Raw genomic sequence first — 72,089 nt, forward strand, 5'->3', positions numbered from 1 at the left:
TTTGCTTTTTATTGGATTTCCATTACTTCAATGTTCTTCATGGAGTCTCAGTTCCTGTAACTGTTAGAGCTTATGGTAGTTTAGTACTTTGAACATCATTAATTAAATCATTGCATCATGCAAGCCAGGCATATTTCCATCAAAAGTTGCTGTCTTGTGTTCCAATCTAGACGCCTTGGTATGGGGCTCTCTTGCAGAGCCTGGATTCCATCTAAAACCATGTGGCAAAAGGAGAAACCAAAAAGAGGCCATTAAAAGAAGATGCCAAGAGTAAAGCATTACTCTCCAGGGACAGACCACACACTAAAAAATCAGCAGGGCTGTAACTTCTCCGCTAGTCTGCCATCAATGTCTCACATGTTTCTGAGCAATTTCACTTGCCCAACTCATTCCACTCCAAACTTCTAGTGAATGCTCAATAAATCCAAACCTTGATTTCAACTACACACCTTTTCAAATACATACATCTGTATGTATATATTTGAAATGAAATATATGTTTAGATAGACCTAATGCTGCTAATAACACTAGTAATAGTAAGCCAAAATTATTCTCATGGAATATGAAAGAAATTTCCTCTTCTTCAACAATCATTCATGGGTTGTCTTTATAGGAAAACCTACCTTGAGTCACAACCATTAACCATGTGTAAGGACAAATAGGCTTGTTTTTATTTTAGATTACATACTATTCCACTAGTAAGATAGACCTCAGATATGATCTGTCAGTCATATTATATAAAATTAAGGATCTGATATTCATATCATTAACAAACTCACAATAATGGCTAACACTTTTGAAGAGTGTCCAATGACACCATATTCCAGGTCATTCTTTTTACATTTTTTATTTATTTTTTGAGAATTTCATGCATGAGTAATGTATTTAAATCATTCTCTCCCTTCTCCTCCTGCCTCTAATCCCTCCCATGTTCTTCTTAAATTCATGACCTCTTATTTTTCAGGAACACATCCCCCCCCCACCTCCCCACCCCACCCCACCCCCACACAAACACACCTATTGATATCATTTAGTGCTGTTCATAGTGTTGCTGACTTTTGGGGATTAGTTAACCTATTATGGGGCTCATCCCTGAAGAAGACCAATTCTTTCTCAGCAACCATTAATTACCCATAGCTCTTCTTCAAGGGATGAAGCCTTTGAGAATTCCTCCACCCAAGTCTGTCTGTGCTGTGTGTGTGTGTGTGTGTGTGTGTGTGTGTGTGTGTGTGTGTGTTTTATGTTTTAAAACAAAGTTGGGGACTATTGTCATATAAACATATTGTCAAAAGCCATAGATTAACCTAAACAAACAAAAAACAGTGCCAGATGGGAATTTGTTGGCCAGGAGTCCAAGAGACCCCAAAAATAATATGAATTATTGCCATTTCCCTTGGTTGCCTCCAGGAAATTGAAGGTAAGACCCTATTGCTGAAGATCAGAGGAAGTGGGCTAGAACTGACCTAGCCTCCTTTCTGAGGAGTAACTCTCATAGTACCGGAAGGAACTGTGTATGCTGTCAAGGGAGAAGACAACACTCTCACCCAGCTGTAACACCTATAAACACCACAAGAATGGTAATATAATTACCCAAAAGATGCAATAATGGCACTTACATCCTAGGAATAACCAGTAGCCATCTAATTGGACTTAAGGCCCCCTCAACAAGAGGGAATTCATACCTGGTGCAGGAAAACCAGACCACTACCCATGGAGCCTAGAAGAGAACCTGCTTCTGTCACTCTCCTAACCTGCCTAACTCCCAGCTGCAGTCTCCATGCTTATCCTTATGCCCACACATACCAACCCCCACCCCTCAAAGAAGCTTCTTTGTGTATCAGTCAGAAACAATTGCAGAAATGCAGGGGGGAAACTGAGTTGCATGCCTAGCCCAAATCAATATGTCTACAACACAACCTACACCTAAGGCTCAGGAAATATCTCAGAAGAGGAAGTGGGAAGATTGTCAGAGCCAGAGGACTAGGATGGGATGTCTGCTTAGAGGTGGTATCTTCTGGATATGAGAGGGAAGATGGACCTAGGAAATCTCAAATATGTGGTTACCTAAACAAGAGCTAAAAAATGACCATTGACATGCCAGTGTGGGCTTCTCTTTTCCACCCTTACTGTCTTAGTTCCAAGCCTCTACAAAGGCCCTAGAATCCCAGTGTTCAGACTTCTCCTTATTCCAATAATCTGGAACCAACACTGCATGTTAAAATGTTAATAGAATGAAGTGACATTCATAGATTACAGCACCATTTTCTCACTGGTACTTTAGTACGGTGTTGTCCAACACGGCAGCCATGTGGCTATTGAGTACTTGAAACATGGCTTATGTAATTATAGAATTTGCCTCTTACTTTTACTCAATCTTAATTAAATTAAATTCAAATTTTAAAGAACTGAGGACACTGTAAAAATATTTTTCTTTAAAAAAAAACATTTATTGATTGACTATGTATACAGCATTCTACTTGCAAGCTAGAAGAAGTCACCAGATCTCATTACAGATGCTTGTGAGCCACCATGTGGGTGCTGGGAATTGAACTCAGGACCTCTGGAAGAGCAGTCAGTGCTCTTAACCTCTGAGACACCTCTCCAGCCCCATATTTTTCTTATTAAATACAACTTTACTGTTTAAAAGAGGCTATGTTGAAAATTTAGTATCTGAATTGAATGTGCTGAAAGTTTTGCTGGAATTCACACTACTAAGCTTTACGGTAAAAAAAAAATCAAAACTATATAAAAAATCTCTCATTAATAAGTTTCACACTAATTAAATTTGAATATTCTTGGCTAAGTACACTGCTAAAATTTATTGCACCTGTTTTCTTTTTTAATATGGCCACAAGGAAATGTTAAATTATGTATGTGGTTCATTTTCTATAGCTATTGAATAATAATACTCTAGAGAGAGAATTATAAGGAGAAAAGAATATATGGTCTACATTGAAATGCAGAGGACAGAGAATGGATAAAAGTGAGAAAGCAGGACTTATTTAGCCCAGATAACTGTATGAAAGAAAGATAATCCCACTTGAGACTAAATCGTGGTCCCTTAATTCTCCCCATAGACCTAGTGTTTCATTCCTCCTTCATCAAAACTGACCCTGAAGAGCCTACTGTGGCAGCTTCCGCGATGATATCACTCTCTGAAATGCCTGTTGCTCACTGTCTGGAGAAGACATGCTCCCCACCCCTTATCAAAAAGCTGATTTACAATAAACACAAAGCTGGCAGAACGAGTACTAAGCCTCCTCCCCTGCAGCATTTGCAAGGGCCTTCATGAGATGGAAGGACTATAGGAAAAGTTTGTGTCAAAATGATTCTTTAAAGTGAAGCCACAGATCAAAGTTCACCATCGCCAAATATACAACTTGAGGACGAACTCAAGTGCTGCTATTAATCACAGTTTCTAGGGATCCGATGACACAGATTAAATGGCTGTAAAGAACACTGCTGTGCATCATGTTCTTGCAACTGTCATCTACGCTTCTGCCAAATGTCCACAGATCAGGCGAAAAAAAGCCGTTCAGTATTTGCTGAGGTGTCTCTAGCTGAGCCTAGCCAAGAATCTGGACACCAGGTTTAAGTTCATGACAACACCTCAAAGGTATCAAAGGCCTTTGCTCCCTCAGGAAAGAAAAGCCTGCAAAGCTGAGAGGAGTCTGGAGGCGGAACAGCGTGGGATCAGACACCACATTAATTTCATTGACACTTAGCTTTCAATCATGATACGACTTTCCGTAAGTATTCCATAAAACATTTTAAGTAACTTATAATGTGCCAAAGTTCAAAGGTCTGCAGCTATGTGGGGTTTTTTTTTAACATTAAAAAAAAAAAAAAATCTCCCAAACAGAAATGCATCTTAGAGTGGACAGCAACTCACAAACACTGTGGGACAGGCAGCAAGCAGCTCTGATTTTATGGATTTCTTTGCACAGTCATCACAAGAGTGAGTTTAACTGTCAAATGAAAAAGTTTGCATGAGAGCATAGCATTAAAGCAAAGGCATGCATGTATGAAAAAAGCATCAGAAGTGAAGGATAGGGCACAGATTTAACATTAGTGAAGTTATCGTGGAAGGAATGGCATGCATTGCACATTTTCTTAAAAAGAAAGAAAGAAAGAAAGAAAGAAAGAAAGAAAGAAAGAAAGAAAGAAAGAAAGAAAGAAAGAAAGAAAGAAAGGAAGGAAGAAAGAAAGAAAAGAATACAGCAGTTCAGTACCATCAGTACCAGATGGGACCAAACAGAAGAAAGAGTAAACTTCAATTTTGATAGAGACAGGCTCAAAAGGATGCCATACTTAGATGTTCACCTAAGAAAAACTTCTCATCCTTTCTTTTTATTTATTGCTTGCTTGCCTCTTGAGATGAGGTGTGGCTACATATGCCAGATTAATTGCAAGCTCATGAACCTCCTGCCTCAGCCTCCAAGTGCTGGGATCATAGGAGTGTACCACCATGCCTGGTTGGTAGAACATTATCATCAGTGTCCTTTGCTTGCAGAAAGAGGACGTAGGAGGCTACTGCCTCTCTAGCTATGGTAGGCATCTCACTGTGTCCAGTTCTTAAGTGTACACTTGGTAGATTCTTCATAGTGTCAAACACACATGCCCTCCCTTCAATCACATCCCCCCAGAGTATACCATCACAGCTCACCAATGCCTTTCCACAAGAAATACTCACTCTGCCATACATTTATATTTCTTTGAGTCACTGTATGATTGTTCTGTTTCTCTAATAGATTTCACATGTTGTGTATGCAGGGAAATCATGTGCCTCCTTTGCTACAACTTCCCCCAACATTTGGAATTATGCCTGATTCATAGCTCAACACATATATTAAAGATGAAATGAATCACCAACTAATGTCATGACTTAGTTACTGAAAGCCGTGAGGATTAAGTTTCCCTTACTAGGATTATTATAGCACTATGAGTATACTAGCACAATGATTTTTTTAACTTTTATTGTAGTAAATATATATAACATAAAATTCACCTTTTAGATGATTCATTAAGATTCATTCTAGGGGTTGGGGATTTAGCTCAGTGGTAGAGTGCTTGCCTAGCAAGCACAAGGCCCTGGGTTCAATCCTCAGCTCCAAAAAAAAAAAAAAAAGAAGAAGAAGAAGAAGATTCATTCTAATTCTAATTATTTACTTATGCATGTCTGTCCCACCCTCGAATGTGTGTGTCTGTATCTGTGTGGGCGTGTGTGTGTGTGTGTGTGTGTGTGTGTGTGTGTGTGTGTGGTGTGTGTGTGTGTGTGTGTGTGTGTGTGTGTGTGTGTGCACCCTGAGGCAAGAAGAGGGAATCAGCTCTCCCAGAACTGGAATTAGTAGGTGGTTATGAGCCCACCACAGGGCCTGGGAATGGAATTCTGGTCCTCTGCAAGAGCAGCAAGCACTCCTTAACTGCTGAAGCATGTCTCAAGCCTCTTAATTTTTAAGTATTTGTAGTTCTATGGATCCACATGATAGACAATCATCAACCACATCTCGATCTCCAGAAACTTTCACCTTGGGTTGTGGTCAACGTTTCATTGTTGTGATGAGACAACATGACCAAAAGCAACTTGGGAAAGAATTAATGGAGAGCTTACAGTTCCAATCACAGTCCATCACTGAGGGAAGTTGGGGCAGGAACTGAAGTCAGGAACCTGGGGGCAGAAACTGATACAGAAGCTATGAAGAGATGCTGCTGACTGGCTTCTTCCTCATGCTTCCTCAGCCTGCTTTCTTATAGCAGAGAGAGCCACCAGCCAAAGAATGGTGCCATCTACAGGGAGCTAGTTCCTCTCACATCTATCATTAATCAAAAAAAAAAAAAAAATGTACCACAAGCCGGTCTGGTGGAGGCATCTTCTCAATCAAGGTCTCCTCTTCCCAGCTGACTCCAGCTTGTGTTGTTACACCTTCTCAAATTGAAATTTGGAACTCTTCATTCCTTCTTGCAGCTCTGGATACCACCACTTTCTATTTCTATGAATTTGATTACTCATGGCACATCGTATAAATGGACATATAAAAGGACAAGTATTTGTCCTTTGTATATACATGTTTCACCTCAGCATGTTTTCAAGGTTGACCCCTGTTCAGTAACAAATATCAGAACTTTATTCCCTTCTGGGGCTGAGGAGGTGGCTCACTAAGTAACAGCACTTTTGCAAGCCTGTCTGCCTGAGTTCAGCTACCAGAACCCACCTAAAAGCCAGATACCATAGCACAAGTGTCTATAATCTCAGCACACTTCCATGGGGAGACAGGAAGTGTAGGCAGGGGCACTTCCAGAAGCTTACACACCAGCTAGCCTGGTTATATCGTGACAAAGAAATCCTGTCTGTAACAAGGAAGAACGGTCAGGGCACCAGATGGCTTTCCTCTGATCTTCACACTTGTCCTACGGTATGCAAGCACCCACAGCTACCACCCTCAGAGAGAGAGAGAGAAGAGAGACTCACACACTGCTTAAATATTTTTATTTTATTTTATGTATATAAGTGTCTACCTGTACTATGTATGCATGTCTGGTGCAAGCAGACATCAGAAGAGAGTGTCTCATACCTTGAAACTGGAGTTACAGATAGTTTTAAGTCGCTATATAAGAACTGAACTGCAGTCTTCTGGAGGATCAGCCAATTCACTTAAGTGCTGAGCTATCTCTCTAGCCCCAGCTTGCTCCCTTTTTTAAGGGATCTGGAGAAAAGAATTGTCTCTAAAGACCTCACTATTAGAAAGAACTTCCATAGCATTTTGAACCTATACACCTATCTCCAGTTTCACTTCTCCTTTCTGGTCTCTAATAATAAGCTCTTAACACCATACAGACTTGTGGCAACAAATGGGGATCAGAGAACAGAACCAGCCACTAGATTAAACAGAGAGGCCAGACAGTGGTGGCACACACCCTTAACCCTATCACTCAGGAGACAGAGATCCATCATGATCTCTTTGAGTTAAAGGCCACACTGGAAACAGAGCCAGGTATGGTGGCACACACCTTTAATCTCAGCATTTGAGATTTCACGTCTTTGCTTGGGAAGGACACATGCCTTTAATCCCAGGAAGTGATGGCGGGGAAGCAGAAAGGTAGATAAGGTGTGAGGACCAGAAACTAGAGGCTTTTAGCAGCAGTTCAACTGAGACCCTCATGGTTGAGGACTCAGAGGCATTCAGTCTGAGGATTCGTGGAAACAAGATCAGCTTAGGAGTTGGTGAGGTGAGGTTGGCTGTGGCTTGTTCTGTTTCTCTGATCTTTCAGCATTCATCCTAATATCTGGCTCCAGAGTTTTTATTAATAAGACCTTTTGGATTAAAGTAGATTCAATAATGTACCCTTTAATCCTATCATTTCTATATCCTCCCTTTTTCTTTTCAGAACAAGATCACTGAATCTAATCTCCTTTGCTCAGCTTTTTTTCTAACCATTACCAATAACAACTTGTAAACCAATCCCTCTTAAATGAGAACATACATCCATAACCAATATTTTGGGAATGTAAGCATCATTCTCTAGACTACTTCCTGTTGTATGGGGGCACTGGTATCTTTGGGGGAACCTTGAGAAAACTGGGATAATAATGAAGTCCCAGCTGGAGTAGTCTGTGAGGTTGGACTAGCCAGCAGCCTTGAAGCCACTTTGGATGCAGAATTTTGAGAAGACTGTAACAGAGGCATCTTGAAATGCTGGATCATTTGGGTCATCCATTTTCATTGGTGTTTGGTACCCTTGTTCTGAAAATATATAAACGTTTAAAGGTAACACATGTTACAAGTATGGAATATGTGGTGTGTACAAGTCAGTTAAAGATAACTTTTTGTTTTATGTTTGAGCTGGTAAAACATACATTATATATCTTGTAGTTCTTTTAGGTTTTTTTTTAATGCCTTGAGCCAGGATTTTAGGGGTCTTTCCCTATCAAACCTGATTTTCTTTAACCCAGAATAAATCCACAGCTTCTCATTTCCTGTGGAAATAAAAGCATAACCTTTCCCCCAAAGAAACACACCTTTTGACTTAAATTTTGAAGTTTTAAAATATATGTATTTTGTCTAGCTTTGCCAAATACAAATGAACCAGATGTTGTAACTGTAATTCTTACTTAATAACCATTTTGTTGTATATAATTTTGCTATGTTAAAGTTAAAACTTCCCTTTTTAATTAGACAAAAGGGGAAATGTGGAATATTCCTTTACACTGTGTGAATATGTCACTCTGATTGGTTTAATAAAGAAGCTGATTGGCCAATAGCTGGACAGGATAAGGTTAGGGGGAGAAGAAGGGAAGATTCAGTATCCAGTAGATGCAGAGAGAAGCAAGATGGACATGATGTACTGAAAAAAGGTACCAAGCTACATGGCAAAGCACAGATAAAATATGGATTAGTAGAAAATGTAAGAGCTAGCTAGTAACATGCCTGAGCTATTGGCCAAGCATTTATAATTAAGTATCTGTGTTGGTAATTTAGGAACTAGTGGGACACCTACAACTGTCAACCAATGGCTATTCCCCAGTATGAACTTTACCCCAAGAGGATGCCAGCTGCTAGGTCATCAGCTATCAACTGGCATTTCCCTAACATGCTTTGGTGTCCCAATTTAAAAAAAAGGAAAAAATACCAGCAAAGAGCATCTTCTGTCCTTTCTTTTCTTTTTCCTTTTCCATTCTCTTCATTCTCTTGCCTCTCTAAATCAGGATTATTTCCCAAACAGTTGTTATTATTCCAGTCTCCTTTTCTTTCTGTCACACTCCATCTAGGCATCAGACAACTTAGGCTTCATCCCAGCTTATCATTAATAATCAAATGGTTAAAATCAAGTCTTTCTGCAGCCCACAGCTCTGGAGAGGCTAGATGACAGGGAGGGACCCTGGGAGGAACACAGATATCACCCATCAAAGTAGAAGTGGATGGGATCTGCATGAGCAGGCTGGGGTGGCAGAGGGCAAGGAATGGGGGGTGAGAACAGAGGGAAATGGGAAGGTTGAGCTGGACTGGGGACAGAGTGGGAGAGCAGGGAAGGAGATACCATGATAGATGAAGATATCATGGGAGTGGGAAGAGGCAGGGTGCCGAGGAAGCTCTCAGGAATACACAGGGATGACCCAACCTTGGACTGCTGGCAGTGATTGAGAAGGTGCCTGGACTGGTCTACCTGGTGACCAGTCTAGTGAATACCCTAACTGTCATCTTAGAGCCTTTATCCAGTGACTGATGGAGGCGGATGCAGGGATCTGCAACTGGGCACCAGACTAAGCTCCAGGAATCAAGTCTATGGAAGAGAGGAGAGATACTGCAGGAGGGGGACCTCAAGATCATGATGGGAAGGCATGCAGAGATGACCCATGACACTGGTGGAAATCCATGAACTGTGGACTAGTGGCTGTGGAGCCTCCATGGGACTGGACTAGGCCTTCTGGATAAGGCAGACAGTTGTTTAGCCTGAAATGTTTGGGAGACACCCAGGCGGGGGGGAGGGGTGGGTGGGGATTGGGATCCATCCCTGGTGCATGGGCAGGCTTTTGGGAGCCCAGTGCCTGCAGTGTTGCACCTTGCACAGCCTTGGTATGGTGGGGAGGTTTTGGACCTGCCTCAGCTGGTGTGCCTGATCTGCTGACTCTCCATGGGAGACCTTGATTTGGAAGATGTGGGGATTGGGTGTACCTTGGGAAAGAGGGCTGGGGGTGAGAAGAGGGAGAAGGTAGGTGCTGTGGATATTGCTCTGTGTAAATAAAGTTCTGATTGGCCAGTGGCCAGGCAGGAAGTATAGGCGGGACAAGAGAGAAGAGAATTCTGGGAAAGAGAAGGTTGAGGGAGACACCGCCAGCCGCCACCATGAAAAGCAACATGTAAAGACACTGGTAAGCCACAAGCCATGTGGCAAAGTATAGACTAACAGAAATGGGTTAATCTAAGATAGAAAACGTAGATAATAAGAAGCCTGCCACGGCCATACAGTTTGTAAACAATATAAGTTTCTGTGTGCTTTCTTGGTTGGGTCTGAGCAACTGTGGGACTGGCGGGTAAGAGAGATTTGTCCTGACTGGGCCAGGCAGGAAAACTCTAACTACAAATGGCGCCCAACGTGGGGCAAAAATTTCCACTTAAAACCTGAAAAAAAAAGATTCTAAAACGGAGCTAAAAACAGCTTCCTAATTGTCTCTCTCAAGTTAACGGCAGCCTGCCGGTTTGAGCTACTATGGCCGGTTCCTGGCATGTGCATCTGACCTGCAGTGTGGCAGGAGTGAGGAATCTACAAGCAGCACTTTACTCTGCTGCATGGTGGATTTAGCCGTTGCTGGTTAAAAAAAAAAAAAAAAGAAGCTTCTGGGCTATGCGCTGCTTTGATAGAACTGCTTCTGATAGTTGATGGTACACATGGCTCCAGACCCAGAACTGGCAGTAAACTGTAACACCTCCATGTTGGAAAGCTGAGGTGAGCTGAGCCAACAGCTACAGCGGCGTTTCAGTCTTACAAAGATGGATATTACACAGAGAATCTGGTTTATGTTGTCTTTGGGATTTTTAACTACAGAAAAAGATTTGATCGTAAAAGCTGTTGAGTTAAACAAGTATGTATATTTTAAAGATACCTTAACTTCAAAATTTAGATATAAGGATATGTTGCTTTAAAAAGGAGGATCTGCTTTTGTTTCCACAGAAAGCCAGAGGCTATGGATTTGTTCCAGATTAAGATACATCAGGTTTGATCAGCCAAGACCACCTGAAAGGTCTCTGATGACACCATGGCCCAGATAATCTAACATCCAGAACGGTTTCAAGGCAACTGGCTGAGAGGTTTACCCTCATGGACTATTCCATAATCGTAAAATTTTCTTTGTGTCCCCATAAGATACAGCGCCCCACTCCAGCAAGAAGTAGTAAGAAAAACTACGCCCAAATTCCCAGCTGGCTTTGGAGATGAAATTGGCTCACTCCTTCTCTGAACCCAGACATATTGCTAAAACAAAAGGTTAAGAGATTCTTGTGTCCCAAATCAGAAGAGCTCTCTGATATGGGACAAAAAAAAACCCAATATTTTTATTTAAATCGGGTTGATTATAAATGCGATCTCTTTCTAAAGAAGAAAAGGGGATAGGATGTAGATATAATAGGACAAAAGGGTAGATTAAGAAACTTACTTCTAAAGAGCAACAACTTGTTTAAAATGTTTTACATTGGTATAGACTTTAGTCTATTGATACAAACTTAAAGTTAATTTTGTTATACTGTGTGTATATTTCTACTCATGTTTAAGATATTATGTTTATATAGCTCATTTTAAATTGTAATGGATAATTAAAAATAGATTAATAATTAGTCATCTATGATAATCATACTCGTAGCCATGTTAGTTAAGTCTTCTAGGTATACACAGAGATATTTCAGATAGATAGGTAATCTTCAAATACTTCAAAGACCTACAGAATATGGCATTTAAAATACTTTTAAAATTTAGACTTTCTGGACAGTGAGACATGGCTGCTCCTGGCAGCACCAATTTACTTCAGAGAGGAGGATGGACATTGAAGACACTTCATATGGAGTTTATCTTCACCTTGGCAAAAGTAGCCATTTGGGCAAGAAACTGTTCTTGCCTGGACTGCTTGATCGACTGGACATGCAGGACCCATAAAAAGGTGACCACTAAACTTTGCTTGACAAAATGGTCCTTCAGGTTCCTGCTTCACAGAGGAAACTGCCAGACATTCTACAGGACACTGAGAGAAGTAACCAAGAGACTCTAGACCTGTGGGCTAAAGACAAATGCCCCAACTTTATAAAGGAACATTAGGTGACTGTCCAGGCTGCCAGCTGTCTCTGTCTACTCCTACAAGACTCCCGAAAGTTGTTTGCATCCTTCTCCTGGTTCTCAGGTAATATTATATCCTTCTGAGGTCTTTGATGTGGTTGAAAACTAGATAGTTATAATTTCCTCAATTATGATAAAAGATAAGTTAGATATAAAACCTTAGACTCACAAATATAAGGTAGACAGGATATCTTCTTTAATATTGTAACTGTAATTCTTGCTTGATAATTGTTTTGTTATATGTAATTGTACTATGTAAAAGTTAAAACCTTCCTTAAAAAAAAAAAAGAAAAGGGGAAGTGCTGTGGATATTGCTCTGTGTAAATAAAGTTCTGATTGGCCAGTGGCCAGGCAGGAAGTATAGGCGGGACAAGAGAGAAGAGAATTCTGGGAAATAGAAGGTTGAGGGAGACACCGCCAGCCACCGCCATGAAAAGCAACATGTAAAGACACTGGTAAGCCACAGCCATGTGGCAAAGTATAGACTAACAGAAATGGGTTAATCTAAGATAGAAAACGTAGATAATAAGAAGCCTGCCACTGCCATACAGTTTGTAAACAATATAACTTTCTGTGTGTTTTCTTGGTTGGGTCTGAGCAACTGTGGGACTGGCGGGTAAGAGAGATTTGTCCTGACTGGGCCAGGCAGGAAAACTCTAACTACAGGTAGGATCTGTGGGTGGTATGTAGGGTAAGTAGAAAATATCTTAATAAATAATATATATAGATATAAAAATATTCTCAAACTTACAAAAATAAATAAATTAAATTAAATTAAGTCTTTAACTCCTATGATCTTTAATTTCCCTAGTGAAGGCTGGACAAAAACACCTCCCACGGTTGTTAGAAATGTTAAATAAAATAATGTTCTATGTACCATCACTGTGTAAACTCTAGCTGTTTTCCTATCAAGGATAAGAAAAATTCAACACTGACTTTTTCCTACCTTTTCTATGGGGAACTATCTTATTTAATTGAGTAAGGCAAGAGAAATAATCTGATTCACAGGAAAATGTCTGGTCTGGTTTGACATGGGAAGAGGATTTTAAAATAATAGACAAGTGTCTGTCTAGTGTTTTGACAGTGGATGCTCTTTAGGGAGAAGGGACGTGGGAAGAGGAGAAAGGAATTCAGTGGGAACAAGTCCTTAGCAGAGAAGGTGGTCCCTGACATCAGGATTGTCAGCCAGAGATGCAGAACTAAGAAAGACCCCATGGCATGATATACCCTTCAAAGGCAGGCTCTGAGGACCTACTTCCTCCATCTAAGTCCTATCTTGTAGCTTCCACTACCACCCAAAATCATCATCAAATTATGAACCTATCAGTGGATTAACCTGTCAGAACCTTCATAATCCAATTACCTCTCAGTGGTTGGTATTACAGGCTGGGACCAGGTCCCCAACATATGTGCCTTTTTGGAAGGGTACTTCACATTTAAATTACAGTAGAAATGATAATACTTAACTCTTCAGATGTACATTTTTAATCTCTGCCTGTCTGTGACTTAGAATTAGGTGCTGAGGCAGAAATGCATGACTATTAGCAGTGGGTGGATACACATTTTAGGTGGGCTGGTTGACCTAAATGAAAAGCACACATTAAGATATTTAAACTCTTTAAGAGAAGCATGCAGGAAGAGCAAATTGGCTCAAGCAGGTAAGGGTGCTTGCCCCGAAGCCTGACCACTTGAGTTGAACCCCTGAAACCTACAGGGTAGGAGAGTGGTAGGACCCACTGCTGCAGGTCATCTTCTGACCTGCACACGAGCTCCTAGACATAGAAGAGGTCAATAAACACCAAAGGGCGAGTGTGCAGAATGCTCTGTCAACACTTTCAGGAAGAGCTTGTTTGTCTTGGGGAAAGTTTGTGTCTCTTGTTGGGAGGAATGGAAATTGGGGAAGACTTCACTGAGTGAAAAGAAGGCAGACAAGGAAGGGCATTCAGGACAGAGAGAATAGCATGGAAAGACAAGGAAGACCGGAAATTTTGGTGGAAGCTGTCAAGGAGACTCACTGAATTTGTTCCACAGTGCCCCAGTATTTATAGCTGGGTCAGAACAGCTACCCACAATGCATCTCGATGTCTCTCTCCTATTCAATCTGTAAGGGTCTTTCAATCAAGAACTATTGAGATTTGCCCTGCCTTCTCAGGGACCTCAAGGTAAATCTGAGTAGGCAGCAAACATTCAGATATAAACAACCTCATAGTTCCACACACCATGGTTATCAGACTCAGGTTTATCAAACAAATGAACAAAAGCTTCTGAGGATTCCAAAATATGTTCATTCATTGCAAGGCTTCCTGGCACTTTGCAACATTTCTCAATGGCCTCTTTAAAGAGTCCCTTTTCTCTTGCACAGTGAGAGCTTCTATTTTGTATGAAAGACATGTGGTTCAACTCATTTTTCCTTTAAACTCATTTAGGCAAATTAAGAAAAAGGAGTCTGTAAACCTCTGCAACCCATTTCATCAAATACCGTTAAGAAAAATGTTCAGGATCCCAGACCATCGGAAGTTCTGTGGAGTGGCTGATCCCCTGTGCTGTGGAGGACTTCCTCATGATCCAGCTGCCTTTGTCACCTTGTCCTTAATGGTGCTTTTTAAAGTGGGGAGGGAGTCATCACCCACCATGAAACTCAGCACAGTACTACAACTTAAGATATGCAACTCCAGTCTGGACCAGAGGTGAGTGCCTGGGGTTATAGCCAGAGAGGCAACTGCCCCTGGGTACCACCGCTGGACACAGGCCACTCCGGGAGGACCTGACCAACTTGGCCCAAGTTTCCTGCCAATTGGCAGGCCCTACGGAAAGGCTCCCCTTTTCCAAGACTGCAGGCAGACACTGCAGTCTCCACACCCTGCCCCCACACCCATCTGCTGGAGACCCCAGCCACTTCCTGAGAATCAGAAACCAGCCCCAAGCTTCAATCCTGCCCTGGAACTCCCATCTGGACCAGAGACCAGAGGAACTCCCATCTGGACAAGAGGAGCTCCCATCTGGACAAAATAAGGAGACCCCAGGGACTTCCTGAGACTCAGAGTCCAGCCCCCCAGCTCCTATCTGCCCAGCACTCTCATCTGGACCCGCGCTCCCATCTGGCCCAGAGCTTCCATCTGGACCAGAGAGAGGCTCCCTAAGTCTGACAACTCTCTCTGGACCAAGTACACTGATAAGACCAAGAACGAACACAAGAGGAGATGGGCAGATATCAAGGCAGAAGTACATACAACAAAATAAAGAGCAATGCAGCATCACTAGAACCTAGCCCTTCTCCAACAGCTAGACCTGAACATCACAGAATGGAAGAAGAAGAAGAAAACAACCTTATAAGTAACATCATGAAGAGGCTAGAGCCTTATATAGAAGAAGTCAAAAATAGAGGAACAGACAAACAAAAAATGGAAAGAATGCTATAAAAAACTAGAGGAAAGGACAATTAAACCAGAAGAAAACAATAAATCCTTGAATGAAAATCATGAAAAAGCAAGGGAGACAATCCAAGACCTGAAGAGGGAAATAGAAAAAATGAAGAAGACACTAGCAGAAGGAATGTTGGAAATTGAAAATCTGAGTAAACAAACAGGAACTTCAGAGGCAAGTATAACCAACAGAATGCAAGAGATGGAAGAGAGGATCTCTGGTGTTGAAGATACAGTAGAAGAAGTAGATTCATCAGTCAAAGAAAACACTAAAACCAACAAAGTAATGACCCAAAATGTCAAAGAAATTTGGGACACCATGAAAAGACCAAACCTACGAATAATAGGGATAGAGGAAGGAGAAGAATACCAACTCAAAGGCACAGAAAATATATTTAACAAGATTATAGAAGAAAACTTTCCCAACTTAAAGAAGGAAATGCCTATGAAGATACAAGAAGCCTATAGAACACTAATCAGACTAGACCCCCAAAAAAGTCCCCTCGCCACATAATAATTAAACAACTAAATGTACAGAATAAAGAAAAAATAATAAGGGCATCAAAGGAAAAAGGCCAAGTGACTTATAAAGGCAAACCCATCAGAATAACACCCGATTTCTCAATGGAGACTTTGAAAGCCAGAAGGACCTGGACAGATATAATGCAGACACTAAGAGACCATGGAGGCCAGCCTAGACTAATATACCCAGCAAAACTTTCAATCATCATACATGGAGTGAACAAAACCTTCCAAGACAAAATCAGATTTAAACAATACTTATCCACAAACCCAGCCCTACAGAAAGCACTAGAAGGAAAATTCCAACCTAAGGAAGGCAGATACATCCATGAAAACACAGGCAATAGATAACACCACAGCAGAAAACCCAAAGAAGAGAAGTACACACACACTACCACCAAACAATAAAAATAACAACAGGAATGAACAATCACTGGTCATTAATATCCCTTAATATCAATGGACTTAATTCACCCATAAAAAGACACAGACTAACAGAATGGATACAAAAACAGGACCCATCTTTCTGCTGCATACAATTCAAATTCAAAGACAGACACCTCCTAAGAATAAAAGGTTGGGAAAAGACTTTCCAATCAAATGGTATTAAGAAGCAAGCTGCTGTAGCCATCCTAATATCCAGCAAAATAGACTTCAAACTAAAATCAATCAAAAGAGATGATGAAGGACATTACATACTTATCACAGGAAAGATCCACCAAGATGAAGTTTCAATTCTGAACATTTATGCCCCAAACACAAGGGCACCCACATATGTAAAAGAAGCATTACTAAAGCTTAAATCACATATAAAACCCCATACATTAATAGTGGGAGACTTCAACACCCAACTTGCACCTCTTGACAGATCGGCCAAATTGAAACTTCACAGAGACATAATGGACTTAACTGATGTTATGGCTCAAATGGACTTAATTGATATCTACAGAACATTCCACCCAAACCAAGTATATAACCTCTTCTCAGCACCCCATGGAACCTTCTCTAAAATCAACCACATACTTGGCCACAAAGCAAATCTCAACAGATACAAAACAATTGGAATAACCTCCTATGTTCTATCAGACCACCACGGTTTAAAGTTAGATGTCAACAACAGAAAAAACTACAGAAATCCTACAATCTCATGGAAACTGAATAATGCTCAACTGAATCACCAATGGGTTAAGGAAGAAATAAAGAAAGAAATTAAAGACTTCCTAGAGATCAATGAAAATAAATACACCACATACCCAAACTTATGGGATACTATGAAAGCAGTGCTAAGAGGGAAATTCATAGCACTGAATGCCCACATAAAGAAGCTGGGGAAATCTCATGCTAGGGACTTGACAGCACACCTGAAAGCCCTTGAACAGGAAGAAGCAAAGTCTCCCAGGAGGAACAGACGCCAGGAAATGATCAAATTGAGAGCTGAAGTCAACAAAATAGAAATAAAGAGAACAATACAAAGGATTAATGAAACAAAGAGTTGGTTCTTTGAGAAGATCAACAAGATACACAAGCCCTTATCCAAACTAACCAAAAGACAGAGAGAGACCATCCAAATTAACAAAATCAGAAATGAAAAGGGGGACATAACAACAGACAATGAGGAAATCCAGAGAATCATCAGGTCATACTTCAAAAACCTCTACACCACAAAACTGGAAAATCTAAAAGAAATGAATAATTTTCTGGATAGGTACCACATACTTAAGTTAAATCAAGACCAGATAAACCAGTTAAATATTCCAATAACCCCTAAGGAAATAGAATCAGTCATTAAAAGTCTCCCAACCAAAAAAAAGCCCTGGACCACATGGTTTCACAGCAGAATTCTACCAGATCTTCAAAGAAGACTTAATACCGATACTCTTTAAATTGTTCCACACAATAGAAGCAGAAAGTATATTACCAAACTCCTTCTATGAGGCTACAATTACCCTGATTCCTAAACCAAACAAAGATGCAACAAAGAAAGAAAACTACAGACCGATCACGCTCATGAACATTGATGCAAAAATACTCAATAGAATACTGGCAAACAGACTCCAAGAACACATCAAAACAATTATACACCATGATCAAGTAGGCTTCATCCCAGGGATGCAAGGGTGGTTCAACATAGGAAAGTCCGTCAATGCAATACACCATATAAACAAACTCAAAGAAAAAAACCCATGATCATCTCACTAGATGCAGAAAAGGCATTTGACAAAATCCAACACCCCTTCATGATAAAGGTCTTGGAACGATCAGGAATACAGGAAACATACCTAAACATAATAAAGGCAATCTACAGCAAGCCAACAGCCAACATCAAATTAAATGGAGAGAAACTCAAAGCAATACCACTAAAATCAGGAACAAGGCAAGGCTGTCCCCTCTCCCAACCCATACTTATTCAATATAGTACTTGAAGTTCTAGCCAGAGCTATAAGATAACACAAAGAGATTAAGGAGATACAAAATGGAAAGGAAGAAGTCAAGCTCTCCCTATTTGCAGATGACATGTTAGTATACATGAGTGACCCCAAAAATTCAACCAAGGAACTGATACAGCTAATAAAAACTTTCAGCAACCTAGCAGGATACAAGATCAACTCAAAAAAATCAGTTGCCCTCCTATATACAGTAGACAAACAGGCTGAGAAGGAAATCAGAGATACATCACCCTTTACAATAGCCGCAAATGATATAAAATACCTTGGGGTTACGCTAAGCATGTGAAGGACCTATATGACAAAAACTTTAAGTCCCTGAAAAAAGAAATTGAAGAAGATGTCAGAAAATGGAAAGATCTCCCATGCTCATGGATAGGCAGGATTAACATAGTAAAAATGGCGATCTTACCAAAAGCAATCTACAGATTCAACACAATTCCCATCAAATTACCAACACAATTCTTCACAGATCTGGAAAGAATAATACTCAACTTCATATGGAAAAACAAAAAACCCAGGATAGCCAAAAGAGTCCTGTACAATAAAACATCCTCTGGAGTCATCACAATCCCCGACCTCAAGCTCTACTATAGGGCTACTGTAATAAAAACAGCTTGGTACTGGCATAAAAACCGACATGTGGACCAATGGAATCAAATTGAAGACCCTGACATTAACCCGCACACCTATGAACATATAATTTTTGACAAAGAAGCCAAAAATGTACAATGGAAAAAAGAAAGCATCTTCAACAAATGGTGCTGGCATAACTGGATGTCAATGTGTAGAAGGCTGCAAATAGATCCATATCTGTCACCATGCACAAAACTTAAGTCCAAGTGGATCAAAGACCTCAACATAAATCCAGCTACTCTGAACCTGATAGTAGAGAAAGTAGGAAGTACTCTTGAATGCATTGGCACCGGAGATCACTTTCTAAATATAACACCAGTAGCACAGACACTGAGAGAAACAATCAATCAATGGGACCTGTTCAAACTGAGAAGCTTTTGTAGAGCAAAGGACACAGTCAACAAGACAAAGCGACAGCCTACAGAATGGGAAAAGGTCTTCACCAATTCCACATCTGACAGAGGGCTGATATCCAGAATACATAAAGAACTCAAGAAATTAGACATCAAAATGCCCAACAGTCCAATTAAGAAATGGGCTATAGAACTAAACAGAGAATTCTCCACAGAGGAATTTCAAATGGCTGAAAGACATTTAAGGAATTGCTCAACATCTCTATTTATCCAGGAAATGCAAATCAAATGACTCTGAGATATCACCTTACACCTGTCAGAATGGTTAATATCAAAAACACAGAAGACAGCTTATGCTGGAGAGGATGTGGAGCAAGGGGAACTCTCCTCCACTGCTGGTGGGAATGCAAGCTTGTACAGCCACTTTGGAAATCAATATGGCGCTTCCTTAGAAAATTGGGAATCCATCTCCCCCAAGACCCAGCTATAGCACTCTTGGGCATATACCCAAGGAATGCTCAATCATACCACAAGGGCATTTGCTCAGCTATGTTCGTATCAGCTTTGTTTGTAATAGCCAGAACCTGGAAACAACCTAGATGCCCTTCAACTGAAGAATGGATAAAGAAAATATGGTACATATACATAATGGAGTACTACTCAGCAGAGAAAAATGATGACATCATGAGCTTTGCAGGCAAATGTTTGGATCTAGAAAAAATCATCCTGAGTGAGGTAACCCAGACTCAGAAGAACAAACATGGTATGTACTCACTCATAGGAGGATACTAGATGTAAAACAAAGATGACTAGACTGCTACACAACTCCAGGGAGGCTACCTAGAGAACAGGCCCTAGGAAAGACCCAAGGATCACCCAATGACAGAGAAATGGATGAGATCTACATGAACAACCTGGACGACAGTAGGAGTAATGAAGGGCAAGATTTGAGGGAAAGAAAGCTTAGGGGACCAGGAGATCCCAGCTGGATCAAGAACAGAAAGGGAGAACGAGGAATAACAGACCATGATAAATGAAGACCACATGAGAATAGGAATAGGCAGAGTGCTCGAGAGGTCCCCAGAAATCCACAATGATATATCATCTGTAGACTGCTGGCAGTGGTCAAGGGAGGGCCTTATCTGACCTAGTCCGGTGATCAGATGGCTAAACACCCTAACTGTCATGCTGGAACTCTCATCCAGTAACTGATGGAAGTGGATGCAGAGATCATCAGCCAGGCCCCAGGTGGAGCTCCAGGTGTCCAACTGTCAAGAAAGAGTAGGGTCTGCAAGAGCGTGAATTGTTGAATCCAAGATTGCAGAAAGCACAGTGACAAATAGCCAAACGAATGGAAGCACATGAATTATGAACCAAAGGCTGCGGAGCCCCCAGCTGGATCAGCCCCTCTGGATAAGTGAAACAATTGAATAGCTTGATCTGCTTGGGAGGCACCCAGTCTGTGGGACCAGGATCTGTCCTTAGTGCATGAGCTGGCTGTTTGAAACCTTGGACTTACACAGGGACACTTTGCTCAGTCTGGAAGGAGGTGACAGGACCTGCCTGTACTGAATCCACCAGGTTTAAATGAATCCCCAGGGGTGCCTTGATCCTGGAGGACATGGGAATGGAAGGGAGGGGCTGGGGGCAAGCGGGGCGGGTGGGGGGGAGGACAGGGGATCCCATGGCTGATGTATAAAATTTAAAACACATAATAATAAAGAAAAAAAAGATATACAGCATCAGAAAACAGACCCCCCCCCAAAAAAAAAAGAAAAAGAAAAATGTTCAGTTTTCCAAAACCCAGAATAAGCAGGGTTTTTCCTTTCCTACTAATAATGGAGAAATATCTTATTACTGTTCCATAAATAAAGTCAATTGGAAAAATGAATCCTAAATGATGCTAGGATTTCCAAAGAAAACCACAAAACAAACTCTGAGTTAAGGCGATAATGCATCCTGCCTTTTCCTTGGCACATGTGCAAGCAAGTTTGCAGTGACCATCTGGGACATGTAATGTCCTAACAAGGGTGAGGGCATCACTTCATAGAAAAGTCAAACTCCAATGCATTTTTCTCTCCAACTGTGATATTCTGGGAGTTTTTTCTTTCTTTCTTCCTTCGTTTCTTCCTTCCTTCCTTTCTTTTTCTTTCTTTCTTTCCTCTTTCCTTTCTTCCTTCAGAAACCATTTTCACAAGGCACTGATGGCACCAACAGTGTTATTCACTGCTACCCTGTGTCTAAAATAATGTCAGGCAAATAGTGAAGGCTTAATAAATAGTCATTGATTGAATAAATATTGAAAGTGATGGCCATTTTCTATGGAAATAAAAAGTTCATGGTGCTTTAGGATCCTTTTATCAAGATATTGAAGGAATGATTTATTTCCTTAAGAACATTTTAGATCTTTTGGGAGGAGAGGTAGTTTATCACATACTATTAAATTTACATGCACTAAAAGCACTTTTAAAATGCACATCAGTTATCACTACTGCTATTATTAAGGATGATGATAGCATTAATAATAATAAGACATCAGATTAAAAGAGTTCATCAAAATATCTTGGTCTTCACATCAAAAGCACTATCAAGAGAAAAATAAATAAACAAGACCTCCCAAAAATGAAGGTCTTTGTGCTACAAAAGACACCATTAAGAAAGCTGAAAGACAACACACAGAACAAGAGAAAATATTTGCAAATCATATATCTTATAAGGGACATGAACCCAGTTTATATACCAAGAAAAATATACCACAATAAAAAAAGAGACAACCCAATTAAAAAGTGGGTAAGGAATCTGTATGGCTATTTCTCCAAAAAAGATATACAAATGGCCAATAAAAAATAGGAAAAGATGTTGAATATGATTTTGGTCATGAAAGAAATGCAAATCTAACCACAGTTAAGATAGTACTGTGTGCTCACTGGGCTGACTATTATCAGAAAGACTGATAATAATAAGGTCAGCGAGGATATGGGGAGATCATGGCTCTGTATTTCTGGTAAGCATGAGAAATATGGCTTTGGAAGACGGTAAAAAAAATATTTCAACATTTCACAGCTCCACCCCCAGGTACACACCCAAGAGAAATGAAGGTGCGTGTCCTCACAATAATATCTGCAGTGTTTACAACAGCATTACTCATGATAGTTAAAAGTAAAAACAGACTGAACATGTTAGTTCACACCTGCAGTGTTAGCACTTAGGAGGCAGAGGTAGACAGGAGATGGTACTCCAAGTTTAAGGCTAGCCTGGTCTAATGAATTCTGGGGCCTAGACAAGGCTATTTAGTGAAACTTTGTCTTGCAAACAAACAAAAAAAAAAAAGAAAAAAAAAACAAACTAAAAAGTCCTCAAAGGATGAAAACATGTATTATAATAGGATTCAAACATGGACATGGAACGTGTGTGTGGATCTATCTAGTCTTGTACAAACTCAGTCAATAACACAGTTAATAAATTGCTTGATATTATTGCATCTAAGTCTCAGCATGAATGTAACTTCAAAAGACAAGTTTAGTGTCTTCTCAAGGATTTGAATGGGCTTAGAAAGATGACTAGATATAAGATTTCCATGCTTTTTCCATGTGATGATGTATGCCAAGCAATTAAGTACATTATGAGAAAAAAATAATATATTTTTCAATTTTTCAAGTATGAAAACATTGAAATTTGTCCTATTCTTATAACTGAGTAAAGCTCCACTCCACTTAAAAAGTCATCTTTAATTGAGTATATTAAAAATAATCCTGATTATATATCAATAGATATATACATATATATGTGTGTGTATATCCCAAAATAAGGATATATATTCCCATGCATATACCATTTCAATAGCATAAGTTTACTGATATTAAACTAAGTATTAATAAATAGATATTATATGAATTCAAAATTGAAAAAAATGGTCAAGATTCCCATTCTAACCATAACTTTTACAAATTAAGAAAATGGGACCCAAAGTGATTTTTGCACAAAATCTTGATTGAGGAACCCATGATGTTCAACAAACTTCTCTAATTGCCAAGACAATTACATTTTTACTCTGCCAAAAATCTCAAAAATAACAACTTGCCTGAAAATCTACCACCATATAGAGAAATATCAAGCTTACCATTTGTCAGATTCCTATACCTTATTGGTATTTATCCACTTCTATCACCAACAGTGTTGATTTTAACCTGTCATATTCATGGACAGCAACTTGAATGCTCATATATTTAACTCTGTTCCTCATTTATCATTTATTTTCAGAAGAGATGAGATAAAAATACAATATGATAATAATTTAATTAAAAATACAGTTGCCAGTGCAAAGTGTGGGAAATCCTTCACGTAGATGAGACAGCAAGTTTTTGTGAGGAAACTCACACTGAAATAAAACATTCTTTACAAACTTTTAGCTAGACCACAGTGTAGCATTCAGCAGCTCTGCCATGACTCCCCAGACTCATGGAATGGTTCCCTTAATAGTCCTCACTAGACTTCAGGAGAATCTGTGATTTTACTAAGGTTCTTTTTTTTTTTTTTTCTTTTAAGGATCTCTTTTTTGTATCTTCTCCTCCCCTTAAATCTTCCCAGAAGGGACCTACTGCAAAATTTACTCTTTTTCTCCTAATCAGATGTCCAATTATCTCCCATAGCTTCTGTTTATCATACAATAAAACTTAAGCTACTAAAACACTTGCAGGGGACAATGAAGGCCTACTTGCATTTTAAATGGTTTCTTTATCTCTCACAATTTCATGAACTGACATAAAGAGTGAGCCCTTCCTTCTATAGGCCACACTGTGCCTCCTCTGGGAGGTATGAAAGTCTCCTGACCCCCTACATTCCAGAAATCAGGGGTCAGCAACAGTGTGCCCCACTTGTGAAAAGCTGTTGACCTCTGGGAGGGGGCTTGTATGGAGGCAAGTATTAATTTTCAGAATGTGACTGGTCTTGATAACAACACCCTCTTCCCATCTCCATGTGCCCTGGAATGTTTTCCAGTCAAGAGGCCTAGAAGTAATCTGTCATCACTGGTTAGCGGCTCAGGCAGATCATTCCTACAGCTGTGCCTTTCTCTCCAGACTTGAACAAAGCATGCTGTTCCACCTTCTCTGTCACATCCAAACTGTCATGTGCTCAACATTTGTCAGGGCCTTCACCTTCAACGACATGGTCACCACACTGAGAAATGATAGTGAACACATGAAAAATGAACATCAGGCCCATTTCTCCCAGCTCTGTAGTTGAGAGCTACAGAATCTGTGTCTAGGGTATGCATGGGTGTCTTCATTCTTAGAAAAGTATTTATAAGCAATTAAAATGACTACCCTCCAAAACCATAAAAAGGATTTAATAATGTACTTTAATATAATTTCTTAAGTACTTCTTAATAAAATACAGATAATTATCAATGCATGTATGTCATTTAGTACAACAATAAATGTTAGTCTTTGGAGTAATGTAGTGATTATTATTTACAGCAAAACCTGAAAGAAACAGCATTTGTACAATATTGCCAAATTTTACCAAAACAATTTTAAAAAAAAGTCTATTCACATCATGGTGTCATCTCAAATTACCAACAGCAAAAAGGAAAATGCTCTACTTGATGTTTTCTCAAGACGGAAAACTATTCTCCTTGAATTATAATAAGCACAAAGGCTGGAGGACTCATTCTCAATGCCTTTTCCCAAAATCTCTGTCAAATTGGTAAGACCATGCATAAAACCTTAGCTAGAGCTACCTATTGCAAATATTTCACGTCTCTTTATGCTAATCTTAGATTTTAAAATTTTTATTAATTTGATGACCTTTTTACAGAATCCATGGGGACATTTGTCAGTATCTATAAACAGCGACAAATCTAGAATGTGTTCTGTCTAAACATAACATTCCCCTTAATATCCAACAATAATCCTGTTCAATAAAGATGTAAACTGGGATAAAGACTCCTTCCCCATCCAAATTAGGGACATGGTAGAGCAAGTCTACAGATAAACACAAGGAAAGCATTCTCTTCATCTGTTATACACGAATGTAAGGAGCGGCTGGGCAGACACATCACTTTAGTTTCTCAACAGAAGGAGCTATGCACCATCCCGCATGCCTCACTTTGTCTGCTTATCACATGATCTACTATCAAAATTCCATATTTTGAACTCAAGTCTCAAGTTCATTTTAGGCACTTTTAGAAGTCAATCCTGTTTTCATTTCTTCAGTTCCAAAGTTAAAATGCTGTTGAGGTTAAAAGTTTTATAGCTCACTTATCATAATGAGTATCTTCCTCCTTGGTCCTCCTAGGAGGCCTTTCTAGTAATGGACTTTGGCCTTTGACTACACCACAAGACAGATTGCTGGAGATAACCCTCTGAAATTCCTTGCAGCATTAGCACCATAAAGGCAAGACCTGTCTGTTTTGGAAAAGAGTCAGACAGGGAGATAAGGCTAGGGAGGGGAACTGTTCAATTTGTAAGAGTTATGAGACATAAATAAGTGGCATAAATGCCTTTTCCTTACTCATAGGCCAGGGGTCAGGCAGCTCAAAGATGGAGAAATAATCCTAAATCTAAACAACAAGCCACACAAAAGCCTAGGGGGTGGATGACATTATTCCTCTAATTAAAAATAAATAAATAAACATTACTCATTGGAACAAAAGAATCTGAGGTGGATTTCTTTTCTTTTTTGCAATTTGTCATACCATATACTCCAACCCTGTCCTTGGTAAAAATTGAAGTTTGAAATGTTTACAGGACATTTTTAATGGCCTTTTTGGTAAACTAAATGAAATGGGAACCGATTTAAAAATAATAGAGATGTATTTTTTGCAGGCTAGTAAGATTCTCTGTCCAATGGAAAGTGAAAAGTCACAAGGGTCTCCTCCACCTTCCTTCAGAAAATAAACACCAGTCAAGCTATGGATTTTCAGACCCAAGGTCTGCAGTATATAAGAATAAGCAGGAATGAAAAGCTAAGCCTTTATTGTTACAGATACCTCAGAAATACACTAAGAATTAACTGGCTTTTTCACTGGAGGGTCTTATAGTGATATTTTATTTGTATTGAAATGTGATTTTATTTGTATGTTAATAAAGTTGCCTTGAGGTCAGAGCAAGCCAGAGCAGAAGCTGGGTGGTGGTGGTGGTGGTGGTGGTGGTGGTGGTGGTGCACACCTTTAATCCCAGCACTTGGGAGGCAGAGCTAGGTAGATCTCTGTGTGTTCAAGGACACAGCCAGCATGGCAGACACACACCTTTAAGACCTGGAGGTCTGTACAGACAGGCAGTGACGAGGTCATGTGGCTGGGTTTACAACCAATGAGAAAACAGAACAGGAAGTCTATAAAAAAGACAGGACACACAGAAGTAGCTCTCTTGCAGAGAGGAAAGACAACAGAAGCAGTGAAGGGTAAGACTCTCAGCTATTGCTCTGACCTCTTGGTTTTTAACTCTGCAACTGGCTCTGTGTTTCTTATTTAACAAGACGGTTAAATCAGGGTCTCACATCACATCCCAGAACAATAGAAATCATAATGCTACCAACACTCAAATACAAACCGCACAGAGCACTCTTCTGATAAATGAAGTTACAAATCTTTGGTTAGGTATGTGTGAAACCGCGGTAATGAACCTCATCACTTTGCACAGAGTACTCGAAAAGTCTTTGGTTAGTATCATTACCAACTTTCAAGTGTACCATTTTGCTTTTAGAGTCTGGCTACTCTGGATAAACATAGTACATGTAGCCAATATTCTGTGACACTGGATAAACATGGCAGTGAGAAGCCTTCAGTATACTACATGCTACCAATATACAGCATACACATATGCCATAGATAATTACAGTCTTACTAGGAGAAAGTAAAAATCGTCAGAGCCTTCATTTTCCACTATATGTACATTTTTTTCCATATTGCCTTTTTCAAAAATAAGGAAGATCCATTAGATTCAAACGTAGTTTAACTTAAAGGCTTCATCAGACCATATGTGCAGACACTTGAGAAGATGACAGAGTTAAGCTTCCTAGGGTCCTGGAGTCAAAGAAACTCTGCTGGCCCCCACTGCTAATCAGGTGCACTCCTTCCACAGTGGGCAACATCTGCCGATCAGTCATGGTCCCACTTGGTGAGGACCCCAAGAAACTTCCTTGGGAAGAAACAATTTTCTCAGGACTGGCAGCCAGTTTGGGGGATGTGGAGAAGTTATATCCATATAAGGCACAGGGGCTGTGTAACCGGAAAGTGTTGTAGGAACCCTGATGGGTCTGGTTAGTTGCAAAGGCGTTGCTGGATGGTGATGGCATGATGTACTGAAGTTGAGGGGACATTCCTGAAATCTGCATGGACAGGCTTGTCTGTGGGCAGCTGAAGGTATCCCCATCGGTGCCACCCATGGACATGTTCACAGATGGGCTACTGCCCACACCCACATAGGAGGGAGTCCTGGGTGGGGCAAAGGTCTCGCTGCTCTGGTTGGTAAGCCTGTTGTAGGTCTCTGCCAAGGACGTGCTGTATCTGTTGAGGGTGAGGCCTGACCGGGCACAGGCAGAATAGTCAGCTGGAGCCAGACTACAGAGCTGGCTGGTGTTCGGCCCCAGATGGAAGGCAGGAGAGGAACAAGAGGAGCCAGACAACAGGTGAGGGTGTGTGGCAGGAACACCATTCCCAGTACCTTGGAGGAGAGTGGAAGAACTTGTGTTCCCTACAAAAGAAGTTGCAATGTAAAGAATGACTTCAACTGCCATCTTTTCCTTTAAATTTTGATAGCCATATGATACCTAAGGCTTGTTTCAAGTGGAGGGAATTACAAAGGTGATAGGTGGCTTAGTTTTCAAAGGATTAATTTCACTGAACTCAGACTGAGTAACTTAAGCATACATTCTCTCAATATTTTTAAACCAAGAGCAAGTAATATGGCTCCAAGGGTAATAATAGCTACAAGGAGGCCTGACAACCTAAGTTCAATCCCTGGGACCCACAAAGTAAAAGGAGAAAATGAACTCCCAAAAGTTATCTTCTGATCTCCACACACGCGCTATCACACATGCAAACACACACACACACACACACACACACACACAATTAATTAATTAAATGTGATGAAATTTTAGAAGAATGTTTTTAGGACTAATTATCACTCCAGGTAATGATGAAGTTTTGTAATACAGAAAATAGTAAGGCACTATCACATGGAATTTTCATGTTCTATCTCAATTTGCTTTCTTAGAATTTTCTTATTTGCAAAAACAAATATTAAAAATGCCAAATTTACTAGAAATTTTATAAAATTAAATTTCATCTCATTTTTACCTCTTGCCCCAACAGTATAATAAACTGCTCTTTTCTACCTATGGTATTATTCCCTTTCTCCCCAAAGTCTTTTCTGGACCAGTACACTTCCTTACAGAGGAAAAGTGACTGGGAAGGAAAGCACAGAACGGGACAGGGCTGCCATACCTCATCTACATCTGTAGCCTCTCAAGAAAGCTTGTGTGCATTGATTCCTATACCACTCAGGTCCCTGCTCTGCTATCACTTTGTCCCTCAAAAATCTCAGCTTCAGCTAGAAAACAGATTGGCAAATCACAGGCAAGACAAAAGCAAAGGTCTAAGAATTAAACAATCCTGTGACACTCAGAGAGGGTGGTTTAATCTTGCAACCAATCAATAGCAGCTCCCTTCTATTGGTCGCCAACTCCCTTCTATTAGTCACCAACTCCCTTCTATTGGTTGCCAGCTCCCTTCTATTGGTCACCAACTCCATTCTATTGGTGGCCAACTCCCTTCTACTGGTTGCCAACTCCTTTCTCTGGATTTGCTGGCAGATTGATGCTTGCAACCCTGACCTAACTTAAGAAAATTGGAGAATTCCAAAGGGCTGTAGAGGGTGTAAAACCTTCATTATTCTAACAACAGTATTTCATTCCACTTCTTTAAATAATCTAAAAGCCCAAAACTACCAATGATAATAATCTAAACCTGAGTATGTGAAATTCTCACTGGGAGCTGGTAGGGTCCTGGTAAAATCTGCCTGAATGGGTGACCTGAGAGTCTATCTCTTAAGCAGACTACTACAAAGATTGCACCCTTCTCTAAGGAGATGCAAGTCCTGTGCTTGTGAGGAATGAGCTCAAAATGGTCTGATCCAGTGTGCCTGATCTCATCACACATCCAGTAAGAAAACCCTGCTGAGAGGCAATAGTTGAATAAGAGGAACAGGCATGGGCAACTTCTTGTAGAGTACACCTACATGGGCTCCAACATCTCAATGAGAGATGTGAGGAAGAGGTAAGCATTATGAGATAAACAGCAAAAACATGAAATATTTAACCTCTCACACCACAGGACAGCCATCTTTCCTGGTCTGTCTCCTGTCAATGCAGCAAAGAAACGAGTCCTGGAGTAGAAGGATGTTAATGATAAAGTCAAATGTTGTGGATCTAATGAACAGAGTATGCATCTCTTACACCTCAGCCTTTTCTCAGGAACTGGCTATATTCATGACCAGGAGACTAAATTACCTTGCTTTGGAATTCCAGGGATATCTTCAAATGTGAGAGTTCGTAGTGATGGTCTCCAGAATGCATATGACTCCACCAGGGCTTCCAATCCCATTCTACATGGAAAGGTCAGGACAAACAGAGTCTAGTTAGGAAGGGTTGTAGTTTTCACTAGTAATAAGCATTTGAAGAAACAGCGTGGTATTGGCAATGCCCTACACATTCTACACTCAGTGACAGGTTAGGAGATTGCCATAGGCAAAAAGAAATGCTTTGCACAAGGATGGAGAGATGAAAATGGAAACCTATCAAGATGCCTGCCGACATTCTCAGGACCCTAAAACTAACACATGAACCTGAGGATCTGAGACCATGTTGGCTACTGTGAGCCCAAGGCTCTGTAGTGCTCTGGAGCCTCTCTTCCTGTCACAGGAGTTTGCCCTCTGATGATGAAGATTTTTTTTGTTGTTGTTTTTTGGTTTTTGGTTTTTGGTTTTTGGTTTTTGGTTTTTTGAGACAGGGTTTTTCTGTGTAGCTTTGTGCCTTTCCTGGAACTCGCTTTGGAGACCAGGCTGGCCTTGAACTCACAGAGATCTGCCTGCCTCTGCCTCCGGAGTGCTGGGATTAAAGATGAGTGCCACCACCGCCCGGCTCAAGTTCTCTTTTCTAAGGGACACTTCTGCCCATCATTTAGTACCTCAGAAGCTAGCTCAAAGCAAGAACCAGTCAAAGAAAACCAACTTCTCTGGGGCACAGTCTTCACTACCAGCCAGGCTAGGCCAGGAGGGGGCAGCACTGACCTCCCACTCAGCTTTGCACAGTGTGCAGAAGGGTAGGAGGTGATGGATCTCCAGAGCTACATAGTCTCTATACAGAGTTAGTAGCAACACTGTAAGTTATTATACAGCCTCATCATACACACTTAATGAATTGATATGCAAACTTGGTTGCAGACTATTTATATCTCATCTGTATATTTCAAAACTACGCTAAACGCAAACATAAAAGACATTCTCAAGACAGGCTGGGGTCTCAATGGCTCATCTTCAACCACTTCAACCCTAAGCAATTTGTTAGAATGATAACGTGGTCCGGGCCAGGGTGCGTCTCAGAAGTCTACCACTTATCTGGTGTCTTAGTCAGGGTTTCTACCGCTGTAATGAAGCACCATGACCAAAAATCAAGGTGGGTAGGAAAGGGTTACACTTCAACATTGCTGTTCATCACTCAAGGAAGTCAAGACAGGAACTCAAACAGGGCAGCATCCCGGAGACAGGAGCTGACGCAGAGGCCATGGAGGGGATGCTGCTTATTGGCTTGCTTCCCTCAGCTTGCTAAGCCTGCTTTCTTATAGAACCCAGGATCAGCAGTCCAGGGATGGCACCACACACCACGGACTGGGCCCCGCCCCATAGATCGCTAATGGAGAAAAGGCCTTACAGCTGGATCTCACGGAGGTGTTGCCTCAACTGAAGCTTCTCCCTCTCTGATGACTTTAGCTTTTTTTTCAAATTGACACACAAAACCAGCCAGGGTATCTAGCATGCACAAAGCCCTGAGTTCATCCTCAGCACTACAGAAACAGAAAAACATTCTTCTGGGTAAAATACAACCTGGAAATTTCTTGTGAGTGTTCTATTTCTACTAATTTTAACTCAGCTGCTGCTGCCCTGTACCCCCAAACCATGAACTAAGAACTAAGGCTAGAGAAAACCACCTGCCAGTCATATGACTTCTCCAACACGATGAAAGCTCCTGAAAGAGGAGATGATTTATGCAAGAAGCATCTCACATTGCCATCCTTCCGCATCAAGATTTTACCCTCCTGTTGCCGTGAGCTCTCCTGGGGACCTTACTCACTTCTTCAGTCTCAGAGGAAGCGTCACCAGCTCATACAGATGCCACAGGGAAAACACCCCCAGCTGTTTCTCCTGGGCTATGTGGGTGGGAAGAATGAAGTCTGACCTCTGACATAATCACTGTGTCACAGAAAGGACTGTTTGGGGTAAAGATACTAGCCTGGAATCAAGACAGAACGGTGACTACAGGTCACTCTAAGTCACTTGACCTCCCTGGATTTCAGTTTCCTGAGAAGCGAAGATAGAACTATGAGGCTCTGAAGCCCTTTTATATCTAGCTATAATTCATTTCATTCTACCTGGTATTTATTTTACTTGACTTTTTGTAAATCAGACACTATATCTATGGCCAAACTATAAGTCAAATCCCCGAGGTCATACTACTCAATAATATTTTCTATGGTGAAATATTCTTTTTTTTTTTTTTTTTTCAGTTTGTGGGTCCAGTCTGTCTCAATCCTGCGTTACCTGTGGGTTGTATTAATACTGGGCTAATGAACGCTGGGTATTGCTTTGATGGTCTCTCTGTATTTGGCTTACACCGATACTAAATCTTTACTACTTTCAAGAGAAAATGAATTTTCTTGTTAAAGAATATTAGTACACATCTTTGTTAAAAAAACAAACCACCTACTTTTTATTCTCATGCAGGTTAACATTGATAAAGGTAGTTTGGGATAGTGAAAATACCAATGTAATTATAAAACAGTTTTACTAAAGCCAGAAGTTTGTAGACTATATAGATGTATTTTACTGCTTTATTTGCTTTAGCAATGTAAACTGAATTATGTTTCAAAACCATAAATCAAATTCGTCAGGAGAAGTTACTGAGCACAGCAAATACACAACCTTATGCTTAAAGTAATGGCTTCGAGGGGCACATCTACGCACAGCCTTCTGATTGGGAGCTATTGATATGTTGCCCGAGGCTGCTACTTCACACTGCCAAATCCACAAAGGATTGCAGATATTTTGCAGGAAACAGTTATAAAATATTTATTAGTTGAATCTGGACTTTTGTTAAAAAGCCTTCATTTTCTCCAGTAATGGAGACTTTTCCCATCTAGTTAAAGGGGAGATGAAAGGCCCCTCCTGCAGGAGAGTAGCCAAGGCGATAATTTATACAAGGTGCCTTTGAACAACCTCCACATTTACAGCGCCCTCATTTATGCTATCAAATGGCTGAGTTTATTTAGTAAAATGGTTATGTTTTTCCTGAAGTATTTAAGAGAAGAAATTTCTGTACCTTCCTGAGTAAAAACTTTTATAGGGTCAAACCTACGGCCTAGCTGTGGACTGGAGCTATTCTCTGCACATAAATTCACTCTCACGTAGCAAATGGCTACAGGAGGGCTTCAAGGGCCGAAGCAACTGATTCCTGTAAACCAGGCTGCAGAGCCCCAAGCAGCCAGAGAAGGACACTTTGTAATTAAACAGAATTGTTTTTATAAAATTTAAGCAATCACACGTCTGTGTTAATTTTGTGTCCTGATCAACTTGTTTATTTCATATCTGAGGAAAATAAAAATAAAATTTGTTTTAAAAAGCAATAAAACTGCACAGCAGAACCAGGGAAAAGAAAAAAGAATACTGTGGGCATTTTTCATAGACTTTCCTCTATTACTATACAAAAAAATATGATGTCCCTCTATGCCGTCAAAGCCACCATACCTTCAACAAAGCCTCACATGGAACACAGGTTCTTTATAATTTTTTTAAGGAATATAATACATAATTTTGAAATATTTTAAACTGACAGAATTTTTTCACACTGTTAAGGTCATTTTTTTTTTAAAAAAAATATGGGGCAGTATTTATTTCATGAGAAAAGATGAAAACTTCTTTTCATTAACCAGAAAGCTCTAGAACAAAGGTTCTCAGTCTTCCTAATGCTGTGTTCCTCCTGTTGTGGTGACCTCCAACCATAAAATTATTTTCATTGTTACTTCATAACTATGATGTTGCTCCTGTTATGAATCATAATGTAAACATCTGTGTTTTTCCGTGGTCTTAGGTAAGCCTCTTAAAAGGTCATTTGACCCTCGAAGAGGTCATGACCCACACGTTAAGAACCACTGATCTATACAGTCATAGCATATTGTAACAAGACAACCACTTGGAGCAAAATAAGAATTCTGAATTTTAACATAATTCAGAGTGTTAAAATATAATTCATTATTTCTGCATGTTGATTTGAAAATTACAGGTTTTATTGGGATCAAAGAAATAATGCAAAGCACCATTTGATGCCAACCCTACATAGTTCCAAAGAGCCAAAAGTGAAAGGAACCCCTGTCAAACCTAGCCTGTGGCCTCCAAACAGAACCACAGGCTTCCTGGTTTATTTTCATCATGACACTGAGTGGTTTGTTTGTTTGTTTGTTTTGTTTGTTTTTTTATGACAGGGTTTCTCTGTGTAGTTTTGGTGCCTGTCCTGGATCCCACTCTACAGATGAGGCTGGCCTCGAACTCACAGAGATCTGTCTGGCTCTGCCTCCCAAGTGCTGGATGAGCCACCACCTGAGTATTTTTAATGGCACAATTTTAATAACCAAATCTTTTCATTATGCTGGCTCATCTAGAATTCCTCCTCAAAATTTATTGTATGACGCCGTCATCTAGCTTCTAACAGAAGCTTCATTTGTCATTACTTTTTGTCCAAAATATATTTGAAAACTATTCATAAGCCACTGCTTCATAAATGAACTTCTCTCCAGTGTCAGTAGCAGTGAGATCTTTCCCAGACCTATCCGCAGCTTGGGCATGGTGTCTGGCAGTTACTCTCAGGGTCTCCCTGTGGAGCTCCTATAGGACTTTTAATACATTGTTTCTCTACTTAAGAAAAAAAAAATTAGCTAAAGTCAATGCAATGTTGTTCTGATGTAACCCAAGTTCACAAGAAGGGTTCACCCCAGCGTTTGCCAAGCAGAAAAAGAGTCACCTCACAGGTCTCCTCTGCCACGGCACGCATCATTTCAGGGCTACTAAGCAAAACAGCCACCAGGCACAACTTTTCACAACAATGAAACAGATCCAAAAAGACATGAAGCAATTTCAATGCTGGAGATAAATTTGCTAATACCTGCAAACCTTCTCACAGAGTGGAGCACTTCAAAAGATTCCCTCCTATTGGTCAATCTTGCTGATCCTCCTCCACTGATTGGAAGATCACTCTAGTCTCACTGCATCTTAGTTGACTTTTAGTACTTTCTAACTACATGTTGTTTAGGTAATGCCTCTGTAAATGAGGATGACACCAAGTCTCTTTAGCAACTGAGCACATTTTGAGACCTGTCTGTCACCTATCTTGACCACATAATCAGCTGAAAACACTAGAAAATCTAGACTATTACCTGATTGCTTTCCCTTCTCAAATTTCAAGTGAAACTGTTTCTTGATAATTGAGGGTTTTCAGTTCACGTAGACAAACCCAGTTAATATCAGTTTCAAAACAAAATAATTTTGGAAATGAAGTAATAAAGTTCAAATGCCTCTTATTATAAAAATGTACTTACAAGTATCATATCAAAGCCTTGCCTGAAAGGGCAGAGAATGTTCCTCTATTATCACCCTCTATTACTAGCAATTATTTTAGAAAATGTTGTAACACCGGACTGTACTGGAATAGACTCATATCAATAAATTTAGAAACTTGCAGCAAACCGACTGGATGAGTAATAGAGTAGAAATAATTGTTGTAGCTATCCAACTTAGTGCAAACACAGTAAAACCCAACACAGAAAAAATAAACAAGTATGTGGCTGTCAGTAAAAGCTAGACAAATTTGGAAACTGAAGAGGATCAGGTCTCTTGGCAATGTGAAATGGTTTCATATTCCAGTTGAGAATCCGAGTTAGTAAGAACTATCATACTCTGCAGACAGAATCAATAGACAATGTGTCATCACTAAGAACTCTAAGCCAAAAGGAGGCAGAAAGGACAATTTCTTGGACTATGAAGGCCCACGGACCATTAGGGTAGGCTTCTCCATGGCCCTCCAGAAATACCACGCCATCAGTATGCCAAAGGCTTGAATCTTCACTCCAGCTTCACACACTAAAGTTCATCTTAAGGCAGGCCACATGACAATACTCTATACCTAAGTTACCTCCAAGACACAACAACGTTTACCAAGTTAAATTCTCATCAGAAGTGCTTCCAACACTGTTTACCAAGTTAACCTTTAGGCTCATAATGGAAAAAAAAATCACATTAAAACTTTAAATATATTTGCTAAAACAACCAGGAGATTTCACTAGGACTTGCCTGTTCCTCCCAGAGTCTCGGAAGCCTTTAGCAAATGGATTCCTGTCTATCTTAAGGCGAGTAATCTGCAGAGTAGAGAAGAAATCACATTAAATCTTATATAAACATCACAGTATATTATTTAAAAGTTAAGATGTTTTTGGTTGTGAGCCTAGCCTTTAATAGCTGAACTATCTCTCCAACCACCCCTTCCAAAAACTGTAGAACTACCAACAATCTAAAAATTAACATACAGACAGAGGGTTCTTTTGTATTCCTCTCGTATGTTTTAACATCCTGGCAGTGAAGTTAAAGGATTTAGAACTATCTGCCATGAAAGAGATGCTTCTTCACCCATTTTCCATCTTCATAGGTGGATAAAGGTTTGTTTGGTTTTGAATGTGCCTGGAGAAGGAACTCCAACAGCCTCCTACCGCCTTGTCCTACTTGACCATTCTCTCAAGCTGAAGTTCTTCCCTTTGACTCTAGAATATGGTTTAACCATCTTGTAGTGCTAGGAATCAAGGATCATCTAGCAGCCTGCATTTATTGATAAATCATAAGCTTGTTTCTGTTCTTCAGAACCAGGAATCCCCACTCTCTCTAACCTTATTGCCACAGTATTTTTCTTTGTCTCTCCCTTAGCCTTTGCTTTATTCTTTCATCTCTTGTCTCTATAGTACTAGCCGGTCACCAAACTATAGTGAACATCTAAGCAGAGATAAAAAGTTTCTAACAGAACAAAGTCATGTTAAAGTGGCAGGAATAAATGCTGATTTAAAATACTTCATTTTAACTACTTTCAAGTTGTTGCCTCAAAACTGGCTTCTTGTCCACTAGGATCTCAAAGTTCAGAAGAAAGGAGTTTACAAATATCTTCACCATCTCCATTAATTCACCCCAAACCTCACATTTTATGTAACACCCTTCTGTTTCTAAGTAGATCTGTCCTTTGCACGGAGGAATGCAGAGCTGAGTCCTTGTATTAGGCTTTCTAAAATTCCTGGTCTTAATAAAATCTATAAAGTTAAGGATCATGTTTGTGATTACAGTAACCTGCTACAAATGAGACTGGATGGATGGCATTCTGGAGTCTCTTGCTGGCCTGTGCATGCCCTGAGCCTCATCAGCCTTGAAATACTTCAGACACATGAGTTCCATAAGATATCTATCATCTTGAAATGTGGATATAACTACATTATAAAGGATGTTATGAGAGTTTGCTGATTAATTCATCATATATGCCATTCTATCACTGAAGGGAATTTTTCATTATAGACTATACTAAAATCTCTGTTCATTTAAGTAATGTTTAAATAACATTAAATAACTGAATTATTTCAGATGTTAGTTATAAGAGTCTAGATTTATATAATAGCACCTTGCTAAACATAAATATAGCTCTATTATTATCATCAGATTTATTCAACATAGATTATGTATGCCATATCAAATTTTGTGGAAACTCCTCCCTTGATTATTATAGCAACTTATATGCAGTTATTACCCCAGTTTCGTGTTTGCTTTTAAAGCAATACTTTAAAAGTTATGTACAATGGTCCAGGAACCCAGGCTACAGAAATCACATTGATATTAATCAAAAAAGTCTTTATCAATTTCCTAAATTACTAAAAATGATAGTTCTGAAAAAATTAAAAACTGAATATGGTAGCATCATCCATTTCCATTCTAATTTGTTGACTCTTAACTGACTTGTCGGTATTTGCTAAGCAGTGCCCAGCACCACACTGTGCCGTGTGTGTGTGTGTGTGTGTGTGTGTGTGTGTGTGTGTGTGTGATCTGCAATTGGACAACCAATAAGAGGGCTTGACACTCACACTCTTGACTCATGTAAAACAACCTTAAAAAACAGCATTTTCCCATATAGAAAAAAAAGAAACATTTCATCTCTCAAATTATTTAAACCATTATAAAGGCATCACTTTAAAATTGCCAATCTCTCAGATTATAATCCATATCTGTATCCTGCATAATAGTTTAAATCATGGTTCAATGATAAAGCCCTTTAAAAATACACAAAAGGAATATATAGGATAAATCCTTCTGAAATTTTTCTTGTAATTCATGGGCTGTCCTATTAAATCCACATATCACGCTGTAAGATACAACTAGCTTTTCATAGTTTACATGTCTGTTTTCTAGGCAAATAATGTGCTTTCTAATTTTAATTATGACACTACAATTCAATTCTCAAGATGGAAAGTAGAACTACACTGCTGCTAATTGCAAGATGCATGCTCAGCTTAAGACATCACTTGAGTAGCCTGCTTGGGAATCTGTGGACTAGGAGTTGTCACTGTGTGCACACATGTATACACTGTGGGTGTCATACACAGCAAATGGTGTGTGGTAATTCCTGACATTTGGATATAGCAATGCAGAGGGCAGGCATCTAGCAAGAGGGCTGCTGAAAATGATACCTGCTGATTCTGATAGGCGGTGACAGTGGTGAAGACTGTTTCTGGGAAGGAGAATGCCTTCACGCCCTCCCCGGAAGGAACAGGCTTGATGGGGGAAAGATCGTCCCCACAGTCTTTACGGACGACATGCACGCGTGGTTGGTATTTGTGCATAGAATGAAGAATAATCTAGATCAAGAGGGAAAGCCACATTAGACAGTTTGATGGCATGAGCAAATATGTAAAGTGGAAAATAAATTCTTACAGGAAAGTTACATTTCTGAAGGCGCAAGAAGTTAATTTAACAAAACATAGCAAAGCTGCAGGGAAAGACTAGGAAGACATCTGCAACGTCTGTATAAAACTACCAATCACTTTAATGCAACCCTCACTACAGCTGGGTGAAGTCAACATCAAATTTCTATTGCTTAAAATTCAATATAGTCATAAAGATTTTATTTATGATGAACTTAATAAGACCAGTGTCAATACCAATGAGACTGAAATGATCATGTGTGTTGTACCAAATCCATCTGCTAAAGGATACACACAAGACTTTCAAACACTAAGGGAATGGTTCCTTCATCCGTGTAGTGCGCTTGCACCAAGGACACCCCACTATCTCCTGTGTTAATTCTGCAAAAATCTCTGGTATATTGCCCATATTCCCATTCAGATCTTAGGCTAGAGAACGGGAGAACAGAGAGCCTACCTTGCCCTAAGTCTCTCTCTCATGTGGTCTTCACAAACCCACTCAGATTTGTCCTAAGGTTCTGCTGCAGATTCATAAAAGCTTTTCATACAAAGGATCTCTGTGAGTTCGAGGCCAGCCTGGGCTAGAGTGAGTTCCAGGAAAAGCTCCAAAGCTACACAGAGATACCCTGTCTCAAAACAAATACAAACGAAGATGTACATTACATAAGCTATAAGCTGTAAGTCACTTACATGAGTAGATTAGTAGTTACCAAGAGAAATTTACATCGTGAGATGTGATGTCACCAAGCTATTGCCAATGCTGTTAATGCAAATTTCAGTCATATAATAAAATTGCTTGGTTTTAATTTTTTTTTCTGGTTTTTCAAAACAGGGTTTCTCTGTGTAATAGCGCTAGATGTTGTGGAACTTGCTTTGTAGACCAGATTTGCCTTTAACTCAGAGATCTGCCTGCCTCCATCTCCTGAGTGTTCAGATTAAAGGTGTATACCACCATGCCCAGCTTTGTTTTTAATCTTAAAATGATAAAACGGTACCTAATTGTTAGGCATATTTTATGGCTTATTAAAACAGAGTATAGTGGGCTCATACAGAGATATGAACAGTGATCACCTCTGATGATGGTATCACAGGTAGGAGTGAGTGAGTGAGTGTGTGAGTGTGTGTGTGTGTGTGTGTGTGTGTGTGTGTGTCCGACCACGCACATGCATATATATGCCTTTTTATGTTTTAATACTTTCATGAACAGCAGGTTTTTTATTTGTTTCTTCGATTCTATATTCAGATATTCATAAATTAGTTTAGCTAACAAGTATGCAATTTTTCTGAACTCTAAGCTTGAAATTCAAGGTTTGGGTTATTATGAATCTAGAAGGAAAACATCTAAACAAAAGTCCTGGGAAACATGGTGTTTAACATGCTTCATGATGTTCAGAACGTAAGCAGTTTAATAAGCCAACTTCAGAGCCTTTGGTCAGCTCAAACACCAACAGCTCTGTGCTCAGAGAATTTGTTGTCCTGAGGGCACGCCTTTACCCTTGGGAGAGCCAACACCGCAGTCACGGGCTCTGCGTTTGTTTTTCCCTAAGGTTTTCTTTGTGCCCATGGCAGACACACTTGGAAAGTAGATCTAAAGATCCTGCCAACTAGCCATGCCTCTGACAGAGGTAGCATGAACACAAGAACATGCAAAAGGGTAAAATGGGGAAGCAGTACTCATGATGGGGAGGGGGGCATAGGCAGCTATCCAATGCCTCTTTCTAGGACTAATTTGAATGAATTTGAATGAACTATTAGCAGTTTTGACCAAAAAAAAAAATTAAATACATAAAATTATAAAATACAGTAGTAAACAGTGCCTGTACTAGAGATATGTACTTTTTTTTTTCCCAAAAGTTTTTGTTGGTTGTGAGTGGGTGTGCACAGGGCCATCATATGAAAGATATACCTTGCTGTGAGTCAGGATAAATGCCTAGAAAATGCAGAAACAAAATTATACTCACAGGGTCTAACCATTAGCATAGTCTAGTCAGCAGATTTTCAGTGGATGAGAAATGTCTTTTGCTCATTCCCTTGTTACTAGGTCCACGGCCACTAATTCTGTTTTTAACAGATATCAGAGTCTAAGTTTCCATCCTTAAGGCAGTTTAGATCCTTGCAGGGTTTCATTTTGTTTTGCTTTGTTTTTTTGATTTTTGGTTTTTTTTGTTTTGGTTTTGGTTTTGGTTTTTCCTGAGCTATGCTGGGGGTGTGGGGAGCAGGGATGGAAGAAGGGCTGTGTTCGAATCTCTGACTTCCGGGTAGGAGCATAGTTGATTAATGGTTAGGGTTCTGCATGGCATTTCTAAACCTCGACTTATTGTTAATGGTTAAGTTCCACAGAACCCAGAGACTTCCAGGTCCTCACAGCTCCCTAGGCCCAGGGCCAGTTTTGTTCCCCTTCGGGTCTGTGTGCCTTCCTAATGAATTTGCACTATGCGGGCAGGCACAGTCCCAAGGCCAGGCCCCATAGAGGAAACGCAAGAATGGTTTTGAACCTGTGTCTCAGCCCCCATCTGCAAACTAACTGCCCTGGCCCTTTTCCTATGATTTATTATTGAAATAGCATACTCTTTTCAACGTTAACATAAAGTAGTGAATGGCCACTTTGAAAGTAACAACTTTAATGTCCATTCAACTTTGCGTTCCTTTGTTTAACTAACTTGCTCTTTAGAAAACTAGCTTGCAATAGATCTCTTTGGGGGTTGAAAAGTTTGAGGGTGAACGCTTCCTCTTCCCCAAGCTAGGAATCAAAACGTCAGTTGGCTAACAAATGGCAGCATCTAGAAACTCCAAGGGAGACTCACCATCCCTTTAGAAGTGATTTCCAGAGAAGAAGAAAAAAATCAAAGACAAAAATGTTCCACAGAAATAAGCAAAAAGTGCACAGCCAACTTCAGAGCCCTGGGACGAAGCGACTTGGAAAGGAGGTAGTAAAGGTTTCTTTTCTGTTTACATTCTTGTTTTATGAAGACTCTGCTCTCTGACCACCTGAGCGTCCATCTCTGGGTCCCACATGGTGGAAAGAGAGAATTGACTTTTGCAAGGTGTTCTCTGAGCTCTGAACTTGTGCAGTGGAATGCAGGAATGCACAACCTCAATACCCACTAAATAAATAGACATAATAAGCTTTCCCATTTATAATAATTGTAAATCAACAATATTTTGCTTACTTAGTAGGATATGTGGGACTACTGGCCTTTAAAAAAGAGACACCATACTTATAACTCAAATAATCATATCTTATGCGTACTTTCTATACTGTTTGTTCTGTTTAGAAAGGATTTGGGCAGGGGATTTCTAACTATAATATTAGAAAAGGCATACAGACCTATGTCCACAAACACGGAGTGCTTTCTTCTTCATAGGCTTATACATGCTTTTCTACTTTAAAGACTGGATTGGAGGGGTTTGGATGTGGCCCAATAGTAAAGCACTTGCCCTGGACTTAATCTCTAACACTGCTAACTAATTAATTACTCATAAAATAGATTTACACCAAAAGAAGCATACTTATTTATCTGACCAGTCAATTGTGCTTGAAGTCTGACAGGTAGGGCTTCTAGTTTTACAGCTTGACGGCGGAACTTGTCAATAACTGAAACTTTTCTACATGTCAAACTCACAAGGTTGGATTAGGTTTGTATCTAGTCTTATTGGAACTTGATATGCCATGTTTGACGGGAATCCCCGGGAGACTCGCCCTTTTCTGGGGGGGGGGGAAGAGTGGCTCCTGGGGGTGAAGGGCTAGGAGGAGAGGAGGCAGGGGAAACCCCCACTTCCTGAATGTGTTATAACACCAGCTATGCTGCACTATAAAGTGTTGAAACGTTCTCAGTCAATCACAGGCAAAGTAGATTTTTTCCTTTTTGCTCTTACATGATAGTGTGTTTCAGGCCCTCCTTAAATGCATACTTTCAACTTTGCTGGCTTCCTTGGGTCTCTCATTCCAGTACGACCCATGAGGAAACAAGGTCTCAGAGAGTGGAACTGACTTGCCCAGATCACTGGCATGGTGTCCTCAACCATTCCAACTTCCTTCCCCACAAAAGAGCTCAGCTACCTCTCCTCCATCATCCTGCTTCCCCATCTGATTTTTCAAGGAGAAACAGTAAGAGAGTATGAGCATGTGTGTCACAGAATCTCCAGCAGGGGAGAACATGGACTCCTACAGCCCTAGACTATGGCTACTTGACCCTGCCCACTGCCAAAGCATCCAGCGCCACAGGTATGGGTCCTGCTGTACAGTAAGATGCATCATCAAATGTCTTCCCCTGTTCAGAGAGAAGTGCTCATGGAAATACTTTCCTCCAGAGAACAGACTCCAGGAAAACATGCATGTGGTAAGAAATTGTCACTCAAACATAGGAACCTCCTACACAAGGGCAGCCCAAGAACCAGCCTTGGTGTGTAACAAACCAGAATAAAGCTGGCTAGAGTCCCCATGGATCAAATAGGACCTACAAAGTTATCACAACATCTATGGATTAGCTGTGGCTCTGAGGGATACTACTACTCTGAATCCTCCTTAATTTTCTTTTCTGAACCAGATCTGGTGTTTGGGAGTCTGAAAAGTTACTTTGGGGAAAATACATCCTCTTATGTGGTGCCAAGTCTAGTCACAGCCTTTGATTCCTACAATCACCTTATGCTAACTTAGTAAAACTCCCAGGGCCACAGAATACTCACATCACAAAGCTGCATACATGTACATCTTTTGCACACTAAAATGGGGTGGGGCATGAAATTAAAACATAAGAAAGGGATTTAGGAAATTAACTATGGCGTGTACAGTTTTATTAGAGGTGACAATGACTTCTTCTAGAATTAGTGGAATGATGGAAAGCCAAAGGCTAAAATGACAAGAGTCCCTGAGGGTCTCTGATAAGGACCCACCATGGCCATACTGCCTTCTTAGACCCGAGTCACAAATGGCAGTAGAATTACAAGCACATTCCCAGTCTCTAGTCTGCTTCTACTCGGGGCTGTCAAATAGAGTGCACACAGAAGCAGACTTCCGGTATTCTTCTCAGTCTCTCTAAGCTGGGTTGAAGTATGTCTGTCTCTACCTCTCTGAACAAACAGAACAGCAAGCTGCAGGCTCCCTTCTCATTCTGTCTAAGCAAGAAACTCACAAAGCCAGTCTCTGCCTTCCGTGTCTTTGATCACACTTAACTGTCTCCAAGAACACATCTTTGAAATGAATAGCATGAAAGAGTACCTCCCCCTACAAGTACTAACATTCACTCACTTCTTGGTTTCCCGTAGTTCCCCAGTGCCCCCTGTGCACATTGGTTTTATCTCTTGATTAAACTTAGTAATCCTGTCGCATCCCTAAAAGAAAAATAGAATGTTTCCTAAATTTTGACTGTTCTTTGCCACTTTTATGCAAGTTCCTAATAGTGAGAGTCTTTATTTATGTCCAAGTAACTGAACTTCGATTTGGAACTAATTTTTTTTTTTATGTTTTAAATAAACACTATGTGGTGGTTAATTTTATCTGTTAACTTGGTTAGGACAAGCATCCATATTTTTGGCCCAACAGCACCGAAGATATTGCTGTGAAAGTATGGCTTAGAGATACACAATCAGTAGACTCAGGGAAAAGCAGATTAGTAGCAGTGAGTGGCCATCATCCAGTCAGTTGAAGGCCACAAGAGAAAACAGAGTAAAATCCTTGGAAGACAAGAAAATTCTGACAACACACTATCTTCAGATTCAAGTCACAACTTCAACTCTTCCTAGGTCTCCAAAACACGGAACTGCCCAACTCTTTCATGAATCAATATTATATTTATTCTTATTCTCATTCTCTCTCTCCCTCCCTCCCTCCCTCCCTCCTTCCCCTCTTTCTGTACTCTCTCCCACCTCTGCCTTTCTTCTCTCTGTCTCCTCTCTCTCACATGCACATATATAACTATTTTCTCTGTATGTATTCACCCATACACATGTATATATTGTATTTTCTGGAGACTGTTCTTTTAGATAAAAGCTGTTAAAATTGCAAATCTAAAATCATAGTTTGTTTTCTAAATCTATATATAAAATTTGGTTTAGATACCATATATAAAGCCAGTACTCTGAACTAAAAGAATTAGAATTATAAGATGATTATATTGACTTGAATTCTTTATCAGAATACAGTTTGAGGTACAATTATCTCTTTAAAATATATTCTTAAACTGTAGAACTTAGAAAGCAAGCAACACCAAATAGCATTCTGTCTAAATTTCCTACTAAAAGGCAGAAAAAAAGACCCATCAGATAGGTGTGCTAACAATAATTCAGTCAAACATAGGAACCTGTGTTTTGTTTTTGGTTTTTTTTTGTTTGTTTGTTTGTTTGTTTGTTTGTTTGTTTTAGCTGAGGATCGAACCCAGGGCCTTGTGCTTGCCAGGCAAGCGCTCTACCACTGAGCTAAATCCCCAACCCTATTTTCTTAAACACTGAAACCAAGTGAACAATAATTGTTACAACTTGATTATAGAATTGGAAAAATAAAAAGAAGGAATGTGAAGTCATATATGAAAATATATGAAGACATAAAATGTCTTCTTTCTCTGATTCTGTTTTAAATCATAAAGGCAACCACAGAAGCATTGTCATGTGAAATCTTACTAGCTATGTGTTAAAAGGTAGACACTGCATTGTCATAGGAAGGTTAGTACCCCAAAATTTTCATCAAGGTGCTTAAGGTCCTATCTAGACACCTGTGAAGCACAACACAAGCAGTGTATTAATGCTCATGACAGTTGGCAGTTTTATCTCAAGTGACTTATTTATAAATAAGCTAGGTACTTGTTTTGTTTGGGAAATGAGGAAGTTGGTAAAGGCATTTCAATTCTTCTTCATCAAAACTCTTCCAACAGACACCTTACAGAAATGCTAGCTTTGAGCAGAAATAAGTATTGCCCAGAGTTAGTGAGATATACTAAAACAATAATGTAGATTTCTACCTAAAGTCAGCAAGCTGTTAACAATGCCTGTCTTTTTGGAACAGCCGGACTTGTCCCGCATATCAGGTTTCAGCAGTTTTAGGAGGAAAGGGAATTATAATATACTTCGACACATTAGCTGTCATTACAAAACAATTGGGAACTTGCAGATGGAGCACACAAACAAGTAAGCTTGGTCATTACTGCAGTGAGCCTCAGCTGGGAAAAGAGCTGGATACAGAGAGGACGCAATAAATCTTGCTGTTACCAAACTTCCAAGCACATTTCAAGTATAATAATTAGGGCCTCATGGGATTTCACATAAATGTTTTGGTTAAAAAAAAAAAAAAAAAAAAAAAAGTCTCTGCCTTAGGTCCTTTCATTCCAATACAAAGCCAGTATCTGGTCTAAATCTATTAAATGCTTTATGGGACAATTCAGCTAAGACATGGTCTCTGATACAAATATAACTTGATTTGGCATATACTGTTCACATACTAACCAAACAGAAAGCGGTGTTACAATCTTAGGAGTTTTTAGCCAGGCACTGGGCTATGCCACCTGATGGTTCTTGCCAGAGAGGCTATCTACTTACATGGCCTTGATCATCCAGTTCATTGTTGGTAAGCTTCAGCTTGTCGAAGCTGATCACTTGTCGCATCCAAGTCTCCCCAGAGGCAGGTGAGTCTGGATGAATATATACCCTGGGTGGCACAGGAGAATCGGCATTACCTGCCACCATCCATTTAGAGCTGTGGTAAACATACCTACAAGACAGAGACGAAATTGTCAAAATGCGAACTACCCCATTTCTTGGAATTATCAACTAAGACCAAATGTGCACCGTTTTCTAAACTTATTTCTCTATACATCCAATACTTCTGAGATTGTACTGTGGCGGCTATGGACAATCCAGAGTCAACATCGTTTTGATGGCTTGATGAAAATATCCAGGCTGTCTCCACTATAAACACCAAGTATCTTGACTCTAATGCATTAACAAAACAGACATAATTTATATTCTGATATTTTTCACTAGAATATTTCATTGACATGAAGACACTATGAAGTTGTTGATCTCACCTCTGAGTAAATCTCAAAATACTTCAGTGTCTTATTTTAAAGGTTTCTACTTCCTGAAAGGTCACTCCCCTTTTAGGCTCTGTATAGCCTGGTGGAATAAACAGTGGAGAGGTGAGAGGAAACTGTCACACTGGTTTTTTTCTTTTTTGGGGGGGTAATCATTTTAACATTTAGAATTTTTTTTCTCAATTCTTTAACATTATAAGTAGAGGATTAAATAATTGAGGCTGACGTAAATTTTTTGAGGAATTATAAAATATAGGCTATCATTAATCTTTCATGCTTCTCTTTCTTGATCATTCTAAGAAAATTATTTCAGTCAGCAAATACTAGTTTCCAACTACCAATATTCAACATACAAAGCACTTGATTAATACTATTAATTAATGTTATTTTCACAGTTAAGAACCACAATAGCTTATTCTGTTTTTTAATATACACAAATAAATTGACTTAGCAAGGAACATTTAAATTGTAAATAAATAAAAATCTTAAAGTTTAGCTGAATATTCAGATTACTATCTGTCAATATGAACTTAAAAACTACAAAGTATTGTATTGATGAAATGATGAAGTGATATTATACACTTAGATACACTGCCTCCTGCTCATGTGTCAAGATACTGCACACAATTTATAGTGAAAAGGTTCAGGTAATGTCAGAAATATCTATGTAGCAAACACACATCTTTTTAAAACAGCGTGAAACATTTTCTTACATCTCTCTCTGTTAAAGCTCTTTGTCTCAACTATGGTTACATGTTTCAGTAAGCTCAATTTTAAGCCCAATATCCTTTGCAGATTTTAATTCCTTTCCTTAAAGCAAAATATATAAGCGCAGCACGTAATTAACTTTTAAAACCTTCCTTTTTGGTATTGGTATGGTATGGTTTTAATAAATCAATTCCTATGAGCTTTAGTGACTAATAATTGTTCATAAGGTTTCTTAACATGGACCAAATACCATTCTTTGACAGAGAATAAGTCAAAAAATAGTTTCTGATACTGATGAAAAACAGATAAATAAAATAGAAACCTTAGAGATGCATGGGGAAAAAACTGAACTTCAGATAAGATTTGGGTTTCTACCAAAATAAATAAAAATGTTCTATCAAAATTATGCATATTAATTGGCTCAAAACCCAACACCTTCTAAGAGAATAGATTATATATATAAATATTTCTCACAAAGCATCCTAAATACCAAAGCTAAACATTCTTAGGGAGAAATGGAAGAAAGCAAATTTATCTTTCACAGTTTGATCTATTAAAATCTAAATTTCCGTTGCTTTCTGGGAGAATAAACATGAATTGTGTAAAATAAAGAATCTTAAGTGGATGGGGGAAATTGGAGGAAGAAACAGAAGAGAATCTTGAAAAGAGTGACTTAGAAACGAAGAGTTACATTATCTTCCTCAGCACAAAACTCAGATTGGAATGTGGGTTTCAATCGTGTAGATTTCATGGATAAACGTAGCATCTTCTACTTCCTGCTAGTCTATAGATAGTGTGAGCAAAACTCCTAATGACTTATGTAATTAGCCAAACAATACAACTTAAATAGACAACACAAATAAAACTACTATATTAAACACTCTTAGTATTTCCTTTGCTCATGTACAGATTTAAATCTGAATACTTTTGACATCACAAACTTCTTTTATCAAAACAAGCACCCGTTTTTTATAAAGTGATAGAAACCAAATGATTTCACTGAGACATATACTAAATGAGACAGGAATCTTCAAACAGAGATCCATCTTCTGCTCTTTCAAACTCTCACACTTCCTTTTAAACAGATTAGCATTTTAAACTCTTCTAGTAAACAAAAGGCATTGTCATTGAAAATCACTAATTTGCTTTCTTGCATAAGTAAAAGCAAAGAGGTTGGAAACTAAAGAACTCATATCTTTTCAGTTTACTTGATGGGCAAACATTCTGTTTCAAAATCCAAGAATTACAGAAATTTCTAAAGAACTGTCAATTACCAACCTAAAAATGAGCCAGGGATAACAATTCATTACAAATTTAGAGAATGATTTAAGTCACAACGAATTATGAGATTTTATTTTTCTAACTTGTAAACGCATCTTTTTTTTTAAATGAAAGTCTAAAACACATAGTTTTTTTAAATAAAACAAGAAAATTAACGTAAGATCAAAACACAGGAAAAAAGTATAACATTTACTATAAAGTGTATCTGCAAACTTTGCATTAAACACTTCCTATCAAAATTCTAACTGAATCGCTAATCAACATTTAAAGATGTATTTCACGTAGCAATGCCAGACTGGCCCCTGCTCAAAGTCTCAAAGATTGAAGACATCTCTTTACCTATGAAAAGCAAAACAAACACGGAGTTTCCACATAATGCTAGGGGCGAAGCACCATTTGAGCTTCTAAAACCCATGGAAGTCAGATCATTGAATCTGGAAATTCCACAGACTTTGGGAAACAGATCACAGTGGCATGGAGGAGACAGACGCTAGCCTATAGAGTCCTGGAGTTGCAATCGCTCCTCTTGCGGTCCTGGGTCATCATCGTACCTGTATCTCTTGTTATCCACTGGCACAATATCCATGGCAATGTAGTACTGCTGGTGGGGGTCTAATCCGGAGATCTTCACTCGCATTGCTGGGAACATGCGCCTGTTTGTAATGGGAGGGAGGAAGGGAGAAACGGGGTTGCGTTTTGTTTTGCTTTCATTAAGAATAGAAACTGAATAAAGCCAAGAATCCTCCCATAATTTCCATTTTAATATAGACAAATGTATAACATACACTTAGATAGCATAATTCTGGGTGTCAGAGCATAGGCTACATCAAAACTACAGCTATAAAAATGTGACGTGTTGCACCATGTACACGTTCCAGTTCCATGTTTATTCAAACATCAGCGTATCTTCAAAGTGAAAGGGTTTTACACGAAAGAAACTTTGCTTTTGAGGCAGAAGCAACAAGCCTGTTTATCTTACTACAAATAATGAAATACATCATTGTTAGAAATTTCAAATTTCTGAAAGTGATAAAATATATTATAATGTGAAATTTTAAAGGGGGTTATAAAAAAGCCACAAGGAGCCAATGTGCCATGCTATAACCAAACAATATGTTCTTTATTGAGACAGGACTTCCTGTCTGCAGCCTGGTAAGGTAAAGTGCAAAAGGCACTCTAAATTTGAAAGGTATAGTAAAACTTCTTTATTGGAAGCAGAAACTAAACACAACATATATTTACGAATTTCCTCCCCCCACCGTAACCCAAAAATGTTTTCTTTTCTAACCACAATTATTGCTAATTAAAGCAAACGAAAATTCCATTTTCTTTTGACGACTTAGATATGTGTATCAAAGGAGATGCTGAAGTACATGCACATGATCCCTTTAAAAGGGCATAGAAGCAAGGAATACAGCAGCGTATTACTGTGCATTAAAACCAACATAAGTTTTGCCCTTTAAAAAAAAAAAAAGGACTTTCTTCTAATGATTTATGTCTAGGACCTTCCAACTAATCTCATTTTTGTTAATTTAACCTTATAACACAAATTTATCTCCCCCCCTTTTTTTTTTACAACAATGCTATTAAAGACCACTGCCAGACAAAGGAAAGTCCATGATTATTAACTAAGCATGAGAGCGGTTTAATATGCTGGCTGTTTTAGTGTTCTTTCAGTGCACCTGTAAGATAAAGAGTAGAGGTCTTTAACGACATCCTTTATAAGACAACTGTTGCTTTGTGTTGTTGAAGACCGTATTTGGATCATTAATAATAATAATAATAAAACCTCTCTGAGAATGCAGAAGGTAGCATATGGAATCAATAAAATATGTTTTTGTAATTTCTAATAAGTTTGGATACTTTTATGCTACCCAGGTTTTTACCATGTGTACTCCCTGAAAGAGTTGTGTGTGCTTTTTAAAGAAACTTTAAAAGGAACATATTATTCTTAGATTTCATTACACTACATGCATAAATGGGCTGAAAACTTGAAAGTGCAAATTTCTCTCTCTGACCTCAAATTAGTATGCTGTGGCCAACAAATCCATTTATTTGACTAAAGAACGATGCACAAATTTCACAGTCTAAAATATAACTTCTTTCCAAACGTTTTTGTATTCAGTTAGTTTAAAGTAATGGGCTGGATTTCGTGTGTGTGTGTGTGTGTGTGTGTGTGTGTGTGTGTGTGTGTACAGTTATTAAAAAATCCAAATAATGATTTTTATAGCAATACATGATTAAACATGACCATAGTGACTTTTCATGGCTACCTAATACCAGAATAGCACAATACACCATGAACTTGTGGTGCTAGGAACAAATCTGGGAGTTTTGAATTTATATTTTATATATATCATAGTATGCTAAAGAATATAATAAATAAAAATTGCTAATGCGGTAGGGGCCAATCTATTACCTAGCTCAGACAGATAACTAGAGCCTTAAATGCACAGAGAAGGGTACACACGATCTTGGATAACTATACCGCACTTCCTCATTCAGAGAATCGACAGTTAAGGCTGCAAAGTCCACACTGGCAAAGATCTCCCGGACATTAACAAGACTGGGCCCGGCTGAGCCCTTCATCAACAGCGCTTTGGCAAAGAAGCCAATGAAGGTTCCAAAAAGGGCCTACTGTCCCGGGTCCATTTGGATCGGTCACAGCTGTGCCCTGGATAGGGGTAGGATAAAGCCAGAATTCGGGAGCATCTCAGGGAGCTCAAGCTTACCTGCCGGCTTTGGTGATGATCATCTCCGTGCCTATTTCGTGAAAGCGCTTCCATAACTCCGCTCCTTGCAGATCCACCCTCGGGGCCTGCGGCGTGGGCAGCGGAGTCCCAGTCCGGGCTAGGCCGGGTACTGGAGACCCCTTCGGGGAAACTCGAGGGGACGCCAGAGGGGAGGCGCCCTGCAGGAAGCCGTCCTCACAGCTGCCTGGACAGCAGAGGGCAGAGAAGGGGAAGCAGTAAGGGAGAGAACCGGCCTTGGGGACCATCTCAGGGTCAGGCCCTAAGACAGCCGCCTCCAGTCCTGCCGCCTGGAGATGCCTTGAGGCCTGCAGGATCCCGCTGAGTCCCCATCTTTGGTCCGCGTCCTCCCCACGCGCTCGGCCTGTGCGTGGCCCCGGCTCGCGCGTGTAACACACACACACACACACACACACACACACACACACACACACGACACTGGGTCTGAGACAGATCCCGGAGCTCAAAGTCCCGGGGCACAGATCCTGCTGCCACCGCCTTCAGCTCCGGGCAGCCCGTGGCCTCCCTTCACCCCGGACAGCCGCGGTGCCTCTCTCAGGGCCCAGCCCAAGGAACCTTCAGTAAACACCTCCAGATCCCGCTCCCTCCAATCCTCCCGGCTCCTGGCCTCCCAGGCCCCGCGGCTTAGCGGCTAGAAGAGGGCGAAAAACCAGCCCTCGGGCGCCGTGAACCCGGGTAGAGAAGCGCTTGGCATCCCCAGGAAAGAGCGTGGGCGAGCTCGCCGCAGCCTTCCCGGTTGGTACACTCTCGGCTTCAGGGCGTCCGTTCCAGTTTCAGTGCTACAGCCCGCGCCCTCCCGCACGCGCTCTGGGGTTCCTAAAACTTAGCCAGGCGACTGGCATCACCCTGGGCTGGAACCCCAGGCGCAGAGGCGAGGGGGCCGGGCTGGGAGCCCCGGTCGGACGGCGAGCGAGGCCAACAGGTCATCGCCGGACACCCGGGGCTCAGCGGCAGAGGTCCTGGAGGGTCCCCGCACGAGCACGGCCTCGCTGAACGAAGCTCAGGTTCGCGGGACCCGGGCGGGGACGCCCCGGGAAGCCGCTGGGGCGGGAAGGGGCCGACTCACCCGCCGCTCCGCGGGAGCCACAGCTCCGCTCCACGTCCGTGCAGCTCCGCGCCGGCCCGGACGCCGGCCCGGTTGGCGGCGGCGGAAGAGCCGCGTCTTCGTCGGCCTCGGAGCAGCCCGGCTCGCCCGCGCCTCCGCCACGGCTGCAGCCAGCGTCGTCCCCCGCCCCGGCCGCCTCTTCCGTGGTCAGCTTTCTCCGCTTCTTTTGAAGCTGTTGCTGCTTCTCGGCGCCGATCAGCGCCTCCACCGAGAAGGCGTGCGCCTTGAGGCTTAGCATGCTGCACGGCGAGCCCCTCCGCTTCTCGGCCATCCCCGCCGCCCCGCGCCCGCCCGCCCCTCTCTCATATACCCGCGGCTGGGGCGCACGCACGCGCTCGCCTTTCCTGGCCCCACCGAACGCTCCGCTGCTGCTCCCGACGCCTCCCGAGATCCTGCCCCCTTCCCAGCTGCCGGCAAGAAGAAGAGAAAAAAAAAAAAAGAAAAGAAAAGAAAAAGAAAAAAACAGTTTTGCCGTTTCCTCTTTCTCTCTGGGCGTTGGGATCCGAGGAAGCAGGAACGCAGCAGCCAAGTTTCCTTCCCTCGGTCTCTCTGCCTAGAGCTCACTGATGCTCTTCTTTACTCCCAACCCCTCCACCTCCTCCTGCTGCACCAAGATCTACCTCGACTGATGCGCCAGAGAGGACTAACACGGGTAAAAAAACACTCTGCGGACACAAATTAGGGATTGTAATTGAAATTTGTTGCCTTGATCTGTCAGCACTTCCAGGCAGGAGAGCGGTGGGAAGAACTTGCTCATTAGTGTCAATAAAGCAGCGGGGGCGGAGCCTACAGAGCTGTCCATCAACAAGACGGCTAACCAATCAGGAGGCGCTGACTCCGCTCAGCCCGCGCCCACTTCCTTACAAGGTCGGAAAATCTCGGACGGAGAAGCGCCGCCATCTGGCTGGGGTGTGCCAACCTCGTGAAAGCTGGACACTCTTTCGCTCACGCCCACCAACCCAGTCCAGACCCTGGCTCTCAGGCTTTTCTTATCAGGGCCAGGAAAGACTGAGCTTTCAGGTTTAAACGAAAGAAGAGCACCGAAGTTAACATTATCAATGGTCTTTCAAGGATACTTTAATCTGCCATCCCACATCCCAAAGCACAACATTTGGAGGGGCAAGAACTCACAGCCAACATGTTTGTCGTTTTTTCACATAAAGATTCCCGCGTTTAGTAATGCCCACTCCGCGCAGAGCTTGGCCACGGGCTTAAATCTGACTCTATAGATTTTTCTTAGGTGAGATAAGTTTAAGCATATTTGATTTTTATATTTAAAGTTAATTATTTATTATCCCTCTGTCCTTCATATAAACTAGCCAGGAAAAGAGTCTCCTTTCTGGAGATTCCCTTTTATTTCGGAGTAATTACTTTAAGACGTAGGTCATGGGATTTTAATTCTGTATGTCTTTAATGATATGGGCTTAGTTTTAAAACGCCTTACAACTTTACAAAGTAAAACATGTTTTACGACGCACTTGTGTTTTTTTTTTTTAATCTGTAAGTTAAAGAACCTTCATATTCATACTAGTTTTTTGGTTTTTTTTTTTTTTTTTTAAGAATTGGTGTGTTTCTTTAAAATAAAGTTGAAGGGAAGCAGAACTTTCAAATTGAACGACAGCAAACACGCATTGCAGTTCTGTTGTTTAAACTCACCATTTTCTCAGGATTAACAGGATATGCGTTTGATGTGAATAAAAAGATCTCTTGTAAAATGAAATTCACTGTGGTCACAAATCTTCAGTATAAAATACGCTGCGAACGACTACTTTTGTTTCAGTGTTCAGTGAAACACTACAACCCTCGACTTTCCTCGGGCTTCTCGTCAGCCTTCAGGAGAATGGCTTCTGAAAGTGGTGGTATCACCACTCGAACCAGTATTTTGTTTTTTAACCATTGCTGGAGAAATCCGCAGTTCCTCAAGGCTTGAATGCTGGGGAAAACTGGAACCAAGCAGGAAGTGCCTAGAGGCGCGTGCAGGCCTGGGGTAAGCCCGGCAACAACCTTCAGTGGTGAAGGACTCAGTAATATCCTTGCTGAGGATGTAGATTTTAAGTGTCTGAGAAAGACGTTCAGTTAGAAGGCATTGTTTTTATTTGGGAGTGTGGGGGGGGGGGGTTGTGTCACTGGCTTAGAACTGTCCAGAGATCCCCAAACTCAGCAGTGTGCAGGACGATATTGTGTCTTAAAGAAGTTCAACCCCTGTTCGTGAAGTTTGGCCGAGAGCGGGAGCTCAGAAAAGAGCGTGAAGAGGCAGTCTGCAAAGTTTGGGCTGATCAGGGGCAGTGGGGTCTGGGATGAAGTGGGATTCAGAACTCAATGGAGTTTACACCCGCAGCTCCCGACTGTGTGTAAAGCTTGGGCTTTGCGTGCGAAGCCTTCTTCAGTAGCCCGCTAGACCAGAGCGCCCGGCCCCAGGCCCTGGCCCTCACAGATCCTGCCGCTGAGCGATCGATCCGAGGTGGCTCTCCAAGCAAGCCTGGCTCGCAGCCTAGGAGATTCATATATTCTGTGACCCAGGGGTGGAGTCACTAGAGGTTTCTGGCCTACTCCACCAGGCAGCAGGAGGAGGCAGAGAGGCTGGTTCCAAGAAACCTCTGGGATTTCTAGACCGGAAGCCTGCTTTGTGGTTATGATCTTGTCCTTTTAGATGTCGCGCAGTTTAAACTGGCTTGGGGTGATTAAACAGGCCTTCAAGGGTGCCCCAAGGACCACAGGATCCCAATCCTTCCTCTGTTCCTCTGCCTCTTCTTGCGACCTTACCCCTGGCAGCTGGAGGCGCAGGCCACAAAATTTGGACTTAGGCTCACATAACAAATAAACTGGAAAGCCAGACCTTGCGGACATCCGGAATAGCACAATCTAAGAATAAAAATAAAAGTAGCCTCTATGCGTACAAGTGTGCGTGCGCAGAGCGCTCAGGGTAGAATGGGGGCGCTAGCTCCCTTAGTCCTGGGCCAGGCTAGGCTTTGCGGGTCGGGTCGTAGTTTTAGGGCCCCACAGTCACTGGCCTCCTCTGCCTGCTGGAATCGGGCTTCAGCTCCAGGACCAACTGCCAGAATTGGGCTCCTGGACGAGGACAAGCTGGTTCCTCATTGGGTTGCAAACTGTACACACAGAGTGTGACCATACTCCCTGGAATCTGGCCGAGAACCCCGTCATGGGCTGGAGAGAGAAACTATACCCCAGTAGGTTGAGGATTCAAAGAAAGGGGTTTCAGAGAAGCCTTCCTCTCCCAAGGCCTTTCTGCACCACTAGGGAAGATCCAAATCCTCCTGCAGGGAGACCTCGGGAACCTCCGAACCCGGGGTTCTCACTTGCAAGGGTCTGCTCCTGCGCGTGTTGCTCGCGCGCGTGACCTTCCCTACACGCGCTGGTGTGTGCGTGTGCACCTGCGCACCTGTAAGCCTGGGAAAGATCTAAGCACCAGGAATGTGTGCTTATAACGCGGGGAGAGAAAATGTCTTTTTGCATTGTATTCCTTACATTAAAGAAGGATTAGAACTGAGAGAGTTCTCACTCAGGGCTCCCCCAGCACCAGCCAGCCAGCACTTGAAATAAAAGCCACTCAAAGGATGGAATCAGCTTGAGCGAACTTGTAGGAAAGGCAGAAAATCCTGGGGTGTCCAGATTTGGGGCGAGGGGTAGGACAATGATGCACGCTGGAATCTGAGTACCACAGGACAGCCACGGTGTGTGTGTGGGGGGGGGGGGTGACGCTGAAAGGCAGGGTAGACTTTTTAAAAGGGTGTCTGCTCTCTGCCTGTCTTGATGCAGTTCTGAAACATTCTTTTTAAAAGAAAAATAAATGAAGAGAAACATTCTCCCTGTCTGCTTCCAGGAGGCATGTTAGCCTGGAACTTGCTAGCACGACTCTGTGTGTGTGTGTGTGTGTGTGTGTGTGTGTGTGTGTGTGTGTGTGACTTGTGGTTTCATTTTACCTAATTTATACGACACTTTTTTTTAATAGATTGATGATTTTCTAAAAGTAGGCCCACCTGTCCAGACTTCACTCTGCACTAGGGAGCCTTTTTTTTTTTTTTTTCCTTTTACACGTCACAATCACTGTAAAATATTCTAACCTTTACTTTTGATTTCTTAGAGTAGAAACTGATATACTGATACGGTGAAGTGAACAGTCAGCTGAACTCGGGGCACTTGCGGTGATCCCTGGATCCTTCCTACACATTAAAAAAAAAAGGTATTTTAATATTGACTAAAAGATTGAAAACACAGAAACTGGCTAGAGTGTGGAGGGTGAACAATGGTAGACCACAAACACCAAGAGCGAACAGTATTTGGTTGTGACTTCGTAACGCAGAAGGAGATGTGAGATCTTAATTCCGGACAGTGTACTGCAACATCTCTCAGTTACCTGGCTGCAGCCGGCTCTGGCTCCGCTTCTTGCTCCCTCATCTCTTCATTCTGGGCACAGGCTTCCTTGCTTCTCTCGCTAACCTGACTTAATGCAAACAAATCATAACCAAGGCTTCCTACGTAAATCGGGGCTGGCTGGGCTGCAAGGCTGCGCTTCAAGAGACACCCTCCTAGCCTGCAGCTGCAAAGCCAAGAGGAGCAGAAAGCTGGGGTTCCTTTCAACTGGCTTCTGTTACTACTGACGCAGAACCCGCACCAACTCCTCACACTTTATACACTCCCCCCCCCTCCATTTCTTCTATTGTCTCCTAACAATGGTTCTACTCTCAGTTCCAATGAGCTGATAGTTCATCCTTTCAGTGAACCCAAGAAACCCCAGCTCAGACAGCACAAGAACCCAGCAGGGATCAGCCGGTGCCCAGAGCCTCTTCCCAACGCTAGCTTGCTCTCTCCCCCTTGCTCCGGAGAGATACGGTTTCTGGGGAGGGCCAAATGAAGTGTAGTCCGAGTGTAAGACCATCTTCCTTCCTCACTCCCCCAACTTGCGATATGTAGCCAGAAGAAAACCCGGGCCCTGGGTAAATAACTTTCCTATCCCATCTCATTCGAATTATTTCCAGATTTATCTGCTCTGTCTCAGTCAGTAATCGAGGAAGGGTTCCCCCTTTCCATCTCATTTATTGACCCACACTCCTCTCATAGTACTAAGAGATGTGAAACACACTGACTGTACCTTCTAATAACTGATCAAAAAAAAAAAAAAATGGACTGAAGGAGGCCGTGCAATTAACACCGGAGGATGAGAGGCTGGGCATTGCTAACACCAGTGTTAGCAATGGTTTGAGTCAAAGACAACGAAGGAACCTGAAAAATAATAAATTATTCTCTAGTTACTGGAAAGTAGTCGATGCTATAAAAAGTCTCAGTTGCATTATGTTTTTGATGAAACTTCATATTCTTTGAACTGATCCCATTTCTCCCTGTAAGCAATGGCAACCAACCTGATGGGTGTCTGTTTAATAAATGGATGGAAAATGGAACTAACCATAGGCCTCATTTAAGAATCACTTTGTAGCGCTTCCAGTTTGTTTTGCTTGGAGATGAGAGGGTGAGCCCAGGCTGGCCTCCACACCTGATCCCAAGCGATCTGCCTGCCATATGCCCTCACGGGAGAACACAGGCTCCATCCGCTATGCCAAGCTTTAATTATTTCGCTTTCTATAAAAATTATTATATCCTCTATTGAGATCTGTTTTTGTAACTTACATTGGTAGATGCCTACTTAAACAATACATGCACATCCATGTAATCTATTGAAACAGCAACAAAAAATGGGGATGGAATTTATTCATATTGCATACTAGCAAAGAGATGTTTCACCTTCACATGAATGACAGGACTTTCGACAGATTAATTTAAGGTATTACAATTGTGTAAAAACCAAATTAAGCTATTGAAAAGCAGCACTGGGGATGGTCCCTGCCTTTCAGCATCTGGCAGAAACTGGACCAAAGCAACGACTTGTCTACATATCTTTTGTTTTGTTTTCTCTTTGAATTGGACAAAATCTTCTATTATTTAAGAAGTGTACATGAACAATTAAGTAGTCAAAAATGAAAAAGATTTCCCCCTTTTTATTACAAAAATCTGAAAATATCTAAAATAAAACATACTGGAATATATGTTCAAATTGGATTGTCTCCTTAAAAAATATTTCAAAAATTACTTTTAGTTGTGAGTGTGGGTGTGTGCAGGTGAGTGCAGGTGCCCAAGGAGGGAGGTGTTCTCCTGGAGATCAAGTTAGGGGCAGCTGTGAACTGCCTGTCATCAGTGCTGGCAACTGCTGAGTCGTTTTTCTCCAGCTCCCACATTGGACTTTCAGGAAGAGTCAGTGAAAAGTCTCCAAGCAAAAGACTAAAGAGTGCCCTGGAGGTAAAAAGAGGAACTCTATGAGATTCTTAGGAAGTGCTTGTGAAGAATCCTCAGCATACAAACAACTGTGTTTCTAAACCATCACATTCTAAATTCAGTCACATTAATCAAGGAGGCAAAAACACGTATCTCAGGTTAACCAGTTATAATAACTAGCATTTCTAGAAAGAAAACCTTTTTTTATGTTCACCGTTAGTCTCCAGTGTGGTTCCTTCTCAAATGACCCAAAATGCACTTTAAGAAGCACTCACTACCTGCTACAGATGTCCAGGAAAGCTGAATTATGGAAGTCGGAAACATATGGTGGTTGCCTATTGCATGAGGAAGGTACATATGAAAGTTATAAATTTCTTTTTTAAGTCAGCATTGTAAACGCATTTTATAGGGTTCACAGTATGTATTACATCTGTAGATTTGGCTCTTGGAATATATGTTTTTGAAAATATTTGTGGTTTGAAATTCAAAGAGAAAGCTCTCTTCTTCATGATTCACTAGAAGCAAGGGAAGGAGAAGTCTAACAAATAAAAATAAGTGTATGGAAACACAAACGTTTTTGTTTTATTCCCCAACTGGTTATCCTGAAAAGGATTTCAGGTCATCTTGGCACAAGATCACTCACAACACAGGAAAAAGGTGCCTGGCAGATTAAGTTGTATTTCTTTAGTTCCTGTTCTGAAACAGATAAATGTATCTGAGCAAAACTAGCTCAGAACGGATGTAAAACAAAACAAAACAAAAACAAAAACACCATCAGATTAAGAATTCGGCCTTGCAAATGTCAAAACCCCACCAAATTCATTTTTTATTTTTTGGTGTGTGTGTTGGGGGGGGGGGACAGCATCTTGCCAAACCTTTTCCTATCAAAATGTGTTTTAATCTTTATTAGTTTATTTAAAATTTTTGAAATGTGTGTTGAGTGCAAGAACAATAAATTGTGCATTCAGTATTATCAGTGAACACTAATTACCATCCACTACTAGGGGATCTTCCAGCACAGTTTTGAAGCTGCTTTGCAGTGATTAGAGTGATTTTTTTTTTTTTTTTTTTTTTTGGTCTTCCGGAAGTCTCTGTGTTATCTTCAAATTAAAACTTAATTGTGTGGCTTTAAAAAAGAAAAAGTCATGGGTTTCTTATTCCCATTTATTTGAGGATATTTCCTAACCAAGTTATGTGAATGGCTTTGATTTAAAAGGATGAGTTTAAGTAAATATGTATTTGTTTAAATGCCTTAAAAGTGAAGCAGGTGCTTACAGGTGCTATTGCTATAGGTTAGCAACAAGAAAACACCATGCTTGTTTTGTTTTTTTGTTTGTTTGTTTATTTTGTTTTGTTTTGTTTTTCCATAGTAGGAGAGAAAAGTCCTGGTCTCCGTGTCCAGGCTGGAGCTCCAAAGTAATTTCCTTGGGGGTGGGCGTGGGTGGGGGATAATGCAAAATAATAACAGATGCTCCTTCCTGGGAGGACGTTTGAGTTGGTTGTATTTTGCATTCTCCTCTGTGATCAGTTATGGAGTAGCTGCCTGGATTCACTTTCTGTTCTATTCCAGTTCCTGCTTTGCGGAGGTTTTGGTCACCCCGTGATAGGCGGCGGTAAGAAACCGAGCGTTTAATATTCGGACTTGTAGATAGAAGGAGAAAGGAATCCCCGGGGAGTAGAAAAGGCTATCAGATCCCTTTCCCAAGACCCAGCGCAACTTGGGACAGGGAACTGCAAGAGAAATTTCTCTTGATCAAAATTGAAATCGCTTTCCCGAGATTCCACCCAGTCCGACCCTAGGCCAGTGCCTGTCTCTTTATTTCCATTTATAATTACAACTCTGGAAGGGGACCTCAGTTTCCACCTAGAGTAAGTTGTTCGGCTGTTTTCCGTTTGCTTGTTTTAAAACCATCATTTATTGCTTGGTATTGATACAAAACGGACGAAAAGATTTTTTTTTTAAGTCCAATTTCCTGGGGTATCCTAAAACTCTGGAGACCGATCTCGCTGGCAAAACATTTAGGAATTCACATTTCCGATGAGGTTCCACACCTGAAATTAAAATCCATGCAGGCTTTCTGAAGCTTGAGTTGCTTGGGTCACTATCTGCGTTTTCTTTCATTTTGGTTTCCGTTCTGGTCTTGGTGTCTCCCCCCACAAACCCCATGCTGAAGACAATCTGATTTACAGTTTGACTGAGAGCTGCATTTCTGTTTAGAAGGTGAGACGTCCAAGTCAGTTAGCCAAATTATTCCCCGACGGTTCCAATATTGCGCCAGAGTCCCAGAGTCAGTTACTTTTATATCTGACTGTATTTCAAATGTGCGGGGTGATAAATAAAACCCGCCCCAAACTTCATACTGTCTGAACCTGATGAGGAACAATGACAAAAATTAACCCAGCCGAAGCCTTGGGGTTCTCGCGAACCGCTGGATCGTAAATCACAGTCCGCCGCCCTGCGCCCACTGGCCCCTGTGCATCTGCAGCAGCCCCACTCTCCGGGCTCGGGAGCCGCGGCCCAAATGGAGGTCGGACTGGACGTAGAGTTCAAAGTCATTCGTGGAAGAGTCGTGATGCATGGGGGAGGAGGGGTGAGAAAAACGCCTGGCCACTCCTAATGGAGCCCTAACTAATTAGCCACCAACAGTTTTCCCAGGGTGTGTGTGTGTGTGGATCCGAAAAGGGCTAAAAAGGGAGCCGTGCAGAGGGAAGTGTTGGAGGAATGCAAGCCAAGACTCTCCGCGGATCCCTTTGCTGGCCCGGACCCTTGAAAGGGAGATTTATCTCTGCTTTGTCAGGAAGCCCTCTTAGGACAACCAAGGGAAGCCATCTAGGCAACTGAGCTCGGTGCGGTTTTTCCCTGTGCAGCACGTTTGCGCCTCTACTCCGTAGCGCACGCGCCTCATCCCCGGAGCCAGGCTTCCACGTAGCCGGCATCCCCTCTCCCAGAGCTGGCTGGCAACCTCGGCCTCCGGGCGTGTCTGACCAGCTGAGCCCGGAGGGCGGTCCGGATCTCGGGCCTCGGACCGCGCACCTGTTGGGAGAGCCGTACCCCGGAGCGAGCCGGAGCAGCAGGCGGCCAAGGTGGCCCGTGGAGGCCGCAAGGAAGCGCGCGTGTGGGTCGCTCAGCCAAGGAGGCCCTCTGGTGCCTGGCGCGCAGTAGGCGCAATGGATAAAGGCTTCTTCGTCTCTCGCGGCGTCTGCCACTAGTGCCCATCGGCGGGCTGACCACAAAGGTGGCCCCGGGTTACACTAGGGTGCGGATCGGCGCCCCTCCTCCCCCCCGCCCCCAGTCCTCCGGCTGGGGTGCGCGGACTTTTGGAGCGCGCAAGCCACATCCCTTCGCCTCGCTACTACCTTACCCTAAGAGGTGATGGAAACTCAATAGAGCCGCACGCGGGCGTACATGTGGTTGTGGATTCTCCTGAGGTCATCCTCAGTGACCGCCGGAAGGCCAGAGATGAAATGCAGTGCGGAAAAGGGGGCTGTTGTGCCTTTTGCACATTTTGAACTAAGAATTCCTAAATAAATAAATAAATAAATAAATAAATAAATAAATAAATAAATAAATAAATAAATAAAAGGTTCAGAATACTGAGTGCAAAACTGAACTCCTAAGGGAAGTGTTCCAGCGGTCGAGGGACACTGGCACCATTGGTGGAGGTTCGCGGCCGCCACCCCGGAGCCTGGGTCTCGCGCAGCGACTCGCGCTAGTTCCCGATCCGACCAGGGATCGAGGGCCTTACGGCTACACGAAGGCGCGCCTCCGCTCCGCCTGGCACAAATATTACACCCTAGTTTGGGGGCCTGTCCCAAAGCAAGGCATCCGGAACCTTCCCAGATTACAGGAGGGGACCGTGCCCTGACTTCCGTGTGCTTCCCCATTCGGGCAAGTGTTTGTGGCAAGACCCAACAGAGTCCCAGCTCTGCGTACAGCCTGAACAATAATCCTAGCCTGGATGGCGGGCTGGGAGGTGGTGGGACAAAATACTCCGGTCGGTCAGGGGAAAGGAATGGGTGGTGGAGAGTCCGTCAACCATCCCGCTACGTGCCTGCTTCCAGCCCTCCCTGGCCTAGGGCAGAGGGACGGATTGAAGATTCATCCTGCACGAGGGCCCGTACAGCCCCCTACCCCCAACACACACTTACTCCTATTGCAGCCGGCTGGTGGGCCTGGCCAGGAACCAGCTCCCGGCCCAGGGCGCCCTCTAGGGACAGTTGTTGGCGCAGTCAGAGAAGCAGAGTTGCCAGGCATTCCCTGCAGACCCAGCCTCTTCCTGTGTCCAGTAAAGGGCGGCTCGCGGACCCTGTGGGACACCGGGAAATCCAAGCCCCGCTGAAAGTGAAGCCAAAGTGGAGAGGGCTGTGCGTTGGAGAACCAGCCCAGGCAGAGAAGGCCGTGACCTCTGACTGTTGTGTCCCACTTCTACTGAGAGAAACCCGAAATCTCCCATTCGTTACAAAAATGTAAAGCTGTGTTGACACGGAAGCCTCCACAGGGGATGGAGGAAGAAGGTGGGAAATTAAAAAGGTAACTCGAGGGGAACCTGGGAAATGTAAACACGCGTTCGTTCCTTACCTTGGTGTGAAGGTTAACCTCAGGCAGGGTTAACTGAGCCAATCAAATGCCCAAGACCTCTCAGTCTCCGGAAGCTGGAGCCAACCAGCTAAGGGAAGACAATTCCCAGTGAAGTTCCCAGGACCCATCCAGTTCTCATTTCCCCACACAGCAAGCTGAAAAGAGCCTCTGGCCCGCCATCGTTCCCATTTGCAGCCCCCAATGACCTTTGTGACTTCTCTCATTAGTGTGGTTCCCTGCCGCAGCCCTTTTCTGCTTTTTCCATAGTCACATTCACAACTTTATTACTAGGTCAACGGTGACAAACTGCCTGGGTCTTGAACGATAACATGCTAAAATAAAAATGCAAAGTAACCTGTCTGCAGGGTGGTGACCTGCAATGGTGATGGACTCTCAGTTGCACAGTTATTTCTGATACTTTATATTTAAAAAATAAATAAAACATTTCGGGGCAGTTACGGTTGCATTAGTCTATGCTGTGGAAATAAGCTGGCGTTTAGAGGACTTTATTAGAAACAGCTGTGATGTGAACATTTCGAACCCAGAGTCTCCTACGCGCCGTATCTACTTTTCATTCTAACTTTCCCGTGTGCATCCACATAATGCATGCTCTCTGTGTGTAATACAAGACAGTTGTTTAATAAAGCGAACGATTGTCTGTGTCAGGGAGATTGGTCCTCTCTCCCTCTTTCAGCCCATGTGCAGCCCAGATCAAAGACCTGAACTACCTCTGTCTTTCTAAGGACGGCCAGATGGTGTCTTGATTTTTCTGCAGACTTTTTTTTTTTTTAAGCAATAGAATTCAAAGCACTAAAGAATCTGTATCGTGCAACAGATGAAAGCACATCCCAGGTAAATTATTATTTTTTTAATGCCATGCATGCTTTACTTTAGTCTGCTAAGGTTTGGGGATGCCTTGTGAGAACACTTACAACAAGCATGTAAATGCTGCGTAAAAACTTAAGGCTGCATAAAACTGAAATCAGAATCCAGAGTCAAGGTGAGAAGGAAACTAGAGCTCTGATGTGCACGTAGGGCAATAGACAGTTTATTAAAGGGGAGCTTTAAATTTGCCTCTGAGCTTCCTAGCAGCAAGGGTAAGAAGTAAAGCACGATCCTCATTATACAAGGAGAAATCAAATCATTCCTTTATAGTAAGGGAAATATTCCCTAAGTTGACAAGGATGATGAGGTCAAAAGCAGCAGCAGCAGCAGCAGCAGCAGCAGCAGGAGTGGTATGTCTTGGATGCTGCTCCATTAGGGAATCACCTGGCCCTGTCTCACCCAGCACTTCCTGGGTTGTGGTTTTACTTTGCTGCACATAAATCAAAGCAGCCATTCTATAGGAATGCAGTTTATCTAGACAAACTTAGGAATGGGTCTTGAATTCAGTGCTGGCTTCTTTTCTCAGGGTTCAGACAGAACTGCAAATGCAGAGTGCTTAAGTTCCTTCCCTCCCTCCCCTCCCTCCCCCCTCCCTCCCTCTCTCCTCCCTTTCCCTCCCCTCCTCCTTCCTAACACTCTGTACAACATGAAAGCATTTGGTTTCTAGAAAGGACATTCCAGAGACTGACACCTAAGAAATGTCTCTTCAACAGGGTCTTCCTTGTAGACCAGGATGGCCTCAAACTCAGGGGAATTCCCCTGTGCTGGGATTATAGGCCTGGACCATCACACCTAGCCTAAGAATCTTCAAAAGCCAGCTTGTCCCTGCACTTTTAATTGTCCTCCGTGTCCCTGGACTGTTACTTTCCAGTTTTATTTCTGGAAGCTGTGAAGTCTGAGGACATTTCTATGTCTGTGCCTTGGAGCAAATAAGAACGACAAATTCAGCCTCCGAGGCCTGTTAGTACAGAGGGTACAGGCCCACCTGGCCTCTGTGTGGCAGCCCGTGGGGTGGTCTGGATTGCCTTCAGGTAGCATGGGTTATTTTTTCCATGAATGAGTTCCACCGCAGGTGGATACATCTGAGTATTGGGGAAGGAGAGTGTGTAGCTTTGGTTCTGTGGGTCATTACAAAACATCAGTATTCTCCTAATGGTGGAAGACTTGGAACCCAGGGAAGAAGAAGGTCAAGTTTCCTTTCCCTTCTTCTCTCTCACCTTGAAATGAATGCTGAGTCAAGGAAGTGGGTTGAGTTTTATGAAGAGTTCTCTGTCTTGGATCCACCCACTAAGACTATGGGAGTTGGCTCACTGGAAAGTTTCTCTCTTCAAGTGTCTTTCCCTCCCTCCCTCTCTCCTTCCCTCCCTTCCATCTGTTCAGCACATACTGGAGGTCCATCCTTTTTCTGCTGAAACCTGAAGGATCAGAATGAGTTACATTCGTATCTGCCCAGAGCATTTCAGTCTATTTCCCAAGGTTAATTAAGCCTTAAGGTTAAAGAAATGTGCATCTTCCTTTGAGCTAGGTTGAAATCTTCCTGAAGTCAGAAGCCTCCTGATATGTATACATCCATCCTCTGAATATAGACAGCAGATATTTTGTTTCCACTTCAGGTAGCTCCAGGCAGAGGGGTATGATAGGATGGGCAAGCTGCCAGGGGCTTGAAATGAGCAAATGGAGGTCAAAGCTTGCTGGCTTTATCACTGGCTCCATGATCCCCAGAAGTAGTGGAACATCTTTCTATTAGGTAATGGCAGTGGTACCATGTAGCACCAACATTTTGTGATACTAAATTCACATCTCAACTGAGAGTACTCAGATTTTCTTCTGAATTAACTCCCATGCATGTTTTTACTTTGACACTTAAACTCTGCTATCTTCTCATGATGTCTTACAACCCCCCCTTTTTTTTTGAGACAGTTTCACATAGCTCAGGATCACCCAAACTCACCATTGCACTTAATGCTTTGTTATTTATTTGTTTATTCATTCATTGGACATGGTGCAGCATGTGTATGGAACCCAAGGCCTTGTGAATGCTAGGCAAATGGTCTACCACCAAACTACACCATCACCAATAAGTACTTTTAGTATAATATTGTTATTAATTTTTGAGAATATAATGCATGCATGCAATGTATTTTGATCATATTCCCCCCTCAATCCTCTGCTGACTCCTCCAAGATCAAACCTCCAATTCTTCACCACTCCCAATTTCTTGTTCTCTTTTTTTCTTTTTAATCATCCTTCAAGTCTAATTTGTGCTGCCCATACATGCTTGGATGTGGGATCATTCCCTCAAGCATGGTCCTACCAGGGGCCACGCCCTTAAAGTAAACTGACCTTTCCTCTTCTATGTACGTATCATCTTTGATAAATATTTTTAGTGAAATAAAATGTTGTCTTTTAAAACAATGCCAACTGCTTTGATATAAGAAGGCTAGCAATGTGCCACTGTCTGGCAAGGCTGCCGTCTTGGTAGACAGCAGAGATGCCAGTCCCTCTTGGTTAAATCTTCCTGTCAAGTGTTCATCCAGGACACAGGTACAACGGGAAGGGAGCAGGCTTGATTTGATGGTGGCAGAGAGCAGAGGCACCATGGGGAAGAGTTTCTAGACCTGGGGGTAGGTAACAGGTCTTGAGCTGTGCCTTTCTGACCTGGGGTGTGCTGTGCAGGCAGCGGTGAGTCTACCAGGTCCTGGAGAGGGGCATTAAAAAAATTCCTGCTTGCTCTTGCGACATCCCCTCCCACCCCCCCCCCCCCACCCACCTAGCCCCAGCTCCACCAGGGAAAGGGAGGTGAATAGGAAGAGCACTTTGGCACTGTGTGTCCTGGGATTCCTCTAACAGATTACAGAAAAAGACTATAGCCGGAACCAGAGAACACTCTCTAGAGGAATACCAGAGAGAGAAGAACACAGTGAATTTCACAAAAATTCATTTCCAGCCTTCTGCTAGTGCTGAAATTGGGCCCCAGCCTCAGTGCCTAGCACTCACCTGAAAGGAGCCTTTCTTGCAATGGCCAGCCCAGATCCTCAGCCTAAGCTAGCTGGATCTGCTGGATCCATCTTCTTCCAAGGAAGATTGACACTTCTAAAGTATCTGCTACCAAGTTACTTTTGCTACTGAGACTTTATTAGAAAAACTACCCATCTTAGGATCTAGTACAAGGTTGGGTCTTGCATGTTGGATGAAGGCACGACTCGCCAAGTTCAGCTTTCTTGCCTTTTCCTCATGCTATGGATCTCCTATTTTCTCACAGCAATGAAAGTTCCTTTCAGTGAGTGTGGTGGTTTGACCAAGAAGCAAGTGTTTGAACGCTTGTCCCCAGTTGGTGGTGCTATTGAGGACGTTGCAGAACCTTCAGGAAGTGCAGCCTTACTGGAAGAAGTGTGCTTCTAGAGATGGGCTTTGAGAGTTTATGGCTTTGCCACATTTCCTGTTGGCCACTCTCAAGTGAAGATGACAAAAGAGATTACCAGCTTCCAGTCTGGGAAACCTACTGCCATGCCTTCTCCTCTGTTACAGACTCTCCTGGACCTATAAGCCAAAATAAATTCTTTCTTAAGTTGTTTTTGGTAATGGTATTGCATTATAACAGAAAATAACCAGCACATGAGTTAAGGCACTGCGTCTCTCCTTACTGAAGTCCTCTCAGTCACTAGCTGGATGCTTTCTTTGTATTTCCTGTAGCTTTAGGAAGTCCAGATGAATTCATGTATAAAGACTGGTCTCTGTTCTTGCTTAGGTCCCTGAGGTTTCCTGAGCTCACCAGGACGCATATTTATCTCTATTTTTATGGTACACTTGCCATATAAGTTCTAGTTTTGCTGATTTGAGAAAAGTCAGCATCCCAAAAGTTATTCCTAAGTCCTGAAACTAAATGCAAAGGTATATCTAACAGTTTTTGGTGTATCCAATATAAAGTGCATCCAAACAGCAGCAGAGTAACCCTATACCATCAGGTCAAGTGGCTTTGGGGATTCCTTGACTTGAGGTTCTAGAGGTTAACTTTCTGTACCAATGCCATCTAGAACTTTACCTCTGCGAAAAGGGAAGCACATGTGGGGAAAACACATGGCCTCTTCCTGTGTTTCCTGTTCAATTTCTTTTGATGAGAAGTCAACTCCAAAACCCATGTGCCTGCAGAGGAACCAGGAGAAATGTATATGTTTCCTTCTCCCCAGGAAAATAAAAATAAAAGAATTTGATGACTGTTTTGCTTTCTCCTTGTCATAAGTGTGAAAGGGAAACTCCAACGCCATGATGCCCACAGGACAGAGAAAGTTGAATCTCCTGTTCAACTGGGAATGAAAACTGGAGTAATTGTAAGCTGTGTTCGGGTTTGCTCTTATGGGACGATTTCAAGGACAACATTCTCTTAGAGGTCAGGGCAAATTACACTCCATGGAATTGAAACAAGCTGCCTGGAAGAAGATGAGGATGTGAGGCACCAAACAATACCCACTGTTTCTGGAAGCAACCTTATCAGTGTTCAAAGCCCCAAAGCTTTCTATTACAGACTCCCATAGACCTTTTACTTTGACTGTGTTACCAGTGACGTAGAATTTGGGAAGGTTCAGCCAATATGCTTTAGTGATATTTCCAAATCCAGAACCTAATCAGCCCTGGCCTGTCACTCTCCGACTTAATACATGTCATCCACACTTTCCTTCCCTCCTCCACCTTGGTCAACATTTTATCTGTATCTTTAATGATTTAACAGATGTCAAACCTTGTCTTGGCTTGACAAGAACTGACATTGCTTGAATGTCTCTGCCTAGGTCTGGTTCATTTATGAGGCAGGGAAACAGACCACTGATGTCATTTTCATGTGCGTTAGTGGAAGTTTCAGGGTCCCCACTCACTGAAGGAAGAAGTTTTACACGTGTAAAGTGGTTGCAGTCTTCTTGTGAAGGTTTTCCCAACACAGTCTTGAGTTTTACCTTTTGGCTGAAGAGTGCATTGTAATATTGTCCAGCATATGTTCAACAGAGTACAGTCAAAATTTCCAGACGATAAGTACAGCAGAAAACACGAGAATGTCACCCACTTCTAGTGCAGACAATGGGCCCTGCAAGCTGCCTGTGATGAGGCAAAGAGGTTAGAAGAAGCACTATGTTGCCTCTTCTTAGAACAATTGCATTTATCATTTGAATAGTCTGACATTGTTCTCATTCTTGAACTTGTGTGTGGGTCTAAGAAGTTCAGCCAGCACCTCCAAACTTTGTGATTGCTGTGACTAGCTCATGCTCACTGGCTGTATTCAAAGCACTTGAAGGAAGCCCCTAGCCAAAGGAAGAATGAAATGGGGGTCTGGTGAGTGCCAGAAGACACATGCTGTATGGAGCATGAAGAAGACCTGGACTCTGCCTTTAAGACTTTAGAGTCAAATGAGCTGCATGGAAAAATTTTTAAAAGGCCATTTAACTATATGAGTAGAGGAGAGAAGTCATGGCTAGAAGCAAACTCATTACCTAAAGGAAATGTTGGTGAAACTATTTGGCTAAGTATTCTTTTAGGCAAAAATGTCAAAAAGGAACCATGCAGGAGTCAGGGCCAAGTGAAGGAGTCCAAGTTGAGCTGTGGTTTCTGGAGCCCATTCTTTTGCTCACTGCTTTTATTCTATGACTTACAGGAAGTTTTTTACATTTTATTAGCCTCAATTTCTTTAATCGAGAAAAGGGGGGAGAGAATAAAGTGGGCCCTGAAAATGCATTAACCGATGGTGAGCGCAGAAAGAAATTGTACACTTGAAAATGCCTTGAGATGGTAAAGTGCTCAGTAAAGGTCAAGGCAGACAGGCTTTGCTCCTGTGCTGAGCTCTCTTTGACTCCCCTACCCCCACCCCTTTCTTTACCACATTCTTATCCTCTCACAAGCTGCGGTGGTCCTTCTCTGCAACACAAGGGAAGACGTCAAGTAGAAACAATACATTGGGTGGAGCCCGTGGACCTGTGGTCTTTGTGGTATGCTATTTGGCACCATAAGTACAGGTAAAAACAGTCATTTCATTGGAGACCAGTTTTCTTCTCCAAACTTCACCATAAGCATTTCCTTTGTGACCAGAAACATGATTCAATGACAGGAAAGGTGGCACTTGGTGGTGGCTCTGCATCTCTCTGAAAAATGATTTGCCAAAGCACTAATTGCAGGACGTCTGTGGGTACATGCTGGTTGTTTAGAAGGTGGGGAAGTTTTTTAAGAGCCTCCCCACCTGCAGGGTAGAGCCAAGGTGGAGAACATTCTACAAATGTGCAGTGCCATGAAGGTGCAAGCGAGGAAAAGCCCCTCCACTCACATCCTAAATGGAGAGCCCTAGAAAAGAGCTGGAGCATCTGCAATGGGAATGACATGGGAAACTTACAGTCAGCTGACTGAGTGGGATCCCATCCAATCATCCCTCAGGCCTGACATGGCCAACCATCAAAACTAAGTTTGGAAAAAAGCAGTTCAGTGAATTGATTATTCAACAGCTCTGTCAAATATAAGGTGATTTTTTGTTTGTTTGTTTGTCTGTTGTGAGTTCTGGAATTATAGTCATAAACTACCACACTCAGCATGCACACTTATCTATCTATTCTATCTATCCTCTCTCACTCTGAAGTCGAGCTTGTCTGGAACCCTATAACTTATTATATATTTGAAACAATCTCAAACTGACCTCCAACTTTCTGTGCATTCAAGGCTGTGCATTCTTGAACTGCTGATTGTCCTGCCTCTACCTAACAAGTTCTGCTTGCACTACCACCCTGGTGATTATTGATTTAAATGAAAATAGAAATTAATCCAAATTAACACACACACACACACACACACACACACACACACACACACACACACCTGTGTTTTAGGCAAGAGGGGATACTTCCCTGGTGGCCTTCAGGCAATGCATATTTCCAAAGCTCATGATTATATAGTGCAAGATCCAGAATGGGATTGAGGCTAAGAGCTACAGGTGGAGGCAATTGTTGAAAGAAAGTGCCCCATGGAACTTTGGAACCCATTCTAAAATCCACCACCAGTCCAGAACTAGTGAAATTCCAGATGTCCCCACAGTGGGCTTAGCTGTGATAAAGAATGGCCCTGGAGCCACCAAGGGGTCAGAGTTGTGGGTTGAAGTTGTCAGCACTACCATCTGAGAGGTGTGAGGAAGCCAGACAGCTGAGGCTGAACCAGAAGTCAGGAACTTCAAGTTCTGGCATTAGCTCTTTCCTTAACTTGATGTAGTCACAATTGCCTTAAACTCTCTGTGAAAAAAATGGAGAGATGACTCAATGGTTAAGGGCCCTTGCTGCTCTTGCAGAGGAACTCAGTTTGCTTCCTAGCACCCATGTAGGGTGCCTCACAACCTCCTATAATTCCAGTTTTAGGAGATCTGATGCTCTCTTCTAGTCACAATGGACACTTGCACATACATGTGCATACCTAACAGACAGACAGACAGACAGACACACACACACCCCAATAAACATAACTTTAAAAAAAACCTTAGGGGTTGGGGATTTAGCTCAGTGGTAGAGCACTTGCCTTGCAAGCACAAGGCCTGGGGTTCGATCCTCAGCTCCAAAAAAACCTTAAAACTTTCATTTCTTTTTGGTCGATATATGTGTATATGTGTATGTGTCTTCACTTTGTGTGTGCACCATATGACTTACCACAAAAATGAAATCACACCAGAGCTGCTCTGTACTCTGTCCAGTGAGGTCAGTGCACAGGGGAAGGGCTGTGTTTCCACTAAGATGTAAAACTACTGTAAATTTTAAATGTTCATTCTCAGTTTCTGTCTTCTTTCTTTACAGCTCCAAGTTTGTGTGACAAATAAAAAGATCTCATTTTTGTAGGGTGTGGTGGTCAATGCCAATACTCAGAAGGCAAAGGCAGGCAGATCTCTTGTGAGTTCGAGGCTAGCCTGATCTACATAGTGAGTTCCAGGACAGCCAGGGCTATGTAAACAGACCCTGTCTCAAAAAATAAAATAAAA

At 41.7% G+C, this 72,089-nt stretch overlaps 1 protein-coding gene across 1 annotated transcript; it reads right to left on the bottom strand.

Moving 5' to 3' along the window:
- Positions 1-26,633: 26,633 nt before the first annotated feature.
- On the bottom strand, positions 26,634-52,627 carry Tbx18 (T-box transcription factor 18). Its single transcript, XM_036193251.1, has 8 exons — positions 52,318-52,627; positions 51,213-51,417; positions 49,032-49,133; positions 45,998-46,169; positions 38,237-38,404; positions 35,817-35,881; positions 29,713-29,807; positions 26,634-27,893 (listed from the first exon to the last, which is right to left on the bottom strand). The coding sequence occupies exons 1-8, from the start codon at positions 52,625-52,627 to the stop codon at positions 27,169-27,171; spliced, it is 1,842 nt and encodes a 613-aa protein (XP_036049144.1). The 3' UTR covers positions 26,634-27,168.
- Between the last annotated feature and the right edge of the window lie 19,462 nt (positions 52,628-72,089).

The sequence above is a fragment of the Onychomys torridus genome, chromosome 7 (assembly GCF_903995425.1).
Source record: "Onychomys torridus chromosome 7, mOncTor1.1, whole genome shotgun sequence".
Taxonomy (NCBI): Eukaryota; Metazoa; Chordata; class Mammalia; order Rodentia; family Cricetidae; genus Onychomys; species Onychomys torridus.

Coding starts and splice junctions, on each gene's coding strand:
- Tbx18 (XM_036193251.1), bottom strand. CDS start 52,627: ATGGCCGAGAAGCGGAGGGGCTCGCCGTGCAGCATGCTAAGCCTCAAG. Junction 49,134..51,212: donor ATCATCACCAAAGCCGGCAG/GTAAGCTTGAGC, acceptor CATTACAAACAG/GCGCATGTTCCCAGCAATGC. Junction 29,808..35,816: donor CGAGACTCTGGGAGGAACAG/GCAAGTCCTAGT, acceptor CTTTCCATGTAG/AATGGGATTGGAAGCCCTGG.